At 46.2% G+C, this 72,089-nt stretch overlaps 2 protein-coding genes and 1 pseudogene across 3 annotated transcripts; 2 read left to right on the top strand and 1 right to left on the bottom strand.

Annotated features, from left to right (window-relative positions):
• Positions 1-34,970: 34,970 nt before the first annotated feature.
• LOC147976590 (uncharacterized) lies at positions 34,971-36,122 on the top strand. Its single transcript, XM_087518908.1, has one exon. The coding sequence runs from the start codon at positions 35,080-35,082 to the stop codon at positions 35,920-35,922; it is 843 nt and encodes a 280-aa protein (XP_087375034.1). The 5' UTR covers positions 34,971-35,079; the 3' UTR covers positions 35,923-36,122.
• A 6,609-nt stretch (positions 36,123-42,731) lies between these two features.
• Positions 42,732-53,025, top strand: LOC147976589 (uncharacterized). 2 transcript variants are annotated; one of them, XM_087518907.1, is made up of 14 exons: positions 42,732-45,210; positions 45,303-45,431; positions 45,522-45,710; positions 45,790-45,857; positions 46,381-46,988; positions 47,086-47,268; positions 48,612-48,710; positions 49,511-49,596; positions 49,668-49,877; positions 50,025-50,297; positions 50,853-50,997; positions 51,307-51,440; positions 52,257-52,337; positions 52,444-53,025. In XM_087518907.1, the coding sequence occupies exons 1-14, from the start codon at positions 42,769-42,771 to the stop codon at positions 52,528-52,530; spliced, it is 4,734 nt and encodes a 1,577-aa protein (XP_087375033.1). In that variant the 5' UTR covers positions 42,732-42,768; the 3' UTR covers positions 52,531-53,025. The 2 variants fall into 2 exon arrangements, with proteins under 2 accessions (XP_087375033.1, XP_087375032.1); XM_087518906.1 differs by having other exon boundaries at positions 49,508-49,596.
• A 416-nt stretch (positions 53,026-53,441) lies between these two features.
• Positions 53,442-59,616, bottom strand: LOC147976588 (uncharacterized; annotated as a pseudogene).
• Positions 59,617-72,089: the final 12,473 nt, after the last annotated feature.

The following is a 72,089-nucleotide window of genomic DNA, read 5'->3' as shown; positions in this document are numbered from 1 at the left end:
TCGTTAATCAAAGATGGTTATGTTTCCTAACCATGAACAAAGTGTTGTTATTTGATTAACGAGGTCACATCATTAGTTGAATGATCTGATTGACATGACCCATTTCATTAGCTTAGCACCCGATCGTTTAGTATGTTGCTATTGCTTTCTTCATGACTTATACATGTTCCTATGACTATGAGATTATGCAACTCCCGTTTACCGGAGGAACGCTTTGTGTGCTACCAAACGTCACAACGTAACTGGGTGATTATAAAGGAGCTCTACAGGTGTCTCCAAAGGTAGATGTTGGGTTGGCGTATTTCGAGATTAGGATTTGTCACTCCGATTGTCGGAGAGGTATCTCTAGGCCCTCTCGGTAATGCACATCACATAAGCCTTGCAAGCATTACAACTAATATGTTAGTTGTGAGATAATGTATTATGAAACGAGTAAAGAGACTTGCCGGTAACGAGATTGAACTAGGTATTGGATACCGACGATCGAATCTCGGGCAAGTAACATACCGATGACAAAGGGAACAACGTATGTTGTTATGCGGTCTGACCGATAAAGATCTTCGTAGAATATGTAGGAGCCAATATGGGCATCCAGGTCCCGCTATTGGTTATTGACCGGAGACGTGTCTCGGTCATGTCTACATTGTTCTCGAACCGTAGGGTCCGCACGCTTAACGTTACGATGACAGTTATTATGAGTTTATGCATTTTGATGTACCGAAGTTAGTTCGGAGTCCCAGATGTGATCACGGACATGACGAGGAGTCTCGAAATGGTCGAGACATAAAGATTGATATATTGGAAGCCTATGTTTGGATATCGGAAGTGTTCCGGGTGAAATCGAGATTTTACCGGAGTACCGGGAGGTTACCGGAACCCCCCGGGAGCTATATGGGCCTTAGTGGGCTTTAGTGGAAAGGATAAAGGGGCAGCCCAAGGTGGTCGCGCGCCTCCCCCCTTCCCTAGTCCTATTAGGACTAGGAGAGGTGGCCGGCTCCCCTCTCTCTCTTTCCCCCCTCAAGGAGTCCTATTCCAACTAGGATTGGGGGGGAGTCCTACTCCCGGTAGGAGTAGGACTCCTCCTGCGCCCTCCTCCTGGCCGGCCGCCCCCTCCCCCTTGGATCCTTTATATACGGGGGCAGGGGGGCACCTCTAGACACACAAGTTGATCCTTGAGATCGTTCCTTAGCCGTGTGCGGTGCCCCCTGCCACCATATTCCACCCCGATCATATTGTAGCGGTGCTTAGGCGAAGCCCTGCGACAGTAGAACATCAAGATCGTCACCACGCCGTCGTGCTGACGGAACTCCTCCCCGACGCTTTGCTGGATCGGAGCCCGGGGATCATCATCGAGCTGTACGTGTGCTAAGAACTCGGAGGTGCTGGAGTAACGGTGCTTGGATCGGTCGGATCGGGAAGACGTACGACTACTTCCTCTACGTTGCGTCAATGCTTCCGCAGTCGGTCTGCGTGGGTACGTAGACAACACTCTCCCCTCTCGTTGCTATGCATCACCATGATCTTGCGTGTGCGTAGGAAAATTTTGAAATTACTGCGTTCCCCAACAGTGGTATCAGAGCCTAGGTTTTATGGTTTGATGTATATGCACGAGTAGAACACAAGTGAGTTGTGGGCGATATAAGTCATACTGCCTACCAGCATGTCATACTTTGGTTCGGCAGTATTGTTGGACGAGACGACCCGGACCGACATTACGCGTACGCTTACGCGAGACCGGTTCTCCCGACGTGCTTTGCACATAGGTGGCTTGCGGGCGACAGTCTCTCCAACTTCAGTTGAACCAAGTGTGGCTACGCCCGGTCCTTGCGAAGGTTAAAACGGAGTCTATTTGACAAACTATCGTTGTGGTTTTGATGCGTAGGTGAGATTGGTTCTTGCTTAAGCCCGTAGCAGCCACGTAAAACTTGCAACAACAAAGTAGAGGACGTCTAACTTGTTTTTGCAGGGCATGTTGTGATGTGATATGGTCAAGGCATGATGCTGAATTTTATTGTATGAGATGATCATGTTTTGTAACCGAGTTATCGGCAACTGGCAGGAGCCATATGGTTGTCGCTTTATTGTATGCAATGCAATCGTGATGTAATGCTTTACTTTATCACTAAGCGGTAGCGATAGTCGTGGAAGCATAAGATTAGCGAGACGACAACGATGCTACGATGGAGATCAAGGTGTCGCGCCGGTGACGATGGTGATCATGACGGTGCTCCGGAGATGGAGATCACAAGCACAAGATGATGATGGCCATATCATATCACTTATATTGATTGCATGTGATGTTTATCTTTTTATGCATCTTATCTTGCTTTGATTGACGGTAGCATTATAAGATGATCTCTCACTAAATTATCAAGAAGTGTTCTCCTTAAGTATGCACCGTTGCCAAAGTTCGTCGTGCCCAGACACCACGTGATGATCGGGTGTGATAAGCTCTACGTCCATCTACAACTGGTGCAAGCCAGTTTTGCACACGCAGAATACTCAGGTTAAACTTGACGAGCTTAGCATATGCAGATATGGCCTCAGAACACAGAGACAGAAAGGTCGAGCGTGAATCATATAGTAGATATGATCAACATAACGATGTTCACCATTGAAAACTACTCCATCTCACGTGATGATCGGTTATGGTTTAGTTGATTTGGATCACGTGATCACTTAGAGGATTAGAGGGATGTCTATCTAAGTGGGAGTTCTTAAGTAATTTGATTAATTGAACTTAAACTTATCATGAACTTAGTCCAGGTAGTATTTTGCAAATTATATTGTAGATCAATAGCTCGCGTTGTTGTTTCCCTGTGTTTATTTTGATATGTTCCTAGAGAAAATTGTGTTGAAAGATGTTAGTAGCAATGATGCGGATTGGATCCGTGATATGAGGTTTATCCTCATTGCTGCACAGAAGAATTATGTCCTTGATGCACCGCTAGGTGACGGACCTATTGCAGGAGCAGATGCAGACATTATGAACGTTTGGCTAGCTCAATATGATGACTACTTGATAGTTAGTGCACCATGCTTAATGGCTTAGAATCGGGACTTCAAAGACGTTTTGAACGTCATGGAGCATATGAGATGTTCCAGGAGTTGAAGTTAATATTTCAAGCAAATACCCGAATTGGGAGATATGAAGTCTCCAACAAGTTCTATAGCTAAAAGATGGAGGAGAATCGCTCAACTAGTGAGCATATGCTCAGATTGTCTGAGTACTACAATCGCTTGAATCAAGTGGGAGTTAATCTTCCAGATAAGATAGTGATTGACAGAATTCTCTAGTCACCATCACCAAGTTAGTAGAACTTCGTGATGAACTATGATATGCAAGGGATAACGGAAACGATTCCCAAGCTCTTCGTAATGCGGAAATTGACGAAGGTAGAAATCGAGAAAAACATCAAGTGTTGATGGTAGACAAGACCACTAGTTTCAAGAAAAGGGCAGAGGGAAGAAGGGGAACTTCAAGAAGAACAGCAAGCTAGTTGCTGCTCAAGTGAAGAAGCCCAAGTCTGGTCCTAAGCCTGAGACTAAGTGTTTCTACTGCAAAGGGACTGGTCACTAGAAGCGGAACTACCCCAAGTGATTGGCAGATAAGAAGGATGGCAAAGTGAACATAAGTATATTTGATATACATGTTATTGATGTGTACTTTACTAGTGTTTATAGCAACCCCACAGTATTTGATGCTAGTTCAGTTGCTAAGATTAGTAACTCGAAACGGGAGTTGCAGAATAAACAGAGACTAGTTAAGGGTGAAGTGACGATGTGTGTTGGAAGTGGTTCCAAGATTGATATGATCATCATCGCACACTCCCTATACTTTCGGGATTAGTGTTGAACCTGAATAAGTGTTATTTGGTGTTTGCGTTAAGCATGAATATGATTTGATCATGTTTATTGTAATACGGTTATTCATTTAAGTAAGAGAATAAATTGTTGTTCTGTTTACATGAATAAAACCTTATATGGTTACACACCCAATGAAAATAGTTCGTTGGATCTCGATCGTAGTGATACACATAATCATAATATTGAAACCAAAAGATGCAAAGTTAATAATGATAGTGCAACTTATTTGTGGCACTACCGTTAGGTCATATTGGTGTAAAGCGCATGAAGAAACTCCATGCTGATGGGCTTTTGGAATCACTTGATTATGAATCAGTTGATGCTTGCGAACCATGCCTCATGGGCAAGATGACTAAGACTCTGTTCTTCGGAACAATGGAGCGAGCAACAGATTTGTTGGAAATCATACATACTGATGTATGTGGTCCGATAAATATTGAGGCTCGCGACAAGTATCATTATTTTCTGATCTTCACAGATGATTTGAACATATATGAGTATATCTACTTGATGAAACATAAGTCTGAAACATTTCAAAAGTTCAAAGAATTTCAGAGTGAAGTGAAAAATCATCGTAACAAGAAAATAAAGTTTCTACGATCTGATCGTAGAGAAGAGTATTTGAGTTACGAGTTTGGCCTTCAGTTTGAAACAATGTGAAATAGTTTCACTACTCACGCCACCTGGAACACCACAATGTAATGGTGTGTCCGAATGTCATAACCGTACTTTATTAGATATGGTGCGATCTATGATGTCTCTTACCGATCTACCACTATCATTTTGGGGTTATGCATTAGAGACAGCTGCATTCACGTTAAATAGGGCACCATCTAAATCCGTTGAGACGACACCATATGAACTATGGTTTGGCAAGAAACCTAAGCTGTCGTTTCTTAAAGTTTGGGACTGCGATGCTTATGTGAAAAAAGTTTCAACATGATAAGCTCGAACCCAAATCGGAGAAGTAAATCTTCATAGGATATCCAAAGGAAACTATTGGATACACCTTCTATCACAGATCCGAAGGCAAGACTTTTGTTGCTAAATTCGGAGTTTTTCTAGAGGAGTTTCTCTCGAAAGAAGTGAGTGGGAGGAAAGTAGAACTTGATGAGGTAACTGTACCTGCTCCCTTATTGGAAAGTAGTTCATCACAGAAATCTGTTCCTGTGACTACTACACCAATTAGTGAGGAAGCTAATGATGATGATCATGTAACTTCAGATCAAGTTACTACCAAATCTCGTAGGTAAACCAGAGTGAGATCCGCACCAGAGTGGTACGGTAATCCTGTTCTGGAAGTCATGTTACTAGACCATGACGAACTTGCGAACTATGAGGAAGCGATGATGAGCCCAGATTCCGCGAAATGGTTTGAGGCCATGAAATCTGAGATATGATCCATGTATGAGAACAAAGTATGGACTTTGATGGATTTTCCCGATGATCGGCAAGCCATAGAAAATAAATGGATCTTCAAGAGGAAGACGGACGCTGATAGTAGTGTTACTATCTACAAAGCTAGAATTGTCGCAAAAGGTTTTCGACAAGTTCAAGGTGTTGACTACGATGAGATTTTCTCACTCGTATCTATGCTTAGCAATTGCCGCATTTTATGAAATCTGGCAAATGGATAAACAAAACTGCATTCCTTAATGGATTTACTAAAGAAGAGTTGTATACGATGCAACTAGAAGGTTTTGTCGATCCTAAAGGTGTTAACTAAATAAGCAAGCTCCAGCGATCCATCTATGGACTGGTGCAAGAATCTCAGAGTTGGAATATAAGCTTTGATAAGTTGATCAAAGCATATAGTTTTATACAGACTTGCGGTGAAGCCTGTATTTACAAGAAAGTGAGTGGGAGCACTACATCATTTCTGATAAGTATATGTGTATGACATATTGTTGATCGGAAATAATGTAGAATTATTCTGCAAAGCATAAAGGAGTGTTTGAAAGGAGTTTTTCAAAGAAATACCTCGGTAAAGCTGCTTGCATATTGAGTATCAAGATCTATAGAGATAGATCAAGACGCTTGATAAGTTTTTCAATGAGTACATACCTTGACAAGATTTTGAAGTAGTTCAAAATGGAACAGTCAAAGAAAAAGTTTCTTGCCTGTGTTATAAGGTGTGAAGTTGAGTAAGACTCAAAGCCCGACCACGGCAGAAGATAGAAAGAGAATGAAAGTCATTCCCTATGCCTCAGTCATAGGTTCTATAAAGTATGCCATGCTGTGTACCAGATCTATTGTATACCCTACACTTTGTTAAAAGGGAATACAATAGTGATCTAAGAGTAGATCACTGGACAGCGGTCAAAATTATCCTTAGTGGAATAAGGAAATATTTCTCAATTATGGAGGTGACAAAAAGGTTCGTCGTAAAAAGTTACGTCGATGCAAGTTTTGACACAGATCTGGATGACTCTAAGTCTCGTTCTAGATACATATTGAAAGTGGGAGCAATAAGCTAGAGTAGCTCCGTGCAGAGCATTGTTGACATAGAAATTCGCAAAAATACTTACGGATCTGAATGTGACAGACCCGTTGACTAAAATTATCTCACAAGCAAAACATGATCACACCTTAGTACTCTTTGGGTGTTAATCACATAGCGATGTGAACTAGATTACTGACTCTAGTAAACCCTTTGGGTGTTGATCACATATCGATGTGAACTATGGGTGTTAATCACATGGTGATGTGAACTATTGCTGTTAAATCACATGGCGATGTGAACTAGATTATTGACTCTAGTGTGATGAAGACATGTACCTAGGGTAGGGACACGAACCTGACCGAAGAGTCCTACTCTAGGACACCCCTGGGAGAAATCACCTTTCAATCGACTTGAAGGCATCCCACTCGACAGGTTCAAGACACTCGACCAAGAAGCTATCACTCGACCATGAAGCCAACCACTCGACCGCCGGGAGATCTATAGTCACTCCGCAGGCAAACGGTCAGCTGTTAAGTAGTCTTTATGGTCATTATAGCTCTTTATTAGGGGCGTTACCAGTAACGCCCGACCTTAAATGTACCTTAAACCCTGCATTACTGGGGGCAGGAGGGAGCCGGCGAACTCTATATAAGCCACCCCCCTCCTCAGTAAGCAGGGTTCGCACCCCTGTAATCTATACACGCATAATCCAGTCGACCGCCTCCGGGCTCCGAGACGTAGGGCTATTACTTCCTCCGAGAAGGGCCTGAACTCGTAAACCTCGCATGTAACAACTTCCCAATAGCTAGGATCTAGCCTCTCCATACTCACCCCCTACATCACTGTCAGAGTTAGAACCACGACAGTTGGCGCCCACCTTGGGGCGGGAATCTTAGCGCTTAGTTGGAGAAGTTGTGGTTTTTCTCGATCCCTTTGATCATGTTTTCTTGCGGAGTTTTGGTGGAGGACCGCGAGATCCATCTCGGCGCGCTCACCTTCATCATCGACGACTCCGCCTGGCTTCAGGAGGCACCGCTCGACATCGACGCGCTCCCCGCCCGCGGTGCGACACATTTCCGCGCATGCGTTCGTGGCATCCTCCTGCGGCAACCGTCAACCCAATATGTGTCGGCCCCCGTATCGTCTCCCCGCCCTGTCTCCCACCAGCGCAAGCGCTCCGGTCGGTCAAGGCTTCAGCGGTGGGTGAGGCACGCCGTGGCCCGCCAATCGGCGGCCCCGCAAGTCGCGACCATCGAGCCCGTCGAATCCCTCTACGGCCTGTTCGACCTGTCGACTGGCTCCGTGGAGACCGCATCCGAGTGCGACAGCAGCGATCCAGCGGCTGAGGTTCTGGCGGTCGATGGAACACACAGTCCCCCTGGTTTCCCTCGCAGTGATGGAGGCGCGGGTGGGGGCGATCCGTCGCATCCCCACGACGAGTATCTCCCCGAACCTCTCACGTCATTGAGCGAGAGGAGCTTCGCTGCCGGAACATGGACGCACTCCGCACTCCTATCGTCGGAGAGACCCCCGAGGCCCGGGCCTTAGAGGACGCGCGTTTGGCCAACTTGGCTGAGCGCACTCGACTGGAGAATCTCCAGCGAGCACTCGACGAGCAAGCGCGTCAGCGGGCTCCCGAGTCTAGTCGACGCCAGCTCTTCCCACCGACGCAAGTATATCGAACCCCAGTTTCAGAATCTGGCCGCCGCGGCCCGTATAGCAGAATCGATTCAGCCCTCCCAGTCGGAGGCTGGCAGGGGCTTGTTATAGATCAGAGCATTGCTCCGGGCGGCGGGAGACCAGAATTCCGCAGTCTCTCAGTCGCGGAATAGGATCCACAGTCGGTCTGTCGCAACAGATACAGTCGAGTCAGCTCACAGCCCGAGATCGCCCCCGAGGCGTGAGGGACGTGGTGGCCAGCATGATCAGTACAGGAGGAATGAACAGTATGATCACCGATTCGACCGTGATGATCGACGTCGAGTGCCAACCCCTCCCCCGAGGAGTGGGTCGTATGCGCCTCGACGGCAATATGACAGACGCCCTCATAGTGTTAGGCAGAGGATTCCAGTCGACCCCAGAGACCCGGGCTTTGATGCGAGATCCATCCTCGTTCAAGGTTTGGTTGACAGGAACAGAGCTCATCGAGAAGGCCACAACAGAGATGCGCCTGCCAGCAGCAGAGTACGCGCTTCAGGGCCAGAGTGTTTCAGTCGAGCCATCAGAGCCGCAGTGATACCTCCCAATTTCAGGTTGGCGACTGGAATCGGCAAGTTCACCGGTGAATCTAAGCCTGACACCTGGCTCGAAGATTACCGAGTGGCTGTACAGATTGGCGGTGGCAATGACGAGGTGGCCATGAAGCATTTGCCTCTCATGTTAGAGGGCTCGGCCAGAGCATGGCTAAATCAGTTGGCGCCCAGCAGCATTTACACTTGGGAGGACCTCTCCCGAGTGTTTATCACAACCTTTGAAGGAACATGCAAGCGACCTGCAGGCCTAACCGAGATGCGGTCTTGCGTGCAGAAGCCGAATGAAACTCTGAGGGAATACATCCAGAGGTGGATCACGCTGCATCACTCAGTTGAGAACGTGCCAGACCATCAAGCAGTTTGTGCCTTCAAGGAAGGTGTTAAATACAGAGAGTTGAATCTGAAGTTCGGTCGAACTGGAGAGATGTCTCTGAATCGGATGATGGAGATTGCCACCAAGTATGCTAACGGAGAAGACGAAGATCGACTCCGGAGTGGCAAGCAGAAAGCAATCGCCCAGGAAACTGGAGGCAATTCCAGTCGGAAGCAGAAGCGGAAGGCCGAGCCAGCCGCTCCTGGAGAGGCCCTGGCCGTAGCCCAGGGAAACTTCAAGGGAAAACCCAAGGGCACCTGGAAGCCCAAAAAAGTCAAGGATCAAGACGGAAATGATGTTTTGGATCTGCCATGTCACATCCACACCAAGAAGGATGAAGAGGGTAATTTTATTTACCCAAAGCATACCACTCAACAGTGCCGGCTCTTGATCCAGCAGTTCCAAGGAAAACAGTCCAAGGATAAGGAAAAAGAGCCGGACAGAGTCGAGGACAAGGAAGACAGTGACGATGGATACCCCCAAGTCAATTCCACCCTGATGATTTTTGCCGATGTCGAAAGCAAAAGTCGACTGAAAGTCATTAACCGAGAGGTGAACATGGTTGCCCCGGCAACACCCAGTTACCTGAAGTGGTCTCAGACTGCCATCACATTCGACCAGTCTGATCACCCGACGCACATTGCCACCCCTGGGAGGCAAGCTTTGGTGGTCGACCCAATTGGTGAAGGCACTCGACTGACTAAAGTCCTGATGGATGGAGGCAGTGGCCTGAACATACTGTATGCTGAAACATTGAAAGGAATGGGCATTCCGATGTCCAGACTCAGCACCAGTAACATGAGTTTCCATGGAGTCATTCCTGGGAAGAAAGCCCAATCACTCGGCCAGATCGCTCTTGATGTGGTTTTCGGTGATTCAAAGAATTACCGCAAGGAAAAGTTGACATTCGAGGTCGTGGACTTCCAAAGTGCTTATCACGCCATTTTGGGAAGGCCAGCTTACGCACGCTTCATGGCCCGGCCATGTCACGTGTACCTCAAAACTGAAGATGCCTGGCCCCAAAGGTGTGATCACTGTCACAGGCAATCGGAAGAAGGCGGAAGAGTGCTTTCAGAAGGGCTCAAAGATTGCAGATGCTCAGATGGCAGTGGTCGAGCTTCAAGAGTACCAAAAGACTGCCGACCCAAGCGAGTTACTACGAGCCAAGAAGCCTGCTTCAGAATCAGCTTTTCAGTCGTCCGGTGAAACAAAAACAGTCGACATTCACCCGACCGACCCCGATGCTGCCCCGACTCACATCTCAACGACGCTTGACTCCAAATAGGAAGAAGCGCTCATCCAGCTCCTCCGTGAGAACTGGGACATCTTCGCATGGAAACCCTCCGACATGCCTGGAGTTCCCAGGGGGCTGGCTGAGCACCGTCTACGGGTCGACCCAAAATTCAAGCCTGTGAAGGAACATCTTCGACGGTCCGTCGTCCAGAAGAAGCAAGCCATTGGCGAGGAGGTGGCTCGGCTCTTAGCAGCAGAGTTCATCCGAGAAATTTACCACTCCGAGTGGCTCGCCAATGTCGTCATGGTCCCCAAGAAGGACAAGTCACTTCGCATGTGCATTGATTTCAAACATATCAATCGGGCCTGCCCGAAAGATCATTTTCCTCTCCCTCGCATCGACCAAATAGTCGACTCGACTCCGGGATGCGAGAGATTGTCTTTTCTAGATGCTTATTCCGGGTACCATCAGATCCGTCTGTATGGACCCGACGAAATCAAAACAGCTTTCATCACCCCATTCAGATGCTTCTGTTATGTCACTATGCCGTTCGGCCTCAAGAACGCCGGAGCCACGTTCATGAGAATGATTCAGAAGTGTTTACTCACTCAAATCAGTCGGAATGTGGAGGCATACATGGATGATATTGTGGTCAAGTCACGCAAAGGTTCCGACCTGCGAGCTGACCTTGCCGAAACCTTTGCCAACCTCAGGAGGTATGATATCAAGCTCAATCCATCAAAATGCACATTCGGAGTTCCAGGCGGAAAGTTACTCGGTTTTCTCGTTTCCGAACGAGGGATCGACGCCAATCCTGAGAAAATTGGCACCATACTCCGGATGAAGCGTCCTGTACGCGTGCACGATGTCCAAAAGCTTACAGGCTGCTTGGTCGCTTTAAGTCGATTCATTTCTCGCCTCGGTGAAAAGGCGTTGCCTCTCTACCGACTGATGAAGAAGTCTGACAAGTTCGAGTGGACTCCAGAAGCTGACGCAGCGTTTGCAGAACTCAAAGCTCTGCTCTCCACCCAGCCGGTGCTTGCTGGCCCAATCAGCAAAGAGCCTCTGCTGCTGTACATTGCGGCCACGGGACAAGTTGTCAGTACAGTACTCACGGTCGAGCGGGAAGAAGAAGGAAAGGCCTTCAGAGTTCAGCGCCTAGTCTATTATCTGTCTGAAGTTTTGACCTCTTCAAAACAAAGATACCCTCACTACCAGAAGCTTGTATATGGGATTTACATGACCACGAAGAAGGTTGCGCATTACTTCTCTGACCACTCCATTACAGTCGTCAGCGACGCCCCACTGTCAGAGATACTGCATAACAGAGATGCAACTGGTCGAGCGGCCAAGTGGGCGATTGAACTCCTTCCCTTAGATATCAGGTTTGAAGCAAAGAAGGCTATTAAGTCCCAAGCAATCGCAGATTTCGTCGCCGAGTGGATTGAACAGCAGCTTCCGACTCAAGTTCACTCGGAGCACTGGACCATGTTCTTCGATGGATCTAAGATGCTGAATGGTTCCGGTGCTGGGGTAGTTCTAGTCTCCCCCCGAGGAGAAAAGCTCAGATACGTCCTCCAGATTCACTTCGATTCCTCCAACAATGAAGCAGAGTATGAAGCACTTCTGTATGGGTTCCGCATGGCCATTTCACTCGGCGTCCGTCGCCTCATGGTCTACGGCGACTCAGATTTGGTGGTTAATTAGGTAATGAAGGAGTGGGACGTCAGAAGCCCGGCTATGACTGGTTATTGCAACGCAGTGAGAAAGCTAGAAAAGAAATTCGAGGGGTTAGAACTTCATCACATCCCCCGACTCAAAAATCAAGCAGCCGATGATCTGGCAAAGATAGGCTCCAAGAGAGAAGCCATTCCCAGCAATGTGTTTTTGGAGCACATCCGCTCGCCGTCAGTCCAGGAGGATCCTTTCACAGAAGAAGCCCCACAACCGAAAAGTGCCACAGATCCGACTGAAGTCGAAGTTCCTGTTGTGGTCGACCTGATCATGGAAGTCTTGACCATCGCTCCCGACTGGACGATACCATACATCGCATATATCCTAAGGAAAGAGCTCCCAGAGGACGAGGAAGAGGCTCGACAGATCATCCGCCGATCCAAGGCCTTCACAGTCATAAAGGGGCAGTTGTACAGAGAAAGCGCGACTGGAATCGGTCAGAAGTGCATAACTCTGGAAGAAGGTCAGATGATCCTTGATGAGATCCATTCGGGGACCTGCGGTCACCATGCGTCCTCCCGAACCATTGTGGCCAAAGCATACCGGGCGGGATTTTACTGGCCAAGAGCAAATGAGATGGCAAAGGAGATAGTTGACAAGTGTGAGGGGTGTCAGTTCTACTCCAACATGTCCCACAAGCCCGCATCAGCCCTGAAGACCATTCCACTCGTCTGGCCCTTCGCTGTCTGGGGACTGGACATGGTCGGTCCTCTGAGAACAGGCAGGAGCGGTTTCACCCATGTGCTTGTGGCAGTCGACAAGTTTACCAAGTGGATTGAAGCTAAACCCATCAAGAACCTCGATGCTGGCACTGCTATTAGTTTCGTCAGAGGACTAACATTCAGATATGGAGTCCCTCACAGCATCATCACTGACAATGGGTCAAACTTCGATTCAGACCAGTTCAGAGCCTTTTGCGCCTCTCAAGGCACTCGTGTCGACTATGCGTCAGTCGCCCATCCCCAGTCGAATGGACAAGCTGAAAGAGCAAATGGTCTGATCCTCAAAGGACTAAAGCCTCGGCTAATGCGTGATCTCAAGCACGCAGCAGGTGCCTGGGTCGACGAGCTTCTGTCAGTTTTGTGGGGATTAAGGACCACCCCTAACCGGTCAACTGGAAGAACCCCGTTCTTTCTTGTTTATGGAGCCGAAGCCGTTCTGCCAAGTGATCTCCTTCACAACGCTCCCCGAGTCGAGCTTTACACCGAAGATGAAGCAGAACAGGCTCGGCAAGATGCAGTAGACCTCCTGGAAGAAGAAAGAGAGATGGCCATGATCAGATCGACCATTTATCAGCAAGACTTGCGTCGATTCCATGCCCGACATGTGAAGAGTCGAGCCTTCCAAGAAGGAGATTTGGTCCTCCGAGTGGATCAACAGAAACCACACAAGCTTGCTCCTACTTGGGAAGGCCCCTTCATCATCACCAGAGTCCTCCACAACGGAGCGTATCACCTCTACAATGTTGATCGCCAGATTGACGAGCCGCGAGCTTGGAATGCGGAACTACTCCGCCCCTTTTATACTTAAGTTCCTTCCCATAAAGATGTAATAAGAGAAACTTCCGTAGTTCATTTTTATCAAAGTCAAGAGTGTTCCAATGATTGCTGTCACTTCTGTTTACATGCGAGAACCCCCAGTGGGTGACTTAGCCGCGAACCCGTTTCGCCTAAGTTCAAAAAAAATCCTACCGAGTGGAGAGCAAACCTCCCACTCGGGGGCTTAGCTGCAGTCCAGCACTCGCCTAAGTTCTCCTACGAAGAGACTTAGCTGCGGTCAGCACTCGCCTAAGTTTGAAAAATCCTACCGAGTGGAGAGCAAACCTCCCGCTCGGGGGCTTAGCTGCAGTCCAGCACTCGCCTAAGTTCTCCTACGAAGAGACTTAGCTGCGGTCAGCACCCGCCTAAGTTTGAAAAATCCTACCGAGTGGAGAGCAAACCTCCCACTCGGAGGCTTAGCTGCAGTCCAGCACTCGCCTAAGTTCTCCTACGAAGAGACTTAGCTGCGGTCAGCACTCGCCTAAGTTTGAAAATCCTACCGAGTGGAGAGCAAACCTCCCGCTCGGGGGCTTAGCTGCAGTCCAGCACTCGCCTAAGTTCTCCTACGAAGAGACTTAGCTGCGGTCAGCACTCGCCTAAGTTTGAAAAATCCTACCGAGTGGAGAGCAAACCTCCCACTCGGGGGCTTAGCTGCAGTCCAGCACTCGCCTAAGTTCTCCTACGAAGAGACTTAGCTGCGGTCAGCACTCGCCTAAGTTTGAAAATCCTACCGAGTGGAGAGCAAACCTCCCACTCGGGGGCTTAGCTGCAGTCCAGCACTCGCCTAAGTTCTCTTACGAAGAGACTTAGCTGCGGTCAGCACTCGCCTAAGTTTGAAAAATCCTACCGAGTGGAGAGCAAACCTCCCACTCGGGGGCTTAGCTGCAGTCCAGCACTCGCCTAAGTTCTCCTACGAAGAGACTTAGCTGCGGTCAGCACTCGCCTAAGTTTGAAAATCCTACCGAGTGGAGAGCAAACCTCCCACTCGGGGGCTTAGCTGCAGTCCAGCACTCGCCTAAGTTCTCCTACGAAGAGACTTAGCTGCGGTCAGCACTCGCCTAAGTTTGAAAAATCCTACCAAGTGGAGAGCAAACCTCCCACTCGGGGGCTTAGCTGCAGTCCAGCACTCGCCTAAGTTCTCTTACGAAGAGACTTAGCTGCGGTCAGCACTCGCCTAAGTTTGAAAAATCCTACCGAGTGGAGAGCAAACCTCCCACTCGGGGGCTTAGCTGCAGTCCAGCACTCGCCTAAGTTCTCCTACGAAGAGACTTAGCTGCGGTCAGCACTCGCCTAAGTTTGAAAAATCCTACCGAGTGAAGAGCAAACCTCCCACTCGAAGGCTTAGCTGCAGTCAAGCACTCGCCTAAGTTCTCCTACGAAGAGACTTAGCTGGGGTCAGCACTCGCCTAAGTTTGAAAATCCTACCGAGTGGAGAGCAAACCCCCCACTCGGGGGCTTAGCTGCAGTCCAGCACTCGCCTAAGTTCTCCTACGAAGAGACTTAGCTGCAGTCAGCACTCGCCTAAGTTTAAAATCCTACCGAGCGAGAGCAAACCTCCCGCTCGGAGGCTTAGCTGCAGCCCAGCGCTCGCCTAAGTATGAGACACTTCTCATGTCCCAAGGACGACGAGAGGCAGGTCGACTGCCACCTTCTCCTTCGGAGCTGCACCACAGACACAAAGTTATTTCGAGTGAAGATCAAATCCCACTCGACGGGTCGTCCACAAAGAGATTCAACGACAAATCAATTACGGATAAAGCCTAAAAGGTCCTAGAAACCTCAGGTCAAAGTACTCGAGCCCCCGGCTCGGCAGAGTTTAACTGTTACACTTCCACTCGGCATTCCGAGGCAAATTTAAGGCAGAGTTTAATGGTTTACAAAATACACTCGGCATTCCGAGGCAAGTTTTTTCATTCCTCAGGAGGAGGAGGACTGGCAGGGGCCACGAACTCATCCAAGTCGATCCCATCTGCGATGCGGGTAGCAGCAGCAATAAATGTCTCCATGAAGTCCTGGAAGTTGTGCTTCCTCGTGTTGGCGACTTGGATGGCGGCCAGCTTCTCCTCCCGCACCTCCTTACAATGGACGCGGACCAGGGACAGAGCCACGTCAGCGCCACACCGAGCTGAAGACTTCTTCCACTCCTGCACTCGGTCAGGGATTCCATTGAGTCGAGTCATCAGAGACTCGAGATCATTCTGGAGCGTAGATTCCGGCCAAAGTGTCGGGTCGATCCGCGTCATGGCAACCTTCAGTCGAGCCAAGTAATCCACGACGCCGTCAACACGAGACTCCAGACGGAGCACGTTCATTGCGGCCTCGTCCTTCACAAGAGAGTTAACAGGGTCCAAGCTCGGCTCCACTCGACTGGTCTCCTCTTCAAAATTCTGGCAAAGCTCTGCATACAAGATTCAAGGATAAGACAATTTTCACAGAATGAGTCGACTCAAAAACCAGTCGGAACTGAATGCGCACCTTCAAGCCTAAGGTACAACTTCTTGGCGAGGCTCCCCAAGTAGCTCTCCAGGTCATTTCTCCCGCGAGCGAGGCCTTCCAGCTTCTCGCTCAGGGTGAGGTTCTCCTTCTTCCAACGTGAACACTCCCTGTTGGCTTCATTCAGAGCGGTCTTGAGCTTGGTATTCTCTTGTTCTAAGTGGTCGACCGAAGCTAGCTTCTGTGCGGCCAGAGCGGTCTTGTCATCAGCCTCCTTACGGGCAGCAGCCAAGTCCTGATCCTTCTTCGCCAGAGCTTCTTTCAGTTTTTCTGCAAAAAATGATGATTGAGTCGGAGAAAGCGAAAAGATACTCAAGCCTAAAAACTAACCAGTCGACAAAGACGTCTTACCTGCGGCGCCGTCTCTGACCGTCTACAGTTCTGTCCTGGCCAGCTCCAGATCAAGGTTCATTAGAATTTGCTGCTTCTCCAAGTCAGCCAAGCGGGTTCCAAGATCACAAGATTTCTGAAGTCAAAGAGGAGGAGTTACAATTTCAGTAAAAAGGAAAAAGCAACAAAGGCAGTAAATACTAAGACTACGGTCGACTGCCAGCAGTCCACCATAGTCTCGGGGACTACACCTAGTGGGTGCACTCAGCGTGCCCCCACCGGTTCCTATCCCACTCGACCGATCCCTGAAGTCGAGTCCAAGACAAGCTGCTTCCGAGCAGTTAAGAGACAATAACAGAGTTTCTAAGACTACAGCCGAAGCAAAACATTCGACAGTAGCCTCGGGGGCTACACCCAGTGGGTGCACTCAGCGTGCCCCCACAGTAAAAAAAAGAGAGAAAGACGTCGACTGCCCGCAGTCGATAGGATTCCGTTCCATTCGACATGACCCGATCAGATAGAGCGAAGAAATTCAACTACAACAACTCAATTTAAAGACTACAGTCGACCGCCAGCAGTCCACCGTAGTCTCGGGGACTACACCCAGTGGGTGCACTTAGCGTGCCCCCACTCGTCCAAGAATTGGCAAACACACCCAGTGGGTGTACAAACTTAAAGACCTTCGGAAAAGAGAATCTTCAAAGGACATATCGAAACAGACCAAGTGTTGAAGTTGACTGACCTGGACATTACTTTGAAGAGCCGAGCTCGCGTCATATGCCGCCTGGCAAGCCTCCCGAGCCACTTTCACCTGTTCCATCATGACTCCAGCCTGGCGTACAGCCTCCTTCGCAGCAGCCGCTTGGTCCTCAGGGACGGGGTACGCAGCAAAAAGCGAAGACGGATCCGCAGTCGACGCTGAAGGCCGCACACTCGTCAGAGGAACAATGAAAGTCACGGAAGCCCGAGTGGGTTCGCCATCGTCCCGAACTGCGGCCTCAGGCGCCGGAGTGGATTGCGGAGTCTTGCCAGCCAACGCCTTCTTCTTCCTCTTCACCCTCAGTGGTCTGTCGTCGTCGTCCGGGAGGTCAATAACATGAGGAGGAGCTGCAAGGAAAACATTCAATCGCAATAAAGTTTTAGTCGAATCAAAAGCAGGAACGTCAGTGATCGTACCAGGGTTGGAGGTGACAGCGTCCTCCATCTCGTGGTCGTCATTCCTGGCGGAGACCTCAGAAGTTGCGCCACTGCAAATCTCGAAAGTTGGTCAATTGGCTCAGTAAATCGACCAAGGATCCGTCCACAGTCGACAAAGGAAAGCAAGTGTTGTTGTTACCCAGAAATGGTGGGAACAACTATCTTCATCTTGGGCAAGGCCTTGGGCGGCTTGGATGGCGTCACTCGTGGGTGCTTAGGAGCCTTCCCGGTCGGCGGAGGAGAAGAAGTCCGAGGGCGTTTCGACGACTGCCCAACAGGAGCAGTCGCCTTGTCACGTTCCCGCGCTGGATCGTGGGTGAGCTTGGACCGCCCCTCCGGGCGGGAGGGCTCAGCCTCCTCCTCCTCTTCGCTGGAGAAGATGTCGTCGCCTTCATCTCCCTCACCGTCGGACTCCCACTCGCCCTGGTCGTCCCCGCTCTCGCCTCCGCTCCCCTCACCTTCCTCAGTCGACCCTTGTGCCCCGTTGGGCGTCGAGTACATCTCAGTGGTCGCCTGGAAGACAACAGATAGGACGAAAGTCAATCGACTTATCCAAAGAAGACCAATACAGAAGGCCAAATATCCGACACAAAGACATACCTGGTCCACTTCATATGAGTTGTCGAGTGGAATTACCCTTCTGGCTCCTCGGGGGTTGTCTTTGTTCCCCGTGATACTTGACAGCCACCCCTCCAGCATCTCATCGGTGACCTCCTCCGGGTGGATCCGAGTGGTGTCGTCAAGGCCAGAATACAGCCACATCGGGTGGTCTCGCGCCTGGAGCGGTTGAATGCGCCTCTGGAGAAAGACCTCTAACAGGTCCATCCCAGTCACCCCCTCATGGACAAGCTCAACCACTCGACCCGCCAACACCTTGACCTGGGCCCTTTCCTCCGGCGTGACTTTCAGAGAGACAGGCTTCTTGGCTCGGTCGAGGGAAAAAGGAGGAAGACCAGTCGACTGTCCGGGGGTCGCCTGGTCCTGGCAGTAGAACCAGGTCGACTGCCAGCCGCGGACCGACTCCGGGAAGGTGATAGAGGGAAAACAGCTCTTCCCCCTCGTCTGGATCGCCAGGCCCCCGCATAGCTGGATCACTTGCGTCTTTTCATCACTCGACTTGGCCTTTTTAACCGACTGAGAGCGGCAAGTGAAAATATGCTTGAAAAGCCCCCAATGCGGACGGCAACCCAGGAAGGCCTCGCACATGGAAATGAACGCGGCAAGATAGACTATGGAGTTGGGGGTAAAGTGATGGAGCTGCGCTCCGAAGAAATTCAAGAAACTCCGGAAGAAAGGATGGGGCGGCAGAGAAAACCCTCGGTCGATGTGGGTGGCTAGGAGCACGCACTCACCGTCACGGGGTTGAGGTTCGATCTCTCCCTCCGGAAGACGCGCAGCTTCGTGGGGAATGGCTCCCCCCTCGACCATGTCGTCAAGATCCTCTTGCCGGAGCACTGAGGGCATCCAGTCGCCCTGGATCCAACCTTTGGGCAGAGCGGTCCTGGAGGAGGATCCGCCCCGAGCAGATCTCTTCCCTTTCCCCGCCGCCACCGCCTTCTTCGCGCGCTCCAAAGCGGTGGTCTTGCCCTTCACCATCGTTGCCGGAGAGATCTCGCACGGGCTCGCGGCGTTAGGGTGAGAGCAGAGGTAGCAGAGAGACTGGCAAAGGGAGAGAGGAAGAAGGAAGGAGAAGAGAGCGCACGGCTTGGAAACCCCGAGCCGGCAACTTATAAGGGGCCGCTCCCGAGTGGCTGACCGGTAGGCCCAGGCCATCCAGTCAAATCCCGCAACAGACGCGCGCGCAGTACGTGGCGAAAAAGGCGACGCGGAGATCGAGGAACTTCCGCTTTATCGCTTCCGATTACTGCGGCTGCTCCCGTCCCGTGCGCTTCCCAAAATCCAAATCCCGCGACATCCGCGGGCCGCGGAACAACTTGCTAAAAAACAGAAGACCCCGATCGCGCCGGCACTCGGTATGGCACAAACAAAGAAATTCACTCGACGGAAGGCCTGGAATGGATCAAGGCGACTGAAAAAGGTTGGCAACGTCATCCGTGACGATTGTCCCGAAACGAGGCGCTCACATAGCCCGAAGAACCAGTCGGAAAGATCTCCAACTCTTTCCCCACTCTAACCTCGATCCATTCGGGGGCTAATGATGAAGACATGTACCTAGGGTAGGGACACGGACCTGACCGAAGAGTCCTACTCTAGGACACCCCTGGGAGAAATCACCTTTCAATCGACTTGAAGGCATCCCACTCGACAGGTTCAAGACACTCGACCAAGAAGCTATAACTCGACCATGAAGCCAACCACTCGACCGCCGGGAGATCTATAGTCACTCTGCACGGCAAACGGTCAGCTGTTAAGTAGTCTTTATGGTCATTATAGCTCTTTATTAGGGGCGTTACCAGTAACACCCGACCTTAAATGTACCTTAAACCCTGCATTACTGGGGGCAGGAGGGAGCCGGCGAACTCTATATAAGCCACCCCCTCCTCAGTAAGCAGGGTTCGCACCCCTGTAATCTATACACGCATAATCCAGTCGACCGCCTCCGGGCTCCGAGACGTAGGGCTATTACTTCCTCCGAGAAGGGCCTGAACTCGTAAACCTCGCGTGTAACAACTTCCCAATAGCTAGGATCTAGCCTCTCCATACTCACCCCCCTACATCACTGTCAGAGTTAGAACCACGACAAGTGCAAGTGGGAGACTGAAGGAAATATGCCCTAGAGGCAATAATAAAGTTATTATTTATTTCCTTATATCATGATAAATGTTTATTATTCATGCTAGAATTGTATTAACCGGAAACATAATACATGTGTGAATACATAGACAAACTTAGTGTCACTAGTATGCCTCTACTTGACTAGCTCGTTAATCAAAGATGGTTATGTTTCCTAACCATGAACAAAGTGTTGTTATTTTATTAACAAGGTCACATCATTAGTTGAATGATCTGATTGACATGACCCATTTCATTAGCTTAGCACCCGATCGTTTAGTATGTTGCTATTGCTTTCTTCATGACTTATACATGTTCCTATGACTATGAGATTATGCAACTCCTGTTTACCGGAGGAACGCTTTGTGTGCTACCAAACGTCACAACGTAACTGGGTGATTATAAAGGAGCTCTACAGGTGTCTCCAAAGGTAGATGTTGGGTTGGCGTATTTCGAGATTAGGATTTGTCACTCCGATTGTCGGAGAGGTATCTCTAGGCCCTCTCGGTAATGCACATCACATAAGCCTTGCAAGCATTACAACTAATATGTTAGTTGTGAGATAATGTATTATGAAACGAGTAAAGAGACTTGCCGGTAACGAGATTGAACTAGGTATTGGATACCGACGATCGAATCTCGGGCAAGTAACATACCGATGACAAAGGGAACAATGTATGTTGTTATGCGGTCTGACCGATAAAGATCTTCGTAGAATATGTAGGAGCCAATATGGGCATCCAGGTCCCGCTATTGGTTATTGACCGGAGACGTGTCTCGGTCATGTCTACATTGTTCTCGAACCGTAGGGTCCACACGCTTAACGTTACGATGACAGTTATTATGAGTTTATGCATTTTGATGTACCGAAGTTAGTTCGGAGTCCCAGATGTGATCACGGACATGACGAGGAGTCTCGAAATGGTCGAGACATACAGATTGATATATTGGAAGCCTATGTTTGGATATCGGAAGTGTTCCGGGTGAAATCAGGATTTTACCGGAGTACCGGGAGGTTACCGGAACCCCCCGGGAGCTATATGGGCCTTAGTGGGCTTTAGTGGAAAGGATAAAGGGGCAGCCCAAGGTGGCCGCGCGCCTCCCCCCTTCCCTAGTCCTATTAGGACTAGGAGAGGTGGCCGGCCCCCCTCTCTCTCTTTCCCCCCCTCAAGGAGTCCTATTCCAACTAGGATTGGGGGGGGGGAGTCCTACTCCCGGTAGGAGTAGGACTCCTCCTGCGCCCTCCTCCTGGCCGGCCGCCCCCTCCCCCTTGGATCCTTTATATACGGGGGCAGGGGGCACCTCTAGACACACAAGTTGATCCTTGAGATCGCTCCTTAGCCGTGTGCGGTGCCCCCTGCCACCATATTCCACCTCGATCATATTGTAGTGGTGCTTAGGCAAAGCCCTGCGATAGTAGAACATCAAGATCGTCACCACGCCGTCGTGCTGACGGAACTCCTCCCCGACGCTTTGCTGGATCGGAGCCCGGGGACCGTCGTCGAGCTGTACGTGTGCTAAGAACTCGGAGGTGCCGGAGTAACGGTGCTTGGATCGGTCAGATCGGGAAGACGTACGACTACTTCCTCTATGTTGCGTCAACGCTTCCGTAGTCGGTCTGTGTGGGTACATAGACAACACTCTCCCCTCTCGTTGCTATGCATCACCATGATCTTGCATGTGCGTAGGAAAATTTTGAAATTACTGCGTTCCCCAACAATTCCTGGTAGTCATATCCTCAACACACTCCTGCTTTATAAAGATGTGGGTCATCCCAAAAGTAATGTCTCAAATCATAGAAGAACTTTTTCTTTTGCTGGTATGTGAAACTAGGTGGTATAAATTTAGCAACAATATAATTAGCATAATCAGCATACCATGGAGCAGTACGAGAAGCATTTATGACATTTAATTGTTCATCAGGAAAGCTATCATCAATAGGTAGTGGGTCATCAAGAACATTTTCTAACCCAGACAAGTTGTCTGCAACGGGGTTCTCAGCTCCCTTTCTATCAATAATATGAAAATCAAATTCTTGTAGCGGTCGTCGTCTTTCTCAAAATGTAATGACGTCCATGTTTCTTTAATAGAAAAAACGCTCGCCGGAATATGTCTAGCGAGGCTGCCGATCATGCTTCCACCAGTCGGGCTCCAGGGCCGGACATAGAGGCGGAAGCCGACATGGGGAGGACGCCGGATACTCCTCCTACAGAGGATGCGGATAGACTGTCCGCTACAAATTCAGAAGTGGAGAGCGCCATGAATCATAGGCGTCGCCGGGCCATACTCCGTGACGCTTGCTTCTCATCAGAGGCATTTGATGCCTTCAATTTTGGAGACGCGTACCTCCGTGCTGCTCAAAATGGTCTAGCCAAAGCCACGGACCAGTATGTAATAAGGGATGTACGGGTAAGCAAATCTGACGATTATATGTATCAGTAGCCCCTGAGACTTGAAACAGTTGGCACAACTGATTTAAGGATCATTTATTGTGCAGGTTCTTACATAGAAGAATACTCGACTGTCATAGGAGCTGGAGGAATGCAAGACCCAACTTCGGGCCGCAGTTGCCGCATTGAAGGAACCTGAAAAGTCCCCCACTGGTAACATTTGTTTCAAAGAATGATAGGTACCATATAGCGTGCGGCATGGCTGCAGATCTAACAATAGATATTGCAGATGACTCCGGAGAGAATCCGGAGGACCAGCATGTCGTACGACAGCTAAAGGCTGGCGAACGCGTGCTGACTAAGGTTAGGCGGGAGAAAAACAATCTCCAAGACACCAATACCAAGCTGAGCGTGGAACTGAAAGATGTTTGAGCTCAGCTTGCGGACTCCGAGAAGGAGAATAAGCGGCTTCGACGCAGCATTTTCAGTAAGTGCTTGAACGAACCCTTAAAAGGGTGCGGCGGAGAAGCCGTCTAACAAAGTTATGTCTGTAGGTATGCTGACGGGTCGTCCCGTGGAGGAGATGCCCGAGTCTGCGGGTGATCTTCTACCCGAGCTCTCACAACTGCACGAACAAGTTCGGCAGGTGATGCAAGGTATTGCCCAGGCCATGTGGCCTTCTGTCTCCCTGCCAGCAGGCATTGGAGAGCTTGCGGAGAATCTCAAGGGAGCACGGCGGCGCTTCCGATTATGGAAGATATCGGCCTGCCGTCAAGGTGCCAGGGAAGCCTGGGCCATGGTGAAGACGCGGTATACCAAGGCTGACCCAAACCACATGGCCGAGGTCAGACCTGTGGGGCCCGATGGGAAAGAGATCCCCGTTAGTTTAGTGTATGGGCAAGTAGAATTAGCCGCAAAGTATTCTCAACAGGATTGTAGGCTAGACAGCCTGTTGGATGGTATAGAAGAGAAATTTAGTCAGTCTACATGACTATGTAATTAAAGTGACATGTACAATGCCATCTAGCCAGATTGTAAATCATTTGTCATGGCGGACCTTTTCACTTCAACCTCAGGACCCGATAGTCCGGAGTGTATCCGAATACCCGCTCAGTTATATAAGAACCGGGGTATGCGTGGAAACCAGGCGTAGGGGTCATTAGTGCTTGAACAGACAAGTACCTAACTAGTTATGTTATATTACATGGGTAGTAAGAAACATCTTCCAGGGAGAATAGTTCCGTTAAGGGTTCCTTTCCCTGGGTACGCATGCCCTAAAGTGCATGTCCGGACCGCGAGAGGAGACGCAGGCAAAAACATCTAGGGGCACATATGGAAAATAAATAAAAATCATCTTTTGTTCACCGACCGAATATTCCCTTAAGAACGCTAGCTTTCGGCTTCACCCAGTCTGAGGTACACATCTGGCTGACCCGATAGTAACAATCGCAGAGGTGCTCCCCTTATGCCCTAGCCAAATTAACGGGAACGTAGGGCATAAATACAAGAGCCAGGCAACCCATCTTGGCCAAAACTTAAGTCATATCGATGCATATAATGGCGAAGAAAAGGTACATGCGGAAGAATAACACATGTGCGGGGCATGAAGCCCAGATAAATAATTAAGCTTCTGTGTAAGAAGCCCCCAGGTATAATGAGCGCGGTTAGCGCATCAATAGTGTGCAAGCAAGGCACAAGTTGGCCCCTGAAGGCCTTGAGAAAGAATAAAAGAAAGAAAGAGAAAAAAGACAGATAATGTATATGCAAAAATGGACAGAGGAAGGAGACGAACATAGAGTCCGGCACTAGGCGTAGAATCTTCGGAGCCTGGCTGCGTTCCATGGGTTCGGCTCAAGTCGATTATTCGATCATCCCACAGACGGTATGCTCCACCGGTCAGAACTTGGTCAATAATGAAGGGACATTCCCATTTGGGCTCGAGCTTGGTCTTTTTTTTCTCCGGCAGGCATAGAAATAGCTCGCCAACGTTATAAGTTTTGGCCCGTACTTCTCTGCTTTGGTATCTTCGAGCCTGTTGCTGATAGAATGCGGAACGGGCTTTTGCCACGTCGCGCTCCTCCTCCAGGGTGTCCAGATTGTCCTGCCGATCGAGCTCGGCTTCTCTTTCTTCGTACATGCGCACTCGAGGTGAGTCATGAATTATGTCGCAGGGCAGAACCGCCTCTGCGCCGTACACCATAAAGAAGGGTGTGTATCCGGTAGTACGATTCGGCGTGGTCCGCAGCCCCCAAAGTACGGAGTCGAGCTCCTCTACCCAGTGCGTGTTAGACTCCTTTAAGGACCGCACTAATCTGGGTTTGATGCCGCTCATGATAAGACCATTTGCTCGCTCAACTTGGTCATTGGTTTGTGGGTGATAGACAGAAGCATAATCGAGCTTGATGCCCATGTTGCTGCACCAGATTTTTACCTTGTCGGCCGTAAAGTTCGTGTCGTTGTCAGTGATGATGCTGTGGGGGACGCCATAATGGTGTACAACCCCGGATATGAAGTCTATCACCGGTCCGGATTCGGCCGTTTTAACAGGTTTGGCTTCTATCCATTTGGTGAATTTATCCACCATGACCAGTAAGTATTTTTTCTTATGGGTTCCCCCTTTAAGGGGTCCAACCATGTCAAGCCCCCAGACCGCGAAGGGCCAGGTAATGGGGATTTTTTGGAGGGCGGTGGGTGGCATGTGGCTTTGGTTTGCAAAAAGTTGGCAACCGACGCATCGTTGGACCAAGTCTTGTGCATCTACCCGGGTCGTCGGCCAATAAAAACCTATACGGAAGGCCTTGCTTACAAGGGCCCGGGCTGCGGCGTGGTGGCCGCCGAGTCCGGCGTGAATTTCTGCCAAAAGTTTTCGCCCTTCCTCTTCGGAGATGCACCTTTGAAGGACTCCGGTAGTGCTTTTTTTATACAGCTCTCCCTCATGGACCCTATAGGCTTTAGATCGCCGCACTATGCAGCGTGCCTCATTTTGGTCCTCGGGAAGTTCCTGCCTAGTTAGGTAGGCCAGGAATGGTTCTGTCCATGGCCGTTATTACGTGGGCTGAAGGTGTTATTTCGGTGGCAGAGCCTAATATTATGTCAGAGTGTTCGGTATCGAGCATTTTGGTCGGGTCCAGACTATTGTTACCGGTGTCCCCTTCCCATACCACGATGGCTTAAACAACCTCTCCAAAAAGATGTTGGGGGGATCACATCGCGTTTTGCGCCGATGTGGGCGAGGATATCCGCCGCCTGATTGTTTTCCCGAGCCACATGGTGAAATTCGAGCCCCTCAAACCGAGCTGACATCTTTAGGACGGTGTTGCGATAGGCCGCCATCTTCGGATCCTTGGCATCGAAGTCTCCATTTATTTGGGATATTGCAAGGTTCGAATCCCCGCGCACCTCCAGGCGTTGAATGCCCATGGAAACTGCCATCCGGAGACCATGTAACAGGGCTTCGTATTCGGCTGCGTTGTTGGAGTCTGTATACAGTATCTGTAGTACGTATTGAACTGTATCTCTGGTTGGGGACGTCAGGACGACGCCAGCCCCCAGACCAGCCAGCATTTTGGAGCCGTCGAAGTGCATGATCCAATTAGAGTATGTGTCGTACTCTTTAGGGAGTTCGGCTTCCGTCCATTCGGCGACAAAGTCGGCCAATACTTGCGATTTAATGGCTCGTCGGGGTTTGTATGTTATGTCGAACGGGAGGAGCTCAATGGCCCATTTGGCAATCCGGCCCGTGGCGTCGCGGTTGTTTATAATATCATTAAGTGGCACTTCCGAGGCTACTGTAATTGAACACTCTTGAAAGTAGTGTCGCAGCTTCCGGGATGCCATGAATACCGCATAGGCTATCTTTTGATAATGTGGGTATCGTGATTTGCATGGAGTGAGGACAGTGGATACATAATATACCGGCTTTTTAAGGGGGAATTTATGTCCGTCCACTTCTTGTTCGACGACGAGCACTGCGCTTACAACCTGATGAGTTGTCGCAATGTACAACAGCATTGGTTCGCCGATGTTTGGCGTGGCCATGATTGGGTTGGTTGCTAGTATGGCTTTTATTTCTTCCAATCCGGCTGTGGCAGCGTCCGTCCACTCGAAGTGTTCGGTGCGCCGAAGGAGGCGATAAAGGGGTAATGCCTTTTCTCCTAAGCGGGAGATAGAGCGGCTTAGAGCCGCCACACATCCGGTTAATTTCTGGATTTGTTTGAGGTCCGTTGGGATAGCCAACTATGACAGAGCTCGGATTTTGGCCGGATTTGCTTCAATTCCTCTACTGGAGACAATGAAACCCAGGAGCTTTCCGGCTGGTATGCCGAAAACGCATTTTTCCGGACTGAGCTTGATGTCGTATGTTCGGAGGTTGTCGAATGTGAGCCTCAAGTCGTCTATTAGAGAGTCGACGTGTTTGGTTTTGACGACCACATCATCTACGTATGCCTCTACTGTTTTGCCGATCTGTTTCTCCAGACATGTCTGAATCATGCACATATGTCGCACCGATGTTTTTGGGCCCAAAAGGCATTGTGTTGAAACAGAAGGGGCCGTATGGTGTGATAAATGCCGTTGCGGCTTGGTCGGACTCCGCCATCTTGATTTGGTGGTAGCCGGAGTATGCGTCGAGGAAACACAATGAATCGTGTCCTGTGGTAGCATCGATAATTTGATCAATGCGGGGGAGGGGGAAGGGATCCTTTGGGCAAGCCTTGTTGAGGTCCTTGAAATCGACACATAGGCGCCAGGATTTGTCCTTCTTTGGTACCATCACCAGGTTTGCTAGCCAGTCCAGGTGTTTTATTTCTCTAATGAATCCGGCCTCCAATAACTTGGCTAGTTCCTCTCCCATAGCTTATCTCTTAGGTTCAGAGAAACGCTGAAGAGTATGCTTGACCATCTTGAATCCCTTTAGAATATTGAGGCTGTGCTCGGCCAGCCTGCGTGGGATTCCTGGCATGTCTGAGGGGTGCCAGGCGAATATGTCCCAATTCTCGCGCAGGAACTCTCGTAGTGCGGCGTCCACGGCGGGGTTTAACTGTGCCCCGATGGAGGCTGCTTTTGTAGGGTCCGTTGGGTGGACTTGGAATTTGACTATTTCATCCGCTGGTTTAAAAGAGGTGGACTTGGATCTCTTGTCAAGTATCACGTCGTCCCTGTCCACTGTGGAGCGCAGTGCAGTTAATTCCTTGGCCGAAAGGGCTTCGGATAATGCCTTGAGGGCCAATGCGGCTGTTTTGTTTTCGGCACGGAGTGCTGTGTCCGGATCACTAGCGAGAGTGATGATTCCGTTGGGCCCGGGCATTTTGAGCTTCATGTACCCATAATGGGGTATGGCTTGGAAGATCGTGAACGCCTCCCGCCCTAAAAGGGCGTGGTATCCACTACTGAACGGGGCCACTTGGAATGTAATTTATTCGGACCTATAGTTCTCCGACGTGCCGAATACCACATCTAGTGTGATTTTCCCTGCACAGCGTGCTTCCCGACTGGGGATGATTCCTCTGAAGGTTGTGCTGCTTTGCTCAATGCGGTTCTAGTCTATTTCCATTTTTTGAAGAGTTTCCTCATAGATGAGGTTCAATCCACTGCCGCCGTCCATGAGTACTTTGGTGATTCGAAAGTCGTCCACAATTGGACTGAGGACCAGTGTAGCTGGTGCTCGGGCTGTTCAGAATTTAGGTTCGTCACTGGCATTGAAGGTAATAGCTGTGTCACTCCATGGATTTATTACTGCCACATGGCAGATTTTGGCAAGGCTGCGGAGTGTTCGCTTGCGCCTATTATTTGATGCGAAGGTTTCAAAGACTGTTAATACCGTATTATTATCCCCGGGATGGTGCTCTGTGGCATCTGGGATGAGAAGATCCTCACCACTTTTGGCCACCTGCCGGAGTACCCAACATGCTCTAAGGCTGTGTGTTGGTATGGTATCCGCTGTACTATGAATTTTGCAGGGTCCGTTGAGCCATCCCTCAATACGGTTCCACGTCCTGTAGAGGGTTTTTGCTTCTTTGTAATTAACTCGGGTGTCTTATGATAGTGCACCCTTTTACTTCGGACTGGGTGTATATTTGGAGCCGGATTATCCCAAAATTTCGTTTTGGTTTTCCAGGCGCTTTCCATCACACGGTACTTTCGTACTATGGACGCCAAGTCAGCGAAGCGTGATATGTCACGGCGACTTAAGGCGTTAAGGATTCCCTTGCCCATGCAATTATTGCAGAAAAATGAGAGTGCGTCTTTCTCGCGACAGTCCTTAACCTTGTTCATCACAAGGAGGAATCTGGCCCAATAATGATGTACTGTTTCATGGGGCTCTTGCCTAATGTGGGAAAGATCATTTATGTCTGGGTGGGTGGGTGGATTTGAGACCGAACCCTTACCCGATCTGAGACCCAAGGGCCGATGAGTTTCCAATCTTGAAAGTTCGGATTCCGGGATGTTGCCCGATAAGTCTGGCCCGCTGCCTGACTCTAGGTTCAGGGCTTGGGTGATGTCCTCCCGTAAATGGGTATCCGGCTCGGAGAGCTCAGGAATCCGGACATAGTTAGTCCTCAAGATATAGGAAGAATCGTCGCATTGTTCCTCCACCACCGCAATATGATGGGTGACCGGTGGAGAGTTAATCTCCCTTTGATCGGGTTTAAGACCAATCCGATCATAATCCATAGCGACTCCCAAGGCGGCGATGCGATCCAAGAGATCGTTTAGGGAAGAGAGCTCCATTGGATCCATCTGCTCGGCAAATTCTGAGCCGATGTGGAGGTTGTTTTCGATGACCCGAGAAGTCATCGTCGGTGCAGCAGCCGAACGGGCGGTCATGATGAAACTGCCTAGCCGGAGAGTTTGGCCGACAGCCAGGGCTCCCCCGGCGGTAATGTTGTTTTTAACAACGAGACGAGGCATCCTTCCTTACGGCGACGGCACAGTGGAACTCTCAATGAAAGCACCAATGTCGGTGTCAAAACCGGCGGATCTCGGGTAGGGGGTCCCGAACTGTGCGTCTAAGGCGGATGGTAACAGGAGGCAGGGGACACGTTGTTTACCCAGGTTCGGGCCCTCTTGATGGAGGTAATACCCTACGTCCTGCTTGATTGTTCTTGATAATATGAGTAGTACAAGAGTTGATCTACCACGAGATCGAAGAGGCTAAACCCTAGAAGCTAGCCTATGGTATGATTGTCTGTTGTCCTACGGACTAAAACCCTCCGATTTATATAGACACCGGAGGGGGCTAGGGTTACACAAGGTCGGTTACAAAGGAGGAGATATACATATCCGTATTGCCTAGCTTGTCTTCTACGCCAAAAAGTCCCATCCGGACACGAGACGAAGTCTTCAATCTTGTATCTTCATAGTCCAACAGTCCGGCCAAAGGATATAGTCCGGCTGTCCGAAGACCCCCTAATCCAGGACTCCCTCAGGCGTCTTCCTCTGAATTTATTTTGTGTTGACATAGTGTGGTACTAATGCCCTTAAGATCATCAAGAGTATATCCAATAGCAGCACGGTGCTTCTTCAGAGTTTTCAATAATTTCTCTTCCTCCTTCTCTGAAAGGTTAGCACTAATAATAACAGGATATATTTTCTTTTCATCAAGATAAGCATATTTAAGAGTATCAGGTAATGGTTTAAGCTCAAACATGGGATCACCCTTGGGTGGAGGAGGATCCCCTAGAATTTCAACAGGCAAGTTGTTTTTCAGAATAGGTCCCTGTTTAAAGAATACTTCATCTATTTCCCTTCTTTCATTGATGAACATATCGTTTTCATGGTCTAGCAAGTATTGTTCTAATGGATCAGTAGGAGGCACGACAATAGAAGCAAGACCAATAATTTCACCTTTACTAGGCAATTCTTTATCATGGGGTTGTCTACGAAATTTAGCAAAATTAAACTCATGAGACATATCCCCTAAACCAACAGAAACAATATCCTTATTGCAGTCTATCTTAACATTGACAGTATTCAAGAAGGGTCTACCAAATATAATGGGACAAAAGCTATCTTGTGGGGAACCAAGAACTAGAAAATCAGTAGGATATTTAACCTTCTCACACAAGACCTCAACATCTCTAACAATCCCAACTGGTGAAATAGTATCTTTATTGGCAAGCTTAATGGTAACATCAATACCTTCTATCTCAGCTGGTGCAATATCATGCATAATTTCTTTGTATAAGGAAATAGGTATTGCACTAGCACTAGCACCCATATCACATAAGCCATGATAACAATGATCTCCTATTTTAACAGAAATAACAGGCATGCCTACCACGGGTCTATTTTTATCTTTAGCATCAGGTCTAGCAATTCTAGCAGCTTCATCACAGAAGTAAATAGCATGCCCATCAATATTATCGGCCAAGAGATCTTTAACCATAGCAATTTTAGGTTCAACTTTAATTTGCTCAGGGGGTTTAGGTGTCTTAATATTACTTTTGTTGACCACAGTTGAAGCTTTAGCATTATTCTTTATTCTAACTGGAAAAGGTGGTTTGTCAACATAAGAGTAGGAACAACAGGATCATTATAAGTGATAGTCTTTTCTTCAACTTTAATAGGTTCAACTACTTTTACTTCTATGGGAGGATTATATTTAAACCACTTCTCCTTAGGGAGATCAACATGAGTAGCAAAAGATTCACAGAAAGAAGCTGCTATCTCAGAGTCAAGTCCATATTTAGTGCTAAATTTATGGAAAACATCAGTATCCATAAAATATTTAACACAATCAAACTTAGGTGTTATACCTGACTCCTTACCTTCATCGAGGTCCCAATCTTCAGAGTTGCGTTTAATTATCTCTAATAAATTCCATTTGAATTCAATAGTCTTCATCATAAAGGAACCAGTACAAGAAGTATCGAGCATGGAGCGATTGTTGTAGAAAGCCGAGCATAAAAATTTTGAATAATCATTTCCCTTGAGAGCTCATGATTGGGGCATGAATATAACATTGACTTAAGCCTCCCCCAAGCTTGAGCGATGCTTTCTCCTTCGCGAGGCCAAAAATTATATATATAATTACGATCATGATGAACAAGATGCATAGGATAAAACCTCTGATGGAATTCCAATTTCAACCGTTTGTAGTCCCATGATCCCCTATCATCACATAGCCTATACCATATCAATGCATCTCCCTTCAAAGATAAAGGGAAGACCTTCTTCTTGATAACATCACCGGGCATACCTGCAAGCTTAAATAATCCACAAACTTCATCCACATAGATTAAGTGTAAGTCGGGATGCAATGTTCCATCTCCTGCAAAAGGATTAGCTAGCAGTTTCTCTATCATACCCGAAGGAATTTCGAAGTAAACATTTTCATTTTCAGTAGGTCCAGTAGGTTGAGGAGCAACTATTTGCTCTACCGATCGGGGTGAAGATACCCCGAACAAGCCCCTCAAAGGATTACTTTCCATAGTAATAAGTGACAGTAAATTTCAGCACACTATATAAATTTTTCCTTACCAAATTCCACCTACCAAAGGGGCTTCACTCCCCGGCAACGGCGCCAGAAAAGAGTCTTGATGACCCAGAAGTGTAGGGGATCTATCGTAGTCCTTTCGATAAGTAAGAGTGTCGAACCCAACGAGGAGCAGAAGGAAATGATAAGCAGTTTTCAGTAAGGTATTCTCTGCAAGCACTGAAATTATCGGTAACAAGTAATTTGTAATGAGTAGCAAGTAATAAAAGTAAATAAGGTGCAGCAAGATGGCCCAATCCTTTTGGTAGCAAAGGACAAGCCTGGACAAACTCTTATATGAAGTAAAGCGCTCCCGAGGACACATGGGAATTATCGTCAAGCTAGTTTTCATCACGATCATATGATTCGCGTTCAGTACTTTGATAATTTGATATGTGGGTGGACCGGTGCTTGGGTACTGTCCTTACTTGGACAAGCATCCCACTTATGATTAACTCCTATTGCAAGCATCCGCAATTACAACAGAAGTATTAAGGTAAACCTAACCATAGCATGAAACATATGGATCCAAATCAGCCCCTTACGAAGCAACGCATAAACTAGGGTTTAAGCTTCTGTCACTCTAGCAGCCCATCATCTACTTATTACTTCCCAATGCCTCCCTCTAGGCCCAAACAATGGTGAACTGTCATGTAGTCGACGTTCGCATGACACCACTAGAGGGATGACAACATACATCTCATCAAAATATCGAACGAATACCACATTCACATGACTACTAATAGCAAGACTTCTCCCATGTCCTCGGGAACAAACGTAAATATTCACAAAGCATATTCATGTTCATAATCAGAGGGGTATTAATATTCATAATGGATCTGAACATATGATCTTCCACCAAGTAAACCAACTAGCATCAACTACAAGGAGTAATCAACACTACCAGCAACCCACATGTACCAATCTGAGGTTTGGATACAAAGATTGGATACAAGAGATGAACTAGGGTTTAAGATGAGATGGTGCTGGTGAAGATGTTGATGGAGATTGACCCCCTCCCGATGAGAGGATCGTTGGTGGTGACAATGGTGATGATTTCCCCCTCCCGGAGGGGTGATTCCCCGGCAGAACAGCTCCACCGGAGCCCTAGATTGGTTTCACCAGGTTCCGCCTTGAGACGGTGGCGCTTCGTCCCAAAAGATTCCTCCTTCTTTTTTCCAGGGCGAAAGATTTCATATAGCAAAAGATGGGCACCAGAGGCCTGCTAGGGGGGCCACGAGGCAGGGGGGCGCGCCCAGGAGGGTAGGGCGCGCCCCCCACCCTCGTGGACGGTGGGTGGCCCCCCTCTGGTGCTTCCTCCGCCGGAGCCCTAGATTGGTTCCGCCAAGGTTACGCCTCGTGGCGGCGGAGTCTCGTCCCGAAAGCTTGCTTATGATTTTTTTCCTCAACGAAAGACTCCATATAGCAAAAGATGGGCATCGGGGGGCCACCAGGGGGCCCACGAGGCAAGGGGCGCGCCCCCCACCCTCGTGGCCAGCGTGTGGCCCCCCTCTGGAACTTCTTGCGCTCGGTATTTTTTATATATTCTGGAAATAGCTTCCGTGAAGTTTCAGGACTTTTGGAGCTGTGCATAATAGGTCTCTAATATTTGCTCCATTTCCAGCCCAGAATCCCAGCTGCCGGCATTCTCCCTCTTCATGTAAACCTTGTAAAATAAAAGAGAATAGGCATAAGTATTGTGACATAATGTGTAATAACAGCCCATAATGCAATAAATATCGATATAAAAGCATGATGCAAAATGGACGTATCAATGTCAAAGGAAGAAGACCCCCTGCCCCCATTTTTTATGTATTTTGAAACTTGTCAAGGATGTTTTTTATGGGTATGTGCTACTTAAATACTATCTCTATATCAAAATATAAGACTTTTTTGTCACTATGATAGAGTGTCAACAAATGTCTTATATTGTAGATCGTTTTTCTCTCCTACCTAGCGGCTGGAACCCTAGCCACCGCCAGGAGAGGCCATCTTTCAGCGACGTCCTCTAGCGGTGACCTCGGTCGTCGATGGTGAGGGGGGGGTTGTCGGATCCACGTGTGTGGATCATTTTTACTTCCTTGTAGTCTAGGTTTTTAGGCTGTTCATCGTCTTGGCTTCGGCAGCGACGATTACGGCGCTGAATAAAGATTCTTCGGAACTTCCCTGTTGAGGCCATCGGTCCTATGGTTGGGGATGGATTTGGAAACCGGTCTGTTTAAGTAAGGATGGCGTGACAGCGGCGACATCCTCGTGGTGGACCTGTGTCCTCGGACTCCGACGTTGCGGCGGCGTTTGCTCCAGCGTCGGCGGGGAGCTTGGGAAGTAGCACAGGAGCGGATGCAGATTGTGGTCTGCATCAACGACATCTGAAAGACGGAACGTGTGCTGGGTTCCTGGTTCATGGATGGCAGGTATGGTTTCCTCCTTCGGCGTCTTAGTCGTGGTGGGGTGCCAGATCTTGAGTTCGATGGCGTGTTCCGGGGTGTTGCCCTGGTCTGATTCGTTCAACGGCAATGACTTCACTTTTGGTGAACCACCTTGGAGGTCCCGCAAAGCTGCATATCAGCAATGGAGCCACGCCGAGCTCGGATGAGGAGGTGATTCGTCATTCTTTTCCTCGCTGGCTACTGTGGTGGTGCCGGACGCAGGTGACTGGGCGTTGGTGTCAAGCTCAGAGATGTGCTGCTATCTTTTCAATTTTGTCATGTCGGTTTTTACGTGATTTATACTTTATTTTTTATGATATGAATGAGACACGTATGACCATGTAAAAAGATGTCTTATACTTTGATAGGAAGGGAGTACATACCACTGAACTTTTTCGAGAAAAAAAAAGAGAAAGAAACCGGAAGGCGGGAGCAGCGAGGGGGAAGGCCCGGCCGGCCGTGGCTATCCCTACCACCACCACCACCCGTGACTACCCCCTCCCCTGCCTCTGCGGCCTCCACCCGCACCACTGCTCCGCCCCAAATCCCACTCCCCCCAGTCTGAAAGGGAAAACCTCGCTCCTCCGTCCGATGGGCCGAAAGAACCGCAACCCCGCTCCAAACCCTACTCCTCCCCGGGCCGCCGCCGCCGGCGGCATTGCCGCCGTGCGCGCCGACTGCGACAAGGCCCTCGCGTACCTCCAGCGCGGAAACCCGTCCAAGGCGCTGCGGCTGCTGAGGGACGCCGTCGCGCGCCACGGCGTCGACGGCGAGGGGTCGCCGCTCCTCCTCCGCGCGCAGGGCACCGTGCACTCCCGCGCTGCCGCCCCCCTCAACGACCCCGCCGCCCGCGCGCGCCACCACCGGGCCGCGCTCCAGGCCGCCCGCCGCGCCGTCGAGCTCGCGCCGGACTCCCTCGAGCTCGCCCACTTCCACGCCCTGCTCCTCTACGAGGCCGCCTCCGGTAACCGCGACTACGAGGACGTCATCGCCGAGTGCGAGCGCGGTCTCCGCATCGAGGTGCCCTCCGACCCGGCACCCCACTGCCTCAGGCTGCCCGCCCCTGGACCTGACCAGCTCCGAGACGACCTCCGCAACCTCATCCAGAAGGCCAATCTCGCCTCCATATCCACCTGGGTCAAGGCCCTCGGCGGCACTGATGACAAGCTTGGGTTTTTCCGCCTGGCTGACGAACCCTTGGAGCTTCAGCCCCTACCTGCAGCGCACCGCCCCATGGGGATCAAGAAGGCCACCAAGACCCCTGAGGAGCGCCGCAAGGAGATCGAGGTGCAGGTCGCTGCGATGAGGCTGGTGGAGCAGCACCAGCTGCCGCACAATCCTGCTGTCGCTGCCTCCTCCTCACCACCGCTGTCAGAGGAAGATGAGGCCCCCTGCTCATCATGTCAGTCTGGTCTGAAACTGCGGCGTTCTTGATTCTTCCTTCCGTTCGTTTCATGGGAACCTGAGGTTGCGTAGGGACTAGCCAAAATGGCACCCCTTTCCTTCGCTAATCGTTTGTGCTACTTCTAGTTGGTAACTAGTATTAGCTATCAAGTTCTTACTGCTTCCAGCACGTAGTTAACTGAGTTTGTGAACAATGCACTGATAAATTTAAGTAACTGGAGTCTACTTTATCTGCATGTGTGTCCCATTACTCGTTACAATTTAATTTTGCTTTCATATCGATATAATGTGCTATCTAGGTGGGACATTCTCTATGTGGTCATTCATGTTTATTGTGTAGGCCTTCTGAATAACATCCATGCCAAGCATGACTATCAGAATACAATTAACAAGGAGCAGTTTTTCTAAAGAGTCAATGATGTGTCACTGCATACTATATGGATATTGGGGATTGTGTATTGACCCCAACAATGACAATTAGATTTTGTTTTGTTGTATTCATTCGATTGTTTCTCTTTTGCCTGAAAATGGACTTTGAAAGGATTGTAAGAGGCGATGCTGGGTTTTGTGCATGAGTTGTGCGGCGGAAACCACAACATCACTGATCTCGATGATGTTCTGGGATGGTGCCGTCCACACCAAAGCTGATGGCTACTGTACCACCATTCTGAGTCCCACTTTGTGAGTTGCTTTTATTCAAGTGATGTAGCCATAGTTGACTAGCATCTATAAAATTGCCTGACAACACCGCCATATGATTTTTTTTCCGTTCAATGCTCGTGCATTTCTTTCATATGTTTCTAGAAGACATTTTGGGATGAAGATTACAGCTTCTTGCTCTTGGGAGGGTGTTTTGTTATCTATGGATCTGCCTAAGTTGGCTAACATTAGGTTTGTGTATCATTGTTTGCTATCAGATGTGTTACATTTTTCTTGCAATCTAAATTCGTCTAAAATATTGATCTGTCAGGTTTGATATGGTCGTTTCTTTGCGAATGCAGAGTGTTGGAACTGTCAATGAGCCAGTTTGTGTACCATTCCTTGCTATCAGATGTGCTGCATTTTTCTTGCTATATAAATTCATCTAAACTACTCCCTCCGTAAAGAAATATAAGAGCGAGCATTTGAGCGTTTAGATAACTAAAGTAGTGATCTAAACGCTCTTATATTTGTTTACAGAGGGAGTATTGATCTGTCAAGTTCAATATGGTTGTTAATGTAAGAGTGTTGATGGAACTACAAGCCTAAATACTGCTAAGTTGCCAAGTACTGCTACTGAATTGCCTAAAGTTATAGTTTCTAGTTGCTTGTTAACTTTCATATGGTTGTTTATTTGTGGAAGTATGTGTATTAGGACCGTGAACTTGCTTATTCAGTATTGCTTGGTTGCTTTTATAGTTTCCAATTGCCTCTCAGGTTTCATTGTTTTTTTTTCTTCCATGTGCAAGTAAGTTTGCTTGAAATGTGAGTTTGTGTATTCTATTTCATATGTTGCTACTAACTTGCCTGAGAAAGTATTTGGTGCACCGGGACCTGCAGTGCAGCTGATGTACCCAACCTCAGTATGAACTACAGAAAATTCTGAAGAAATAGAGTAAACAGAAACATATATGCAACATTCCTCAAAATATCAAACAGTAAAACAATACTCGAGAAATAGAAACAACAAATTCAGTGTTAACAGTGCTAACGGGGCCGAGGTCATGGCCCGATTTAGATTAGCTATTACTTGAAGATATATTTGTCTTCTGTTTCTCAGGTTGTGTTTTGAATTTCAACTTCGGTAGATATATGATGTGTATGTGTCTTGTGCTAATTTATTTTCAGAAATTTTGACAACTTCCGGATGAGAGTACCGAAATTGGGTGCACCTTAAGCTCTGTGCACCAAATCCAACTTGCCTAATGTTAAGCTTCTACTCCCTCCGTTCCAAATTACTCGTCGCAGGAATGGATGTATCTAAAACTAAAATGCATCTAGATACATCCATTCATGTGACAAGTAATTTGGAACGGAGGGAGTACTTGCCTGTTGGGTATCGCGAGGTTGTTTCTGTCTGGAAGTATAAGTGTGATGGAACAATTAACTTGCTTGGTCCACGCTTGGATGTTCCCAAAAAAAACAGAGGATGGGTAGTAAAGAGAGTTTTGAACATGTGCAGTTGTCTCAACAATATTTGTTCTGGAAACCAGTACTTCTAGATTTGCTTACTTTAGTGCCAAGTTGCTTATTGTTTACCAGTTGTACCATTCCTTGTTACTAGCTGCGTTGTACTGTTTTCCTAACACATTTTTCACCAAAATATGGAGTTTTCAAGTTCCATATTGTGTTTCTTTTGTAAAAACTAAGTATATCTGAATATTGAATTGCCTCAATCAAAGTTCTTCCTCTATTACAAATTACAATGCTAAGTTGGTCCTGCTATATGCATATCAGGGATGCTGCTTGTTACAGGTGCTCATAACATGTGGAATTGGCTATAAAATTATAGTTTTTTTGCTACTAACTCCTAAGAGTGTGTATTAGTATATGCGTATTTGCATGTATTATCTTTCCATGAGATTCAAGAGATGAAACGCCACAATTTTAATTTTGCTAGATGAGCTGGAGTAGCAACATCCCGTTTCCTCTTTAAAAGCAGATATGCAACACTGTTAACAGCGATCGATCTGGATCTCCCCCCCCCCCCCCCCCCCCACCCACACACACACACACACAAAAAAAAAACCATCAAAAACCATGGTAACAAAGTGACTGCCAAGTATACAAGTTCACAACCAACCCTGACATGCACTTCAATTTCATAAATGTTGTTCGGTTGGTGAAAAATCTCCATTCTTCCCGATAATTCAATACAGTGCCGGACTCATCTACACCTGGTGAACAGTGAATTAAAAAAATAGTAATTTTTTAAAAAAAGTTCTATATTTTTTAGGCATCCAAGATTCTCATGTGTGCAAGCCGAATGCAGATTTTCGTGCTACTTAAACATTTGAGGAGCTTGCACCCAAAAAAATCGTAGTGGTCTTTTTTTTTTGGCACGAGCTCATCAGATGTCCAAACACCACGAGATTTTGCAGGAACCTTGCGCACATAGCATCTTTGATGCCTAGAAAAAATAGATTTTCTTTTTGAATTTTTAACAAAAAAATTCAATTTATTGTTCACACCTGGGAGTAGATGAGCCCGGGTGCAGAATAGTTGTGTCCCATTCTTCCCCTTTTTACTAGTGTCAAGTTGTTTTAACATACCTACTCATCCCGCCTCTTTCTAAAAAACTATTGAAATGTTTTGTAAAAAATGATTTCCACAAGCTTCACCATGAACTTTACAACGGAGATGTCAATCTGCGGAACATCAATAACACCTTGATCAACCCTATCCAAGAATCAATAGGAAAATTTGGGTGATTATCACCTAATTTTTCTACTCGACTCATATCTCAAACTTCTTACCATGACCAGATGGTAGCTAGCAAAGAGTTACCATCCAGATCACTCACAACAATCAATATGGCTGCACCAAATGATGCTCAGTCTATGATTGCCCAGGTGGTGCATTGAGGTCTTCCATGCCACTGTAGCTATATCCTACCGAAAAAAAACCCTCCCCCGTGATTGATTCAGACCCCCCCCTCCCCCGGCGCAATAATCACACTAACAAAGTGGTATGTATAGGTGTCACAATCGCCCCTAGCATGCACTTCAACTTGTTGAAACGTTGTTCAACCAGTGAAAGGAATGTCCCTCCTTTACCAGTGTAACAGTTGGCAAGGGTGTTTTGAACATACCTACCAATTGGACCTCTGAACTAGATGATTCAACCGCCTCTTTCTGAAAAAAGTATTGAAATGTTTGTACCAAATGTTTTTCACAAGCTTCACTGTGACCTTTAGAGTGGAGATGTCAGTGTACAAAACATCCATATCTCCATGATTAACCTTATTCCAAAAGTCGGTACGAAACTTGATGATTATCACCTAATTTCTCTACTCAACTCATGTTTCAAACTTCTTACTAGGATTATGGCCGGTCACATGCAAAGAGTTATCATCCAAATAATTCATCACGATCAATATGGCTACACCAGAAGATGCACCATCTATGATTTCTTAGCTTGGTGCTTCGAATTTCTTCATCAATGCCACCAATTTAAATGAGAAATCCTTGCCTTACAACTTGATTTTGAAAAAGCTCCTCCCACTATTGAGCGCAGGATCATCCTTCACATGCCAATAATGACTTGTGTAGTTATCAGATCAAATCAACCTCTAGGATTATGCACCTCTTCAACCCTCCTAAATGGAGTCTCCGGCAAAATGTTTAATTTTTTTAACCTGGTTTCATGTAGGATGATCACTCATCTTCATTTCTTATTTTCATTTTACTAGTATTCTTCTATACATTGTATACGGAGTTTGCCAAAACAACAACAACAACAACAACAACAACAATGCTACAGATGAAGGCTTATCACTTAGCTAAAATCACGACCTGCCTGATTGATCCAAAAGTACTTGAGGCAATGCTACAGATGAAGGGTTATCACTTAGCTAGTGATCTTGCATGCAATACCGCTTTCATAGCCACTGCTTTGCTTTGCCACGGTTAGTCATATGAAGGAGGGATACTCGGGAAACTTAGCTGCTATCGTCCATGAGATTAAGAGACACATGCAATTGTTTACATCAATGGAGGTTGTCCACGAGAACAGAAGCATGGAAGTAGAAGCTAATAGACCAGACGCCACTAAAAAAAGGCTGATAGATCAGACATTATTGCATCATGAAAACATCTTAATAAGTTAATAAAGTGTTTTTTTTCTACGGGTGAAAATTGTATTGATCAATTAGTAGCAACATTACACTCTGAATTATAGAGTTTGAAAACTTCTGACAGACCAGAGTGTTGGGAATTAGTACACAAATGCACTTGTGGTTAACTGAAAACTGCAGCGGAAACAAGTAATCTTAGCACCACATCATGTACTAATTTAAGGATCGTTGCTTAGCATGGAAGGAAAACATATGCAACAGCATATATGGAGGCAGAAAATGTTAAGCAGCAGGCAAGACACTCCTCAGCCTAGTGTCTTGTGATAGGAGTAAATTTCTGGACAGCACCAAGCATCAACAAAGTATGTGGTAACCTCTTTGGCTAGTTGGTGAGGTTACCAACACACTTCGGCACAACCATGTAGCACACATCATAAGCAGAGCAGAGTATAAACAGAGGATCAACTACTTAAGGGCATATTGCAGATAAGCAGTACCACACTTCATAACGGTTCTACATGGTTACCAACTAGCCAAAGAGGTTACCACACACCAGGCGTTGCATACAACCAAATTTCTGGACAGCACCAAGCATCAACAAAGAGACACCAGATTTTACATGGAAAACCCCTCAACTTAAGGGGAAAAAACACGGGCCGAAGCCACCCAAATCCTCTTCCACTATTATCAAATGTGGGATACAACAAGTTCTTCTCTAGACAGCACTAGAGGATCTCATACATCAAGATTTTTGAATCTTGAATGAACACAACGAGATTTGGGGCTCAAGAACTAGGGATTGGAACAATCTCACCAAAAATGGTGGAACTGAAGATTGAAGGAGGCAATGTAGTGGATCTGGACCATCACAACCTTGGGGAGAAGCTCCCTTTGCTTCTTCCTTCAATCTTCCTCTTCTTCCCTTGCTCTCTTGGTTTTCTCTCTTCTTCTCTCTTGAAGGATGAACTGATTTTCTTCACACTTGGTGGTGGCTGCTGGATGGAGGGTAAAGCATCCCCATCCACTCATGTGCAAAGTCCAAAATGGCCCTAGGTCATAACCCTAATGGGTAGTGGGTTTCTGCACCTCTTTGGGCTGCCTAGAAGGCCTTTAAGTGGTCATCTCCTCACAATCCACATGAGGAGGATATCCCAACACAGAGTTCAACCACACAACTGTTTTTTCCTCACTTCTAGCAAACTTTGCTAAAAAGTCACTTGCACTATTTTGACTATCCTTGATGTGGGTAACAAAGGTCTCGCGTAGTTCCCTCAAGAGCTTAATCTCATGCACCAATGAATCAAAAATAGATCTATCTATGTGTTTTCAGATTCATTGCTCAAGTAAAAACACACACACACACACACACTGTGGTGTGGTGCAATCAATGGCTCCGTGTAACAGTCATTCACTCGTGTTCATGTCAAATAGATAGATTGATCATACGCAGTGTTGAACTATCACATTGGACGTTAGCACTAACAATATTTTTTCAACAACAGCAAGTCAGCAAGTGTACACATGGTGCGGCAAGCGTGATAGGCCATTCCAAACCAATAATAAGCAAAATAAATGCACGCGCCTAGAAAGAAATCTCATGCACATCCGTGCGGAGATTGCCATCACATTTCAATCAATCAAGAAAAGAAAAAGATGCAGTAGAAATTGCAGCAAACCTTATGCTCCAAGGACCTGCCGGAGATGGAAAAACCATCTAAACCTGGCATGAGAATTTGGGAGGATTCGTCATGCCCGCAACCGTCTCGTCGGTGACGGTGGGAGAGGGAGACGGGGACGGACAAGCAAGCGCAGCCGAGAGGAGAAAGGCGCGTGACGCTGACACGAGCGCAGGCAGCGTCGCGTACGACTCCCTCCCCCGGCCCCGTCCCATCCCATCCCATCCATCTACCCCCGCCCGTCTCCCCGATCCGCACTCCTCCCTACCGGCGCGTTAGGTGGTGGAGGCCCACAGAGAGAGGGAGAGAGCCAGAGGGGGGGATGGGAAATCCTCCTCCGGCGTCCATCATTTTCTTTTCATTTCCGATAGGCATATATTGCCCCGCACACCCGCACAACGCTTCGCCCAAATCTCATTCCCCCCGATGGGCCGAAAGAAGCGCAGCCCCCCACCAAACCCTACTGCGCCCCCGCATCCGCCCGCCGGCGCCCTCCTCCGCCTCGCCGATGCGCCGGCGGGCGCCGCCCAGGCGGGGCCCGACCCCGCCGCCGTGCGGGCCGAGTGCGACAAGGCCCTCGCCTGCCTCCAGCGGGGCAACCAGCCCAAGGCGCTGCGCCTCATGAAGGAGGCCCTCGCCCGCCACGGCGACGGGTCGCCGCTCCTCCTCCGCGCCCACGGCACCGTCCACTCCCGCGCCGCCGCCGTCCTCACCGACCCCGCCGCCCGCGCGCGCCACCACCAGGCCGCCCTCCTCGCCGCGCGCCGCGCCGTCGACCTCGCGCCCGACTCCCTCGAGCTCGCCCACTTCCGCGCCCTCCTCCTCTACGAGGCCGCCAGCGACAACCGCGCCTACGAGGAGGTCATCGCCGAGTGCGAGCGCGGGCTCAGGATCGACGACCCCTCCGACCCGGAGCCCCACTCGCTCAGGCTGCCCGCCCCCGACCCCGACCAGCTCCGGGCCGAGCTCCGCAACCTCGTCCAGAAGGCCAATCTCGCATCCATATCCACCTGGGTCAAGAACCTCGGCGGCTCCGATGACAAGCTCGGCTTCTTCCGCCTGGCAGATGACCCCTTGGAGCTCCAGCTCCTGCCCGCGGCCCCAGCCCCGCGACGCCCCAACGAGATCAAGAAGGCTACCAAGACCGTCGAGGAGCGCCGCAAGGAGATCGAGGTGCAGGTCGCTGCTCTCAGGCTGCTGGAGCAGCAGCAGCAGCAGAACAATGCCGCTGCCGCTCTCTCCTCCTCACCACCACAGTCACAGCAGGGAGATGAGCCCCCCTCGTCATCATCTCAGTCCACCGCGGCTGGCCATCGTGCTGATCGGAGAAAGGGAGGGTCCAAAAAGGCAGCAGCCTCATCAGCATCCGACCAAAGGAATCAGGTGCGTGCGTTCTGGGCCGCTCTGCCTGTCGACCAGAGGCTGGCCTTACTGAAAACTAGCATTTCTGAGCTCAAGGCGTACTACAAAACTCATAAGGACAAAGATGTTGCCGCTGCGGCACCTGCTGTGCTTGATGAGGTGGTAGAGTTCGCCACTTCACATGGGTGTTGGGAGTTCTGGTTATGTGGCATCTGTGAGGAGCGCTACCCAGACGTGGCACATTCATTGCGGGAGCATGTGAGTGCACTACCACGTCAAGTGCAGGCTATGTTGCCACAGGAGATTGATGCTGACTGGGCAGCAATGCTCATTGGTTCGAGCTGGAGGCCGGTGGATGTTTCTGCGGCACTCAAAGCGCTTGAGGATGAGCAAGCGGACAACATCGGCCAAGACAGGGACAAAGATTCAATGTCGTCCGATAATTGGAGTATCAAGGACAAGTCGGACACGTCAGAATCCTCAGCCTCGCCACACAATGAGGAGTGTGATGGTTTTGGAGTGGTAATGAGGGAAGGTGCCCGGAAGTGGCCGCTGTCTGATGATGATGAAAGAGCGAAGATTCTGGAGAGGATCCACTCGTTGTTCCAAATCCTTGTGAAGCACAAAAACATTTCAATGAACCATCTGAGCAGGGTGATACATTTTGCCATGGACGAACTTAGAGGGATGCCTTCTGGGTCATTGTTGCTTAATCACTCGATTGACGAGTCGCCGCTCTGCATTTGCTTCTTGGATGCCTCATCACTGAAAAAGGTTCTCAAGTTCTTGCAGGACCTAATGCAGTCCTGTGGACTTAGTAGGTCCTCAGAGAAGGATGGCGAACTAGGTGATGGAGATTGTTTCCCCAAAAATAACACTATCCTGGAGGGTGTTACGCTGGATTCTGTTTCATCATCACTGATCCTTGATGGCCGGGTATTTTGTGGGAAGTCGAAGTCTGGTCCTGAGAATGTTGATACTGATGAATTTCTTTCGTGGCTGTATGCTGGATCTCCTCCAATAGGAGAGCAGCTGTCAGAGTGGAACTGTATGCTTGTTGATAGGACAAGTCAGGGGATGCAGATTCTTGATATGATCGACAAGGAGGCATCTGCCTTGAAAAACTTCTGTGAAATGAAGCATGAACAATTGAACACTGAGGAGGGTGTGCTTGCTGTGAACAATATTATACAGGAGGAGCAACGGCTAAGGGACCGTGGGGGGCGGTATTCATATCAAGGATACGAGGATCTCCTGAGGAACCGTCAGGAGGAGTTGTTGGAGACCAGATTTCGCAGCTCTGAGTACGATGCAATCTCAAATATCTTGAAGGAAGTTCGCACCTCACACTTTGGTTATGATGAAGGTTTTTCTGGGATGACCTCGCGCCAGTGTGACTTTGATGGGGCAGCAATAGATGATTGGAGGTTGCATGACTTTATGCACCCAAGCGATTCAATAGTGCCGACGATTGTTTTGAGGATGAAGGAACACGTAGCTACGGAGGTTAGTGTTCCGGCACTGCATTTATCAGTAGAAATTATATAATCTTCAATATGCAACAATGGTATCTGTTCTCTTAACTGTTCCACTTGCAGCTTGGCAAGATAGACGCTAGGATTATGCGAAGTGTAGCTCTGATGCAGCAACTGGATCTCAAGCTTGAACCTGCTGCTTTCGTTGACTATCGATCAATTCTTCTCCCCCTCCTGAAATCCTTCTTGCGAGTTTGTATACTGCATCCCTGTACACCTGATTGTTTTATTGCTTTGTGGTCTTGTTCATTTCTTAACTATGGTTATTGTGTGGTAATCTAGAACCATTTGGAAGAGCTCGCGGACAAGGATGCTAGAGAGAGATCTGATGCAGCAAGAGACGCCTTTCTGGCTGAACTTGCTTTAGACGCTGAGAAGAATGCAAACAAAGGGGGTGATAAAAAACCATCTCATGAGAAATCAAAGGACAAGAAGAGAATGAAGGATTCTCGGAGATATAAGGATCTGAAGGTAGTTATGAGTATGATCATATTGTATGCTCTGCTTTTGTACACAACTGAATTTTGTTTCTTGCTTTATTACTTTCTAGGATTTGAGCTGGAGTGATCAATACATTGTTCGCCAGGACAGTGCAGATGAGGAAACATCAGAGCAAGCGTAAGTAATGCTTGTACCCTCCATGTTCTGATATGTGTAGCATCCTTCAGTTGCCAGAGGACTTGTCCAGTGAAATGCTTGCAGTGCTTTTTTTTGTCCTGTGCATATTTGTAGTTACTCAGCACTACTAGTTTAAATCCATGTCAGAGTTGATTATATAACAGGTTTTCTGCATAATTTACTTGAGAAAAGGTATCTGCAGAATGAATTACCAAGATCTACTGATCTCGTAAACTTTCTGTTTGTAGAGCTGCTGAATCATGTAAACCTCACCCGACGTTGTGCATTGTTTTCCATATCTTTTTGTAGTTGGCACACTCCTTTCATTATTAGAGCTCTTTAGGGTAGATAGTGGTTAAACAAATTGTGAGGATTGAATAGTTCTCTTCGCTTTTTAGCATGATCAGTCTGAACAAAAATAGTCAGCAATTGAATCATGGTTTTCAACATCATCATGTTTCTTTTGGCTTAGGACATTCATGTGTGTATGTCTTTAATTTATCTGATCATGTTAAATCTGCAGTCAGACTCTTGTTGATTGTGATGACTTCGACGGCAAACTTTCACTAAGTGATGAGTACTCAAATGAACAAGAGGAAGAGCATAGGCATAGAGTACAACTTGAAGCAGAGGAAAGAAAACTGGAGGAAACTTTGGAGTACCAAAGGCGGATAGAGGAGGAGGCAAAGCAGAAACATCTTGCCGAACAGTCCAGAAGTACTTCGTCAGCTCCTGATAATTGGACAAATGGTTATTCAACTGATGTAAATTCAAACGTGCATCAGGATAACCATCAAAGTGCACCCAATAATTTCTCACCTGCTTATCTTGAAGGGATAAAGTTTGGTGATTTTCGCTTTCCTAAAGTTCCCTCGCGGGAAAAGAATTCTAGTTCTGATTTTTGTGGTGTGGACCTGCCACAAAAGACTGAGAACAACCGCAGGGAGAAGCCGAATGGACTGCGCTCTCCGGGAGCTCATGCATTATCCAGCAGCAATATGGACTTCACTAAGCCAGCACTGAAAATGAACGGAGTTGGGAAATATGCTCAGAATACAAAACTTTCAACTAATCCTCTTATCCAAAGGCCTAAGAGCAGTACTAGCCAACCACATAAGAAATACATCCAAGGTTGTTGGCTATGTCTTGTCCAAATTTCTCCTTTTGTTTTAATTCCCTTGGTAACTGTTGTCCAACTATTTTATGTTTGTTGTTGCATATATGCCAGGTGCTGTTCATAATGGTGATGATAGTGCATCTAGTCGTCAAAATGGTACAACAGCTCCAAGATGGAGCAGTTCTGGCAAAGTAGCTGACTTTTCTAGTAACAGTTATCAGGATGGAAAACAAAATGAGTTGCCACCTGTGCTTTCTTCGGATGATCCATGGAATGCCAACAAAGCTGAGGAAGGTATATGTCGTTCTACTTTCAAGCAGTGCTGGAGTATTTATCATTTAAACTCAAAACTAATTCGTGGAATGTTTTCTTGCTCTACCTACCATGAAAAATTCGTTCCTGAGTACACCTAAAAGTTTGTGAAGTCTTTAAACAGATTGAAGCACCATGTTCTCGTGTTACTTAATCATTAGAGAATGGTCATGCATGGTTTGCTTCCCCTTATCATCTGTACCCCCAGTTCATACAAACATGCCATTTTTGCACGCCATCAGTGTTTAACTGCATTTTTTACCGGTTGTATCTGTTGGAACGCATTTATGAAACGTACTAGAATTATAAGACCGGTACATTTTCTGGAGACAAATCGACTCATCATTTTCATGCGTCTGATCTTAATATCCAAAGTGGTACTGACAGGAGAAGTTTGGCAGAGGTGAGAATGAACCCATGATATTAGTTTAGGCACCTACAGTGTTTTTGATAAAAAACATGATCATATGTGTTTTGTACAAAAGCAAAAGGATATGGACATCTCTTTGTTATATAACTTGATATCTCTACTTTTTGGCACAGTACTCGTATGATTATGTTTTTCATGAAACTTTGTATATGTGTCTACATTAATACTCCCTCCGTCCCATAATGTAGGACGTTTTTTGACACTACACTAGTGTCGAAAAACATTCTACATTATGGGATGGAGGGAGTACTTTGTAGTACTATGGACTTCTGAAAATGTCTTTATATGCACCTATCTTCACAAAGTCTTCTTTAAGCAATGTTCAAGTGCACATAATCTAAACCGGCATACTTCTGTTAAACTGATTAACATCTTGGTAGTGCTATGGATTAACTTTGTATATGTGTCTACATTAATACTTTGTAGTACTATGGACTTCCGAAAATGTCTTTATATGCACCTATCTTCACAAAGTCATCCTTAAGCAATGTTTGAGTGCACATAATCCAAACCGGCAAACTTCTGTTAAACCGATCAACATTTTGGTAGTGCTACGGATTTTCTGATCTGTTTAAATATAGAAACGCACGAAGGGGTGCATATGGAGTTATGGACCTATCTTCACAAAGTCTTCTTTAAGCAATGTTTGAGCGCACATAATCCAAACCAGCATTTGTTAACAGGATGGAGGATTAGTTATTGACGTACGTGTCCTTGACCAAGCCACCGCCCACCTGTATCTTGTTCACTAAAGCCACATCCTGCTTCTGCATATTACTTTCCAATTTTGTGCTCTGTCCTTGCATTATATATTGTATTTTTTCTGAAATGCAAACTTGTTATATATGCATAGTATGTCAAAAATTTCCTCATTGGCCTTTCCTTTCATGTCCAGCTGACAAGGGGGCAATCTCACCTGCAATTGTATGTATCGAGGATGATTCTGACAAAAGGTTTGAAGAAGACCTTAGAAAAGCAGTGCACCAAAGCCTTGGTACATCAATGCTGTTCTTCAACTGCTGTTTTCTTTCTCTCTTCACAATCTCTTGTCTTGGGCCTTGAAAGCCCATGGATATATCTCTTCCACAACTAGTTAGCATCATTAATAAGCTCTTATATTGTTTTAAGGCGTTCTTTAATTGCTACAGATGCGTAGTTGTGATTTAGATTACATGGAACATTCTTTCCTTGTATCAACTGTTTGATTTGAATTGGAGCATTTGTATGGTGACATCTAGTTTGACTTTAGCACTGACGCAACTTCGATGATTTGTGAGATGCAGAATTGTACTCCCTCCGTTCCTAAATATAAGTCTTTTTAGAGATTTCAATATGGATTACATACGGAGCAAAATGAGTGAATCAACACTCTAAACTATGTCTACACATCCGTATGTAGTCAATATTGAAATCTCTAAAAGACTTATATTTAGGAACGGAGGGAGTAGGATTCAAATGCAAAGCTGATAAGATCTGTAATTTTGCAAGGCTATGTATTAAATGTTACGTATAAAAGCTGCAATTTTGAAGGATCTATGTTTTGTTAGGACTTAGAAGTGTGCCTTTTGTCATTTTCCTGCGGCTTCATTATCATTTTAGATTTCTAGATTGCATGCTGGTGCTACTACATGATGATTTACATGATCAGTTTCATCCTATAAACACGACGCTCTGATATTAATTCTCTGTAGTCCCTGCACCCTGCTAATATGATCATTTATGTCTGTTATGTTGGTCGTTTGTAATTTGGAATTCTACCTTAAACTTATTCTTCCACTAATGATGATGCAGCAGGCGCTTCAAATGGGAAAGAAGTGTATGGGGCTGGCCTTAAAAATGCTGCTGGAGAATACAACTGTTTCCTGAATGTGATTATCCAGGTAAATGTCAAGACTTGTGAAGCTTATGCAAGTGTGCTTTGTTTTTTCACATAATGTTCCTCCATCTGCAGTCATTATGGCATTTGAAGCGGTTTCGACACGAGTTCCTTAAAACATCATCACTGCATAAGCATATTGAGGATCCTTGTGCTGTCTGTGCATTATATAATATATTCGTTGACTTGAGCAAAGCATCTGAGGGGCAAGGAGAAGCCGTTGCGCCTACTTCTTTGAGGATAGCTTTGAGCAAATCCTATCCTAACAACAGGTTCTTTCAGGAGGTATATTTCTGTCTGTTATCCCATGGCTAGGTGTGCTGGGCACATTTCTATATAATTTTGTTATCCAAATGATATATAAAATGGCTCTTTTGTTAATCTGAGATTATCACTATTGTCTGACCATTGTATTATATATTTTTATTGCAGGGACAAATGAATGATGCATCTGAGGTATTGGGTGTCATCTTTGAGTGCTTGCATAAGTCGTACACTTCTCAGGCTGACTGCCATGCTAAATCTCATGAGAGCAATTCTATCGGCTCGTGGGACTGTGCAAGCGATTTTTGCATTGCACATTGCCTTTTTGGAATGGATGTCTATGAGCGGATGAACTGCCACAGTTGCGGATTAGAGTCTAGACGACTTAAGTATACTTCATTCTTCCACAATATCAATGCGAGTTCACTTCGAACTGCAAAGGTTAGCTGTTTTCCTTATGTTGAATCTCATGCTTGTTATTCTCGTGTCCCCTTATTTTCTGGCTGAACGGGTCCAGTTTATGCCCCTCAACTCTTTCTCAAGTTTAATGGTGAAGAACTTCAAGTTGCGTACTTTAGGTCTTTCATGTGTCATAAGTCATAACCCTTCAGAATGTCCTGGTGCAAAACAATCCATACTTTAGTCCCACATAGCATTGACTAGATCCTTGCTGGCATTGGGTCCCATGGTCAAGAAATTAGAGTACAACCTCTGTATAAAAAATCTGGACTGAGGTGAGAATTCATGCCACCCGCGGGTAGCATAGTGGCCATTCTTTGGATCAAGTAGGAGGGTTAGGCAAGATCGAGCTCTCATAAAACATTGGCAATTGGTGGCCATGTTAAGCAGCAAAGCTGCCGTTAAGTAAAGGTTGTGGTGTTTTAGGGCAGCAAATTGAGCTTGGGAAAGAGATGAGGGGGCTATATTAGGTCTGCTCTGTATTCTGTGGTTTTTGATATGCTTTGATTGAAACTTTTATTTTCTTCCATGCTACAGATGATGTGTCCAGATCCATTTGATGATCTTTTGAAGACTGTGATAATGAATGATCAGCTAGCTTGTGATCCTGATGTTGGCGGTTGCGGAAAACCAAATCATATACACCACATTCTTTCTAGTTCCCCTCATGTTTTTACAGTTGGTAATCTTCTTTCTCTTTTCGCATGTAAAACATACATTTACATGCAATTATTCATTTTTATTCCAGTCTTTCTAAAAGATGATGTGTAATACTCTCTTAAAATGCATTTTAGCAGTGTAGGATTGCCTGCTTCACTATTTAGTTTACAATCTCATAAAGGAACCTCTACTAAATCCTTTTCTCGCATATCCTCTACATTTGCTATTCACTTATGTGTGAGTGTGCATGTGCGTAAGTTCTTGCATGTCCTGTGTTCGATGAAATCATCTATTGACTCGGATCTCTTACCCATCAATTTTTCCTTTTTAGTTTTGGGATGGCAGAACAGCAAAGAAAGTGTTGGTGACATAGCTGCAACCTTGGCTGGTATTTCAACTGAGATAGACATCAGTGTTTTCTACCGTGGTCTAGATCAAGGAAGCAAACATTTTCTGGTGTCAGTGGTATGGCTACGAGTACCTGTTATGTTCTTTCCCATTTTGAATGAACATCTGATGGTACTGTTAATTGCTGCTTCCTTAAACCTGCAGTAAATGTGTTCTGCTTATGGTGCAAGTTAGACACGCAGCTCTAAAAGATCTCTAGTGTTCCTGTTGTACTTTGCACTATACACTACAGGATGGACTTAAGTTACAAAAATCGTAAATATGTTTGGGTAGCTAATATTTCATCCTCAGAGCTTGCTGTATCATATGCGAATGTGCTATTACGTATTGCTGAGTTGCGCTCGAACAATCCCGATGATATGACTGCAGCTGTATTGGTTAGGCTAAGTTATACCTCAGTACAAAGAGCAAGCAGTGAACATATTCTGCTGGGATTCCTTTGTATTGCAGTAGAGCCAGTATACTTGGTATGAACCACTTAAGTAGCTATAATATGCTGCCGCTACTGCTAAAAAACTAACATTTTGCAAATCAGTTCCTGTGAATCACAGGAGGTAGTGCAATGTCATGTGTTTGTGTGTTATGTTACCTGCAGTAGCCAAATGCTACATGTATCATATACTGACATGCTTGTCTAGACTTGTTATTCTGCATTTTGTGGTATGACGTAGCGTCTTTTCTTTCAAGTTAGATTTTGAATAGAAACTGGTATTTGCTTCTCTAAATCATTGTATCGAGGCACACAATTATAGCAGCATGAACTATCGCTGTATTTCTGCAAGTTATACTAAAATCCAGTAATTCAAGAGTATTGAAACGTATCAGTTAAAGCATCTAATGCGAGTTGTATTTTGATATTTCTTACACATGCAGGTTTGTTACTATGGGCAGCATTATCATTGCTTTGCTTTCGAGGATGAGCACTGGGTCATGTATGATGACCAGACTGTTAAGGTAACAAGATATATAAACCTATCCACTGAAGCAAACCCCCCTTCCTGTTTCTTGTACCCTACCTACTAAAGAAAAATCATCTTATGTTTGTTCCTTGTTTGTGTAGGTTATTGGTAGCTGGGCTGATGTGGTCATTATGTGTGAGAAAGGTCATTTACAACCTCAAGTGCTCTTCTTTGAAGCTGCAAATTAATTTTCTTCAAAGTTCAAGGGTGCTGTGCTGTGCCGTGGCGTGGTTAACGTGTCTTCTGAGATATAGGTTTTTCCTGGTGACTGAAGGTTAGCGATAGAATACAAAATTCGTTTTGAGCTATGGGGGATAATGGTGGTAATTCAGCAGTTGCACTGGCCTGTCGGTTTTGTCGAGCCCTGCCTTAAATAAATGGTCATCCGAGCGTTTGCTAAAAGGAGAGAAGTGGTGATATATATTTTCCTTTTGAACTTTGGATATATAGCCTGACCCCATATCCTGTCGAATGCGATTTTGCCGTGGAGGACTGTAAGCGGGGATAACTCTAGTAGATCATGTGCCGCCCCAGAGAAATTACTCACGAGCGCTGCTGAATATGCTGGGAGCCTATCAATATATACGGTTTTTCTGTGCTTGTGATGTGGAGGAATGTTGTATTGTGTTGTGTGTGACCAATGGATGGGTATCATGAAAGGAGAAGGGCTGCTCTCATTTTTATTTTTGTTGCAAATTCTTGGGATGGGGTTTCTTATCATTCCGATTGACAAGTTGTATTATCTCAGAATGTTGTGAAGTCCCTTTGCTCTGGCCATGACGAACACATAAACTTACTGCTCCTGGTCCTCCTATCGCTGTTATTTCGCTGTTTAGTAGTGTATTTTATTGTGCAAACTAGCAGCAATTAGTATTAGATTTGCCACATGGGCAGGAATTATCACGACACCCAAAGCACGAATATGAGAGCAGCAGCCCTGCGAGCATAAAACGTAACCCATTTGGGGGCTAGCAACCTTTACCATTCACTGCAAAACAAATGGCTCGATACTGGTTTTTCTCCCTTTTCACCGTCAGAGTCCACTCTCCATTTCAGTTTCACTTCCCCACTTCCCTACCCAATGTTTTTTGTACACCTTTCACAGTACAAGCCGGTGAAGACTTATTACAAGCAGAGCTAGGGCAGATACGAGCGAGGGGGGAGGTTGGCAAAGGGCAGGGTGGTGGAGTTGGCCCGGGTTGGGGTGGGAACTGCCACTGCACCAGGGGAATCGAGGGGAGGGTGGCGCCGCCGACCCCAGCGGCAGAGCAACCCACCATAGTCGGCCACCGGCATCAGTGTACAATCCCGGGTAGCATGTCGGCTGGGCGTTCACCGGATAGGCGCACCCTGCAAGCAAATGAAACCATTACTAAGAGTCACATTGGTTATTCATGCAAAGCCTGCAAGTGTCTCTTTGTCATATTAAGTATCGAAATATGTATTTGGCAACCCTGTGCCCGATTGCAAAACCGCCACATCACTCAATGTCCCTTCGATCGGCATCGCACGCATAAGTCTTCCTCCCGTATTCCTCTCCCGTGCCAAGTCCCCAGCCGACGGTGTCTTCCTCTGATTCCTCCTCCCTGTCGCCAAGTCCGAGCCCTACTCGCCGCATCCTCCTCCGGCGAGCCGCCGCCGGCAAGCCAAACCGCAGTGTCACCCCTTGCTCCCTCCTTTTCCCTTCATCTTCCTTCCTTCCTCCCTCTCTATCATCTCTTTCTTTCTGCTCACGGGAGCTCCCATGGCGCCGCCCATGGATCCGAGCAAGCTGCCGCCGGAAACACAACCCATCCACTGGACCCCCTCCGCCCCAACGGTCGCGACCTCTGGCGCCTCCCTGGCGTCCGCCGCTGACTAGTCGTCATCCTCGAAGCCCACGATTGCAACACCTCCTCCAGGGCTGGACTAGGGGGTGTGAGGTTCCAATAAATTATATAGTTGGGAGGTGTAAACAAGCTCAGTTGACCAAAAAATGGAGTTCCGAAGGTTGCTGGATCCAAGCAGAGTGAGGAGCCTACTGCGTCGCTGTAGAGAATGGACGAGACCCGGCGCCACCGCATCGCAGGAGTGTGTTGTGCGTCCCTTGCTCATTCAGTTCAGTTGTCTCGTAAGAAAACCTGAAGGGAAATGTATTGTCAAGAGATGCCAATACTATTGTTGCTTCTTTGCAACTTTTTTGTTCATTTCTTACAAGAAACTCTAGCCTATTCATATCTGGTGCTGCTACAAACTTACAAAGTGTACAGATAGACTAGTCTGGTATATTCAGTACTTCAATTTATTGTTCAGTTGTACCACTTGTTGGTACAAAAAAACTATGTTAGTTCTACACATTTTCTAGTGTTATGTGCTAGAATTTCAGTGTTAAGTACTACAAAAATGTTCAATTTGGAGAGGTTCCGGTGCTTTGTTGCTGCTGTTATGTGCTAGAATTTCAGTGTTATAAATCGTTTCTTGTGTTCTTGTTAAGCCTATAAGTGAGGCTCTAAAAATGCAGTTTGGATAAGTTCCAGTGCTTTGTTATTGCTGTTATGTTGTACACAATCTGCACTTTAAAGAGGGTCCAATGCTTGGATGGTGCCGTTTCTTGCTATTAAGCGTGCAAGTGTGTTGTGAAAATCTGCAATTTGAGATATTCTAGTGCTTTGCTGTTGTTCGTTATTCCTGTACTAGCACTTGTAAAAGTCAGAAATCAGGAGACGTTCAAGTCCCATGTTGTGGTTGTTTTCTTGCTTCTGCTAAGTCCATAGGTGTGCACTATTTTGTTTTTGAACAATCTCGTGCATTGGATCTATATTGGATGTCAGATAAAAGAGGGCATGTTACAACACGACTTGCTAGAGGCAAGTTACTAGATCTCGGTCCAGATAGGACAAATAATATTAGGGATTGTTGCGTCTGTGTTGTGTGGTGTGGTAACTTAGTTATTTCTTGGCTAGATACACCGCAATATTGGTACCAGTTTGAAGTTGAGATCAGTTTTCACCGCGTGGATGAAAATTGATGCTATTTCCTAGTGTGAAGAATTTTTTTTCAGTCACACCGTAATTTTTGTTTCCTATTTTTAAAAGATTGACTACTCCCTTTTAATTCTTGAGGTTGACACCGTAATATCGGCAACAAAAATTGAAAAAGCAATTAGGTGACTAATGGGTGTTCACTTTTCACATCGTTTTTCACATGGTAATTTATGCATTACAACCCTCAAAAAAATTTATGCATTACAGATTTGATAATTTACATAGAAACACTGTGATAACATTTTGTGTATGTTTCTTAATTGAGAAATGTTTTTAAGTGTAAATAGCATGGTCATATATGTACCGCAGACCCGATAACTTAAAGACAAATCCCATGGTAACTTTGGCCCGGAAAAAAATTATTGAAAAAGATAACGTCACTAACTTACGTGTAAATAACATCATAATTTACGCTCCGCAGACTTTATAACTTGCATATAAACATCATGGTAACTTTAATAGCGTAGGGTGGAGGAGTTATTGAAAACATACCCCGGTAATTTTTGTATAAATAACACGGTAATATAAGTACCGCATAACTGATATTTTACATACAAGCATCGTGGTAACTTTTGATCCGGCAAAAAAGTTACTGAAAACACAACCCCGGTAACTTTTTCTGTAAATACTATGGTAATATATATTTTGTAGACATGATAATTTAAGTACAAACACCGCGATAAAATTAAACAAGGAGGGGAGTTGTTAAAAAATAAACCCAATAACTTTACGTGAAAATAACATGATAATATATGAACCATGTACATGATAATTTACGTAAAAACATCGCGGTAAAATTGACCAAGGGAAAAATGTACAAATGTACTCCCAGTAACTTCTGTGTGAGTAGCTTGGTAAAATAGGAAACACCGACTTGATAATTTGGGTGCAAACACCATGGTAACTTTGTTCAAAGAGGAGAAAATTGTTGAAAAATATACCTCGATAACTCACGTGAAAATAGAACGGTAATATACGAATCATATACCCGATAACTTACGTACAAACACCACGGTAACTTTGACTAAAGAGCAACAAAGTTGTCGAAAAACATAACCGCGATAACTTAAGTGAAAATAGCACTGTTATATATGAACCGCAAAATCCGATAACTTACGTCCAAATACTATGATAAGTTTGATTCGAGTGGATGAAGTTGTTGAAAATATATCTCGGGAACTTATGTGTAAATAGCACGGTAATAGTCTTGATTTGGGGAAAAGTAGTAAAAAGTGGTCGAAAAATACACATGGTAACTTTTTGTATGTAAATAGCATAGAAATTACGCACCACAACCTTGATAATTTAGGTCCAAACACCACGGTAAATTTGATCTGGAGAAAAAAAATTGTTGAAAAGATACCCCGGTAACTTCTGTGTAAATAGCATAGTAATATACACACCGCATACCTGATAATTTACATACAAATACCATGGTAATATTTGACTCGGTGGGGAAATTGTTGAAAACATACCCCCGTAAATTTTGTGTAAATAGCATGGTTACATACGCATCACATACCTACGTACAAACACCACGGTAATCTTGATCAAGTAGAAAAAAAATGTTAGAAACATACCCCCGGTAACTTATATAAAAACACCATGGTAATATACGAACCGCAGACCTAAAAACAACATGGTAATATAATAACCGCAGGCCCGATAACTTATATGAATAAAGCATGGTAATATATGAACTGCAGGGTCGGTGAACCATTTTTATGCCTTCGATAACTTATGTGGAAATAACACGGTAACTTTCATATAATGGGCATGGTAACTTATGTAGCCTAGGTGTGATAAATTTTGGCTGAAAAAAAAGTCATCGGAACATGCCAACATGGGATCTAGTTTCAAAGATCTCGTCGCGACGAATCTTTTATGTAGAAACGGTTTTTACATCGGACCAATGGTTTGAGCTACAAAACATTTTAAAATTTTGAAATAAAGAGAATCTAGAATGACATCAGCTTTTTTGTCCTCTAGTGTATGCATATAATTAGAAAGAGAAATGCACGTGAAAGAAGAAAGAATGCTAATGTATGCATGTATGTAAAGTGAATGAAGTAGAGGTGTGTCAGTTTTGCTTATATGGCACACATGTGCCAAATATTACAGTCCATTAAGTATTATGCTCTCTGTATTTTAGTGATGTAAATGATCTTATATTTCTTTATAGAGGGAGTACTAACGTTTCAAACATACATTATGCATATATGGTTCCTCCTTTGAGAAAAGGATGGCATAAACCTCTGGTCGACACTTGTTCCGCAGCATGATTTTTTTTTTTTTTGCAATTGTTACTATGGTTTCTCTTGTTCATTTGACACATCAGAACAAGATGCACTCCTCAACATAATTATTTTTTTACCTCGACGCTGCTACTACTGTGTGATGCCAACGAAAGTAAGGTTTACAATTTTTTGACCGGTAGTGGTTGTGGTGGTAATAATGCTGGGGTAAAAACAACAAAAGCCTAAGCTCTGCGGATGTTATTTACCTGATCCGTACGAGGCAAAATTGGGATGCAGAGGTTGTGGCAAGTTAGCCGAGCATGCAGGTGGATGCTGGTAGTTGACGTAGCTATTGCTTGGCTGTGTGCCATAACCATATCCATAGAAGCACCCATTGTAGCAGTACTCATTGTTGTTCCACATGTTTTGCTGCGGTGGCTGTAAACGTACAGTTATAAAATTTCTGCATGTAGATGTGCAAATGGACGCACGCACATCAGTCAAAAATTGAGATGATTAACGCATACCAGATTGTCTGTTGAAAGATGATAATCCTGAGCCCGATTCGGTGCGCTGGCAACTTCATCGGCGCATCTGCTTAAGCAAATAACAACAACTAGATGTGAGATGTCATCAGGTAGAACAACTGGTGATGAACTCAGAAACTACACAACTATTTTAACAGAAAATCTTCATCCTGTTCAGAGGTTCACCGAACAGCTCTAGGCAAACATGATCAAAGGAAACAAATGTACCTTGGCGTCGCATTCAGATATTCGGAGAATCCACAAGCGAGGAAGTCCGGTCTCTCTCGGAAGAAACTGGCACAACCACATCCAGTGTCTTCTTTCCAAGATCAACACCGACCATCCACGCGTTCTTATCATCATATGTCACCTTAGACATTAGGTAAACAACATTGTCGCCGCCGCCAATGCCGAGGGTAGGGAAAGCGGAATGCAAGTTCCTCAGTGTCGGTCTCCCAGCTTCAGCGTCCCACAACTGTGGGAGCAACGTAAAGTGATCGGGGTTGTCGACCGAGATTTCATCGATGTCGACGATGTCGACGGCATGCATCGTCGTCGTAGAGGAGCAGGTCTGAATCGTAGATGATGTCTACGCTGTCGAGATCCTCGGCCACCTTGCGAGTCTTGTGGTTAGCATCAACAACCGTCTTTTTGAAACGGAGGTCCTGGTCGACAAGCTTGATGAAACCATTGCTGCAACAGGTGATGTCCCGGGCCAGCCGCCGCAGCATACCGTCCCACGTGGGTATGGGGATGAGAGTCAGAACGGGGTTGTCGTCGAGCACGTTGCAGGTGACGATGCCGCGCCAGAGGTCCACCCAGCCCACGGCGCCTCCCCCGAGCGCGATCGCCTTGTCCATGTGAGGGCCGGGCAGGTCCTCGTTCCTGACCCCGGGAGGTGTCTGCAGCCGCAGCTGCCTGATGGTCCACTCGCCGGTCTTGGAGGAGAAGACGTAGAGCTCGTAGTCGGAGTTGGACCTGGTCATGCCGAGCTCCGCGAGGAGGAACTCCCCGGCGTCCTCGTCGTCGTCGTCAAGCGGCAGGACGCAGATGTAGGACGAGTTTACGGTGCCCGGAGGAGTGCGCGGGATGGGCGTGAGCGACGGCGGCTTGCCGCGGCCGGCCTTGTAGACGTAGTACTCAGCGAGGCGGTTGCGTCGGTGGATGGCCCGTGGGCCGATGGTGAAGGCGAAGCGGAGGAGGACTAGGCCCTTGGCCGAGGAGTGGACCTGGGGCTCCATCGTGAAGTCCTCGCGGTCGAGCCCGGGGCCGTGGACGCAGAAGTGGGAGATGGCCGGCGGGTCGGCCAGGCAGAAGGTGACCCTGACGGCGTGGCCGCTGCTGGTGGTGGCCTCGGCGGTGGTGTCGTTCTCGAGGGCCGCGAAGTAGGCCTTGCTGTCGAGGAGGGCCCAGGGGGCGTACCGGGCGCAGGCGCGGGCGATGGCGGGGGGCTGGAAGGAGGAGGCGGGGAAGGAGGAGCCCTCCATCTCCATGGTTGCTAGTAGTCGGAGGAGCGGTAGGCGCTCGTCGGAAGTGTTTCGAATCGAGATCGAGAGAGGATCGAATGAATCAACTGTCAATTCCATTGAATGATTCTTGGTATATATACAAGGGGAACAGACACGATCGTGAGATGCGACTGTTCGTAGAGGTGCAAGGGGAGAGGTGCGACGGTTGCCAATGCAACCGAAGTACAGATTACAATGGGAGGATTATCTCTTTAATTAACCTATTAATTTAATCCTAACACTCCCCCTAATCCTTTCTTGTCTTTGCAACTGACCATCTCTGGAATCATCTTTAAATTAACTCTTCTCCAAAAACCCTGTGGGAAAAATGTGAGAAGTATTGCAGTATGATATGTTGCTAAAACTCCTTCAAACCCAGTAGGAAAAATAAGGAGAAAATGGTGTAACATATAATGGATATTGTCTCTTTTAACTCAATACGAGAAAACCCATAGAGTCCAGAGGACAATAAATATGTCGTATATACTTTCCTAAAAACCCCGGTGGGGAAAACTGAAAGTATGACATATGATCTCATGTTGATATTACCTCATTAAAAACCTTTATGAGAACCTGTAAAGTAAACTCATGAAGGGAAAAAGAGTATAATATGATGCACTGAACAGGAACAATTCAGGAAGATACTCCCCCTGATTCTTGCAAAATTCGAAGCCGTCACCTACCAATTCCATGAACACATTTCTGGAACATAGAAGTTGGTAGAAACCCGATGAAAAAATCAGTCGCATGATTTGACTTGCAAGATATGCCATATAGTGATATTGCTTATTATGTAACCTGTTTGCATCCGGGCAACACAAGAAAACATTATCGTTGAGATAATGGTTGGTGGATGTAGTCATGAGGTCTGTTTCGAAGACTCTTCATGAGAGGGCTACCACACCTAGTAGGAACATAAAGCTTGTCTATGATCTGACATAGTGGGGATCTGATCGATGTACCCAATGACATCGGTGTTCACATTTTTGTGAAACTGAAAACCAGGACAAGATGTTTGATGCCTTGGAGATATCGAAAGATATTCTTGAGCACCAACCAATTGTGTTTGGTGGATCCAATGGCATTATGGAATGTTGAGTCCCAATATCTCATTTTCATCATCTCTTGGTCTAAATAGATCATTCTCTATGTCTAGAGAATGAAATACCATGAGAGTTATGGATGGATAAGATTTGTCCACAGTGAATTTCTCCAATATATTTTGGATATAGACAAAATGGTGTACCATAATGTATGAATGAAGGTGCTCAAGTTGTAGTAACGAGCGGTGTTTTGGTTTACCCGAATCCTTCATTTTAAACTCCGTCATTTAGATGATTACATGTGTCGTCATTGCAGACACAATCGTAGGAGTAATCCTTGTGTATAAGGAACTCACTACGTCGGTTATACCAAATGTACCAACAATAATAAGCCATATGGTGACTTATTGATTTTACACAATGTATGTTGCGTCTTGCATTTCGATTCAGAAGTGAGATTCCATCAGGAATCAACCATATATGTCTGAATCTAATGATTCACATGGGTATGTGATCACTACATCTATCAACTGCATAGATAGATGATTTTGTACTGCCAATGATATAAGTTATCGGAAAGAGATTCCACCTCTAGAGAATAGTTGGGTATCTACGTGAACCCTTGTGCTACAATGCTTGCTCTATGTTTCACCACCTTGTTGTTCTCAATTCTGTTTCCAGAAGAAAACTAGTGTAGGTATTGCTTTTGAATACCTTCCCATTATTGAGCAAGATCATTTCTACCTAGATTATACCCTTTGCTTGAGTTCAGTCTAAGTGTTGTTCACACTTTGCCATGGCCATGGTCTTTGGACCTGAATCATGTGAAAGGTTTTGCAATCTAGTTAAGAAATGTATGTCGAAAATTGTAGACTTCCGGTTATTTGATTCTCCAGAATCTATATATCAATATATAGTTGATGGAAATATCATTACCCATGGTGACTACTCGCAATTTCCCAATGCGATTGAGTCCGGTATTCCGATGTCCCGGTCATTGTGTGCACTCTGACCTGGGTTGGTGGAGGTTTCCCATCCACTGGGTGTATACTACCCATTAGGTGTCTGTCAACATGAAGTTGACCTGCATTTTCTGATTCGGAGGCCTTGATATCCTTACTTGCAAGAAGCTGAATCCTGATGTACTATTGTCGTACTTCTCCCCTATTGCTTTGAACGAGGAGTTGAGTGGTTTTAGATGGTACCTCCACTCTTTCCGATATATTTTTGCAGGATTGTAGGATTGCGTGACACATTTATAGTCAGTAAATGAATCTGGCAGGTTATTTGCAATGCGTTGCAAATCTTCTGAACGCATGGTTCAGATCTTTGAGTATGTGGATTTGAGGCAGATAATGTGTTGAACATTTCACTAATTTCCTGGCATTCTTTATGGTACTTGAAATCTCCCCCTAATGCCTGGAAATGTTCCTCATTGAATCAGCATACTAGCCTTGAATAACTCCCCATGCGAGGGGCTCGAGGTATTGACGGAAATACAATTATTCCTCACATAGATCCCAACTATATGTTGAGGAGCCAATGATGTATGTCGGGTGGTGATATCGGTATGCAACCGAATTACCGCAGATAGGAAATACTTGGTAGATATCCACATATCAAAGATAGAGGGGAATAATATTATGCAGTTCTGTCATGAGCGTGTAAAACTGCATGACTCCAACGTAAAGTTGGTAAGTTGCAATTCCAAAGTAAAGATAATGCAATGAGCTTAACACTTTGGATAGGATTCTACCAAACCATTTTGAGTCTAGATATTAGGACAAATTGCTAAACTTCAATCCAAGGTCCATAGAGAAGGCACTCAAGGAGAATTTTGCAATGTTATCCATTCGATTTGCTTGAAATCGATGTCATGATAATGAGCCAATGGTTTCGTGTGAATAAAGCACACACTTAAGACCATCATGTAGATATGTCTTTTAGAACCATGAAATACCTGAATAGTCTAGTCAATGGATGGGAAGAGCCACTTCCCTCAACTTGATGCATTCAAGGAGTCTGAGTGGTTCAACATAGACTTTAAGGTGTGCGAGCCTTAAAATTAGCTTCCCTATGTTACTTGTAGCGCACATAAAATCCAAATTGTGTTAGAATTTAGCATCAAAATAATCATAAACTACTGGAATTGCTGATAGTTTCGATTTTAACCCAATGTCTTGATGACGAAGGCGAGTATGCCAAGTTTGTCATGTACAAGACACTCTGGAAAACTATCTCGTACGCAACATGTGCTACGGGTTGTGTTGTATGTGTAGTACAATCTAGATGATACACAGAGAATGTGCTTGCCATATCCATTGCACATGGTAAAGAGAAGTTATTTCTCTTTGTTGTCATCATAAGTTTTGCTATGGAAACTATTTTGACGGATACCTCCATAGTTTAGTAGGGTACAAGTTAATCCCGGGAAGCAATAAAGCATCCCGTTGTTACTCGAGTACCCACAGGGATAGTAAATATGACTCGATTTGAGCCAACAAATACCTCATCGCATCTAGCGATTTAAAAATATCTCCTTTCTCTCAATGAGAGTAGAAATATTGGACTTCCCTGAGTATAGAGTTTGCGGTGCATATGTCCACAAGGCACATATCATTTTTCATCGGATTGACTCTCGTAGAAATCTATATATAGACATGAAGATTCTCAAGAAAATCACTGTCAGATATATAGAATACATACAAATGAATTTGTATGAAAGTGATGATACAATATATTGTGATATACAATATACGATGACAACAATAATCATGTTCTTATTAAAACATCATAAATGGACATAAATAAATAGATCACTAAGGAGACTAAGGGACTGAATGTATAGTCTCCAAACATGTCGGTTGATGCATATTCAACCCTCATGCTCTCCATGCTCATAGGGTCTCGTGACAGCTTGATGGTGTCAGGTTGAGGGTTTGAAGTGAGTTTCAAACCATTACCCTTGAGGTCCTTTGCATCCCAGTGGCGTGGCTTGGATTGCACGCGCTGTCCCATGGGATGCAAGACTGATCTTGATGTCCATAAGCCGCTTAAGTAAGTTGTGTCCATTGAGGGCAAGTGCCTCAAATTGTTAGCCATCTATTACTTATAGGGGCAAGCCAGAGATAATTAATTTACAAGAAGTAAATTAAAAACCATCATGGTTTTGTAATAAGAATGCAATTTTTTTTGACTCAAGTGTATAACTTGAAAATGCTCAACCTCAATTGTGGAAACATAACACATTGAAGATCATACAAATCTCACAGTAATAGAGATAGTCTGCACATGGGCAGTAGATCCAACTCATTACTTTGTGTTTTCCTAATATAATGAGGGAGATGTTATTGTCAAAAATTTACAAGTTTGTTGTGCGGGAGAAATAAATCTCGGCCGCTGTGAGATGTTCATGAAGAATGTCAATGTGGTAAGCACATAGAACATATCATCCCCGGTGAAAAACCGGTAATTTATTTATATTACAGATTGCGTAATATAAATACATCTTAATGTTGCAAAATTAATAGATTTCAAGAAGGTGGCTCGAAATCATTAGTGTGAATCTCAAATAGCTAAGGATGACACCTTGAATTTTGCATATGTATTTGCAAGAAATTAAAAATCTCAATTGCAAATAGATGTATTATTCTCGACATGTAGCGAACATGGAGATACATACATTCCGGAATACATCGTACTCAACAGAAATACACCACTATTATAATGAATAGTAATGATGTTGCAAACTTGATGCTCAAGTGAAAAACTTGAATTGTATAGACCTCAAATTAAATGAGATGATCTTGTATCAAGTTTCAAGATAATTCAGCAGTGTGAATTTATATTTTACGAGAGAAAATTAATCTCAATCGCAATGAGATTGTTTTGCGCGAGAAGAAAATTCTCAATCACAAATCAGTACTCTAGAGGTACTGAATTTATCTTTGCAAGAGATAAAAAAATCTCAAGCAAAGCAATGTTGTTGTATAGGGAATTGCAATAGCAAACGCATTGAACATGTTGAATATCAACATACACACATTTATGGAATATTAAAACTCGACAGAAAATGGGTGAAATGCATATCTATACATACATGGTCTAAATATGACAAGTGCTAATGAATAGCACTAGTAGTTGGACCATGTTGAATTATCCTGAAAAGTCCAGGAATTAGCCGCAAGACTTATAGACACGAGTTTTGGCCTATTGTGGAAATAGGTAAAGCAACATGGGCTATAGTTCAAAACTCGCGAAGAGATAATGCTTCTTATCTCTTTCTCCCGTGTGGATGTGTGGTTCTACATCAGAGTTTAGAACTCCTGAACCAAGCCCCAGTGATTGCCACCGGGAGATAGTGGTCGAGGACATCGCCGACGCTGCTGCTTGCGCGTGCAGGCTGTGGACCACGGGCGCTCTGCGCCGGAGGGCGTCGGCATGCTGCGCGTCGGAAGTCGGGAGCACACGTCAGGGTCACCGTGTTCCGAGGAGCCAGGCGTCCAAGGACCTACGCTGGGAGGCGTTGGTCGCCATCGCCAAGGCCGTAGGCCGCCGGTTAGAGCCTCTTCTGCGACGAGCCGGACGGAGCACCGCCGCGCTTAGCATTGGAGGCCGAGGCATGCTTGGCACCATGCTGATGGGGCGAAGCCACAAGCCAGCCCTTGGCTTCTCCGTCGAAGGGAGGAGTGCCGACAGGTGCGCTATGAGCGGCCGTGGCCTGTGGAGACGGGCTGGGCGCCGCCGCGATCTGAGCGTCGATGGCCGTTGGCCACCGTTTTCTTTGACCGCCGTTGCCTCTTTCGTTCGCGAGGAGCCGCGATTCAGGCCCGGGGGAAGCAGCGATGGAACGCCGGGCGCCGTGCCGCCGGAGGTCGTCAGGCGGGCACCACCACACTGCTGCCACCGCGCGCTGGCATGCCGGGTCTGAGGGCCACGACAGCGTCGAGGGCTCAAGGTTGAGGGCCGGCCCTCGCAGAGGAGGGCACTGCGCGCTGAGGCCGTGCGCCGGCTCTCTTCAAGGAGAAGAAGAGAAGGGGTGAGCGGGCGTTGCCGGTGGTGTCCTGGGGCGCTAGGGCATCCACCGTCGGTAGCCAAAAAGGCTAGGAATGGCCGGGAGGAACGACGTCGCGGCTGTTTCGCTAGCCACCGGCAGGGATTTGCGCCGCGCTGATGAAGTCGCTCTGCAGGAGCGTGCTGATAACGTGTTTCGAATCGAGATCGAGAGAGGATCGAATGAATCAACTGTCAATTCCATGGAATGATTCTTGGTATATATACAAGGGGAACAGACACGATCGTGAGATGCGATTGTTCGTAGAGGTGCAAGGGGAGAGGTGCGACGGTTGCCAATACAACCGAAGTACAGATTACAATGGGAGGATTATCTTTTTAATTAACTTATTAATTTAATCCTAACAGGAAGATAGGGGACGATTTTATGACGGCGTGCGTGCGGTGAGCGGCAGGCCTATGTCTCGCCCGTACCGATTTCTAATTGTAGCCTTTTTTTTGAGACAAGATTCCTAATTGGAATCGTATACGGGGGGACGACAACAGGCCGGCCCACTGGTTGTTTCATTTGATGCCTTCGCTCGTTGGCATTGGGGTCGCTGCGTTTGATCGGTCATGCTTTCGTGAGAGTCACAACCGTGTTTTTTAAAAAATGAAAAAAAATGATTTTTTTCTTTTTGTAAGAGTCACAATTTTATTTTTGCAAGAGTCATGATTGTGTTTTTACGAGAGTCACGGCCCTGCCTTCTCGGAAACGAAAAAAACGTGTTTTCTTTTTTTTCTTCCGCGAGAGTCACGGTTTTGTTTCTGCGAGAGACACAGTTGTGATTTCGTGAGAGGCACGGGCGTGTCTCTTTTGGAAAGGGAAAAAACCCGTTCTCTTGATTCGGTTTTTTCGTCCAGTTTTTTTTGTGAAAAAAAAGTTCGTTAAAACCTATCAACATGGAATCTAGTTTTGGAGATCTCGACGCAAGGAATCCAACGATGAAAGCAGTTCAAGATTTGGACGCACGGTTTGAGAGATAAAACATTTTGAATAAATGGATCTACGAAAAAAGAGAAAACTCACAGGTTGCGACAAGTGGCGCATTGCATGTGCGCCACTTGTCCCAATTAGGGGGATTGGAGTGAGTCCTTAATTAGTGATTCGTCGGTTCAGTCCTTTTTTTCATTTTCTGTTTTTCCCCTTTTTACTTTATTCTTTATTTCATCGTTCTGCTTTCGATTTTTTCTTTTCAACGGTTCTCTTAGTTTTTCTTATTTATACTTTGGTTTCCTTTGTTTTGTTTTTGGACTTTTTTGGTATCTACTCTTTTCTTTTTGTCTTTTTATTTTTATTTTTTCAACACATCTACTTTTTCATAAATATTATATATTTTTTCTATACATTTAAACTATTTATATACACGTTTAACATTTTTTAAATACATGTTTTTTTACACAAACATGGTTTGAATATATTTTTTAAATATATGTTAAAAACTTTTCCAAACATATGTTGAAACAATTTTAATGATAAAAACCATTATTTTTTGACCTATGCAAACATTATTTTTAAATTTTACACACATTTTTTAAAATGCCATGAACTTTTGAAAACTTGTGAAGATTTTTTAAATGTAACATATATTTTTTAAAATTTCTGAATAATTTTTATTGAATTAGACAAACATTTTTTCATGTACATTCATTTTGAAATGTGCCGCATTTTATAATTGTCACAATCATTTTTCGTACAAATGATTACTATTTTCATTATACATGACTAACATTTTCTAATTTCTACATTCACATTTATACATTTTTTGTATACAACATAAACATATACCGACTGTGTGGGATTTGCATTGGCTTCCTTCTCTACGGTTTTCAACTAGTCTGGGCCTCTAGGGAAACCGGTCGTTAAGTTAAGTTGTTAGAGCAAATTCTAGCAGAGTCCACATATATCGGCAACAATTCCCTTTCATTAGGGTTTTGCCTTTTAGGTTCCTCTCGTCGACTTGGGTGGTGTTAAAAGATTTGTCCATGCCGCCACTGAATTCCCTCGCCGGTTCTATTCACGCTGGTCAAGGGACATGCTAGACTTGCTTCCCGGCCTTGCAATTCCTCATGAGGTGTTCTACGGTTCTGTTCGTTGGATCCAATCCACAATTTTGTCCATGGTGTGGTGGCAGCTACTTAAGTGCCTGGTGGGGTGCATGAGGGAGACTTGGAGAATATGATGTAGCAGCCGGGACTAAAAGAAGATGATGTAGACGATGCTGTGTTCGAGGAGGTAGTTGAGGACGCTGTAGAGGCGGTCCGCTGGATGGCAGTGGCTAGGGTTTAGATTGATAAGGATTCAGCCTTGCTGGTTTCTTGAGTAAATTGCATAAACTACCACTTTATAGATTAGGGTTCCCAAAACTACCACTTTTCAAAATGCGGCTGATACCTACCACAAGTGTTTTTTCGTTTCAGAAAACCCAAATTGATGTGTGCTTAAAAATTGAACCATTTTCTGACATAACTGGCCCACTAGTCAGGCCACGTGCGCAGGGGGAGAGACGATGCGTTCGCTAACGACTGTTAGACCGCGAGATCAGACCCCAGTCAAAACCAGATCGAGTTGTCCGCCTCTCTCCCTAACTCTCTTATCTCCCGCTCACTCGCTTTGTTTCCACTGAGCTCGCCGCTGCCACTGGATCCAATGCTTGCCCCCACTACGCACTGCCATCGTGGAAGGACGGGGAGGGGAGCACACATGATGACCTTGACATCACCAACATGGATTCAGAGCATTTCATAAGTTTTTGCGCCCTAGGGTTAGGGTTATTTTGATTTGGGTATTTGGTTGATTTGACCTCAGATCCAATCGCATTCAATTGATTTTCAGTGTAATGTGCCTGCAGGAGTCTCCTGATAGCATTGTAGAGCCCTCCTTTTGTGGCCAAGTGCTGGATTCAGATCCTAAGTGCATGTTGCACTTCTTGAGTCCGAACAAGTGTGTTGCTCAAGTACTACAGAAGTGCCTTGTCAAGCTTTGGGAAATGTTTCATGAACAAAACATTGGCAGGGTGATTGACAGGGGCTTATGATAGAGAGATTACCAAGATTTAAAGAATGATCAACTTGCAAATCAGTATAGGTAGCTTGTGGATGATGTTTCTAAGCTTTTTGATTAGCAAGAAGGTAGGCAGGGGCATGAGATCAACTACATTAGCCATACATGAAAGGATGATGCACATAAATAATAAGGAAGGCTTAGAGGGAGGTAGACAAGGGGGATGAAGCATGTGAAGCTGGCCAAGGAGAAAAAGTGCATCATGAGATCTCAAGTAGATATCATAAGAAATACCACTGAGGAGATGAAGGGTATCAAGGGGGACAGGGATCTGTTGAAAGAAAAAAAAGAAGAAGCTAGGATATATCATTGTTGACCATCTAAAAGTTGGGCATGGAAGCAAGGAGAGACTGGCGAAGATCAAATCTATAATGAAGGAATTAGAAGCGCTAGAAATTAACATAGGCGGTAAGGTTACTATTAGGCCTATATATAGCTGGCATTCGTACCTGGTGGCGGGAGGTGTATATTTTGGTGATACGCTGTTAGAACTGGCAAGTTATGCTATGATGTTACCTGTAAGGACCAACAAGCTTTAGTTAAGATCTGCTACCTTAAGTTATGAACGACCTGATCTCAGGTGCATTTATGAACTGTATGTTGGGTAACGTAGCAATAATTCAAAATTTTCCTACGTGTCACCAAGATCAATCTAGGAGATACTAGCAACGAGAGAGAGGGAGTGCATCTTCATACCCTTGAAGATCGCTAAGCGGAAGCGTTCAAGAGAACGGGGTTAATGGAGTCGTACTCGTCGTGATCCAAATCACCGATGATCCTAGCGCCGAACGGACGACACCTCCGCGTTCAACACACGTACGGAACGGAGACGTCTCCCGTGCCTTGATCCAGTAAGGAGGAGGGAGAGGTTGAGGAAGAAGCTCCAACAACAGCACGACGGCGTGGTGGTGATGGAGTGGCAGTTTTCCGGCAGGGCTTCGCCAAGCTCACGCGGAGGAGGAGAGGTGTTGGGGAGGGGAGGGGCTGCGCCTTGGATGTGGTATGCAGCCCTTCCCTTGCCCCTCTATTTATAGGGGAAGGAGGAAGGGGGCCGGCCCCCTCTAGATGAGATCTAGAGGGGGGGGGGGGCTTGCCCCCTAAGCCAAGGGGGGGGGGGGCGCCCCCTTTAGGGTTTTCCCCAACCCTAGGCGCATGGGCCCTTGGGGGGGGGGGGCGGGGGGTTGGCGCCCCAGCCCACTTGGGGCTGGTTCCCTTCCCCTTACAGCCCATAAGGCCCTTCGGGAGAGGTGGCCCCTCCCGGTGGACCCCCGGAACCCCTCCGGTGGCCCCGGTACAATACCGATATGCCCCCGAACCTTTCCGGTGACCGTATGACAACTTCCCACATATAAATCTTCACCTTCGGACCATTCCGAAACTCCTCGTGACGTCCGGGATCTCATCCGGGACTCCGAACAACATTTGGTAATCACATACAAGTCTTCCTAATAACCCTAGCGTCATAGAACCTTAAGTGTGTAGACCCTACGGGTTCGGGAACCATGCAGACATGACCGAGACAACTCTCCGGCCAATAACCAACAGCGGGATCTGGATACCCATGTTGGCTCCCACATGTTCCATGATGATCTCATCGGATGAACCACGATGTCGAGGATTTAAGCAATCCCGTATTCAATTCCCTTTGTCAATCGGCACGTTACTTGCCCGAGATTCGATCGTCGGTATCCCAATACCTCGTTCAATATCGTTACCGGCAAGTCACTTTACTCGTTCCGTAATGCATGATCCCGTGACCAACTACTTAGTCACAATGAGCTCATTATGATGATGCATTACCGAGTGGGCCCAGAGATACTTCTCCGTCAAACAGAGTGACAAATCCCAGTCTCGATTCGTGCCAACCCAACAGAAACTTTCGGAAATACCTGTAGTGCACCTTTATAGCCACCCAGTTATGTTCTGACGTTTGGTGCACCCAAAGCATTCCTACGGTATCCGGGGGTTGCACAATCTCATGGTCTAAGGAAATGATACTTGACATTAAAAAAGCTTTAGCAAACGAACTACACGATCTTGTGCTACGCTTAAGATTGGGTCTTGTCCATCACATCATTCTCCTAATGATGTGATCCCGTTATCAATGACATCCAATGTCCATGGTCAAGAAACCATGACCATCTATTGATCAACGAGCTAGTCAACTAGAGGCTTACTAGGGGCATGTTGTGGTCTATGTATTCACACATGTATTACGGTTTCCGATTAATACAATTATAGCATGAACAATAGACAATTATCATGAACAAGGAAATACAATAATAACCATTTTATTATTGGCTCTAGGGCATATTTCCAACAGTCTCCCACTTGCACTAGAGTCAATAATCTAGTTCACATCACTATGTTATTGTAATGAATCCAACACCCATGGGGTTTGTTCATATCTCGCTTGTGAGAGAGGTTTATTAGTCAATGGGTCTGAACCTTTCAGATCCATGTGTGCTTTGCAAATCTCTATGTCATCTTGTAGATGCAGCTACCACACACTACTTTGAGCTATTCCAAATAACTGCTCTACTATACGAATCCGGTTTACTACTCAGAGTCATCCGGATTAGTGTCAAAGTTTGCATCGATGTAACCCTTTACGACGAACTCTTTTACCACCTCCATAATCGAGAAAATTCCTTAGCCCACTAGTTACTAAGGATAAGTTCGACCGCTGTCATGTGATCCATTCCTGGATCACTCTTGTACCCCTTGACTGACTCATGACAAGGCACACTTCAGGTGCGGTACACAGCATAGCATACTGTAGAGCCTACGTCTAAAGTATAGGGGACGACCTTCGTCCTTTCTCTCTCTTCTGTCGTGGTCAGGTCTTGAGTCTTACTCAATACTTACACCTTGTAACACAGCCAAGAACTCCTTTGCTGATCTATTTTGAACTCCTTCAAAATCTTGTCACGGTATGTATTCATTTGAAAGTACTATTAAGCGTTTTTTGATCTATCCTTATAGATCTTGATGCTCAATGTTCAAGTAGCTTAATCCAGGTTTTCCATTGAAAAACACTTTTCAAATACCCTGTATGCTTTACAGAAATTCTACATCATTTCTGATCAACAATATGTTAACAACATATACTCATCTCAAATTCTATAGTGCTCCCACTCACTTCTTTGGAAATACAAGTTTCTCATAAACTTTGTATAAACCCAAAATCTTTGATCACCTCATCAAAGCGTACATTCCAATTCCGAGATGCTTACTCCAGTCCTTAGAAGGATTGCTGGAGCTTTGCATACTTGTTAGCATCTTTCAGGATT

Source organism: Triticum urartu, chromosome 4A, assembly GCF_056163025.1.
Source record: "Triticum urartu cultivar PI428250 chromosome 4A, HENAU_Tu73, whole genome shotgun sequence".
NCBI lineage: Eukaryota > Viridiplantae > Streptophyta > Magnoliopsida > Poales > Poaceae > Triticum > Triticum urartu.
This window is presented reverse-complemented; position numbering and strand designations above follow the sequence as displayed.

Excerpts from the sequence above, each read along its gene's own strand:
- LOC147976590 (XM_087518908.1), top strand. The coding sequence starts at position 35,080 with ATGGGCCGAAAGAACCGCAACCCCGCTCCAAACCCTACTCCTCCCCGG.
- LOC147976589 (XM_087518906.1), top strand. The coding sequence starts at position 42,769 with ATGGGCCGAAAGAAGCGCAGCCCCCCACCAAACCCTACTGCGCCCCCG. Across the intron at positions 47,269-48,611 it reads TGCCAACAAAGCTGAGGAAG|CTGACAAGGGGGCAATCTCA; the intron begins GTATATGTCGTT and ends TTTCATGTCCAG. Across the intron at positions 49,597-49,667 it reads TCCTGAATGTGATTATCCAG|TCATTATGGCATTTGAAGCG; the intron begins GTAAATGTCAAG and ends CTCCATCTGCAG.